Genomic DNA, 72,089 nt, shown 5'->3' on the forward strand with positions numbered 1-72,089 from the left:
ATCAAATATTGTTGTGCATAAAGAAATAACAAAATTCCCATAAAGAAAGGTGTTAGGCAAGGAAACATGATCTCCCCAGAACTATTCAAAGTTTGCTTAGATGGAATATTCTAAGACTTCAAATGGGAGCAGTGATTCGTTGATAACATTGCCTTGGTAAGTAACTCAGGGAATGAACTGTAAAGAATGATAGAAGGCCTAGAGAAGAAAGGCAGAAAGATGGGCTTAAAACTCAATATGCAGAAGGCTAAGGTATTGTTCAACAGCCTCGGGAAGGAACAGCCTTTCACAATATGTAGTGAATGACTGCAAGTGTAGGCGAATATGTCTACTTAGAATATATATTAACCGCAAATTCAGATCATAGAAGGGAAATAACTCTTAGAATAAGATTGTGATGGGGCGCAATTGGGGAAAGTATTCGCATATTAGGAATAGTAGCTTCTCAAAATGGCTCAAGAGGAAAATATACAACTGTTGCATATTACTTGTACTCACTTATGGGCTGAAATAAAGAGGCTTACGAAAAGAGTTCTACTTAAGTTGAGAACAAGGCAGAGGGCTATGGTACGAATAATGGTACGTGTAACATTAAGAGATAAGAAACGTGCAAAGGGGATCCGAGAAAATACCTCAAGTAACTGATATTCTAGTGAAAATAAATACGAAAAATAAACATGGGCAGGACATGTAGTGCGCAAAGAGGACAACCAATGCTCGCTTGGCGTAACAAATTTGACTGCAAGAGAAGGAAAGCGTAGCAGGGGGCTGCAGAAAGTCAGGTGGGCGGATGAGGTTAACTTCGCAGGGGTCAAGAGGATGCAGCTAGCACGTCACCGTGCTAATTGGAGAAATATGGCAGAGGCCTTCGCCCCGCGGTGGGCACAGACCAGATGATGATGATTTATTTTATGCTTTTTTACTTTTTGATGCACCGATTTTTAGAATCACCAAAATTTTCTTTGGATTTTGAGCAGTTTGACACATTTGAACGATTTTTCATTTTACTCAATTATTTTAAAATATTCTTCAATTACACTCTAATTTTCCTAATTAACATCAAGCATTCGTTTCTCATTCTTAGCGTTTAGACGCCATTTAGTCCTAACGGGGAGACTAAAAATGAAATTGACTTCGTACTGTGTTCAACCCCCGCCATTATTCAAGATGTAGAGGTAATCGGGAAAGTGCGATGCAGGGACCACAGGATGGTGAGGTCCCGAATTAGCCTAAATCTGAAGAAGGAACGCAACAGATTAGTAAGAAAGAAAGCCATCAACGAATTAGCGGTGAGAGGAAGGGCAGAAGAGTTCAGGATCTCGCTACAGAATAGATATTCAGCTCTAACCGAGGATGGCGACATTACTCTAGAAACAATAAAGAATAATTTCAGAGTTATCATTACTGAGTGCGCTGTAGAAGCAAGCGGTAGGATAGTTACAGAGGATACCGGTAAGCTGTCTAAGGTGACGAAAGATCTAATTAAGAAACGCCAGAGTATGAAAGCTTCCAATCCAACAGACCAGATAGAATTGGCCGAGATATCAAAGCTAATTAATAAGCGCAAGGTGGCCGATATAAGGAAGTATAACATGGAGAAAATTGAGCATGCTGTAAAGAACGGGGGAAGCCTTAAAGTGGTAAAAAAGAAATTGGGCATAGGCAAAAACCAGATGTATGCGATAAGGGACAAGGCGGGTAACGTCATCACGAATATGGACAAGATAGTCTAAGTAGCCCAGGAGTTCTATACAGATCTCTACAGTAGCCAAAGTAGTCAAGACCGTAATGAGATTGGCGTTAGGGAAAAACAGTCAGACGTTCCACCAGTGACGAAGGACGAGGTCAAGAAAGCATTAGAAACTATGAAAAGGGGGAAATCAGCTGGGGAGGATCAGATAACTCCAGATTTGTTAAAGAACGGGGGGGGGGGGGGATGGATATCGAGCTAGAAAAACTGGCCACCCTGTATACGCAGTGCCTGGTGTCATCGACGGTACCGGAACCATGGAAGAATGCAAACATTGTCCTCATTCATAAGAAAGGAGACTCTAAGGATCTTAAAAATTACAGACCGATCACCTTACTGTCTGTTACGTGTACGGTATTTACTAAGGTAATCGCTAATAGAATCAGGACAATCATAGACTGCAATCAAGCAAAGGATCAACCAGATTTTCGGAAACGGTACTCTACTATCGATCATATCCATACCATCAACCATGTGATAGAAAATTGCTCGGAATATTACCAGCCCTTATACATAGCATTCATTGATTACGAAAAAGCATTTGACTCAGGGGAAACCTCGGCGGTGATGCAGGCATTGCGAAATCAGGGGGTAGACGAGCCGTACGTGAAAGTTCTGGAAGATATATATAGTGGCTGCACAGCAACCATAGTTCTGCATAAAGAAAGTAACAAAATTCTCATAAAGAAAGGTGTCAGTCAAGGAGACACAATCTCCCCAGTACTATTCACAGCTTGCTTAGAGGAAATATTCAGAGACTTGGAATGGGAATTTCTTTATGTAGTACAACCTTGGCTCGGGAGCTAGTGTACGTATGTGCACGTGTTTGCGATTTTGTATATGTATGAGAAAAAGAAGGGGGGTTCACGTTTCGACCGTATCCCATCATTTTCACGTATGCCTCTTTCAAATCATGGTTCCGCTATGCCTGCATGTTTGGTAAGGTTTCCATCGCGGCAAATGCTTTTTCGTAATCTAAGAATTTCTTAGGCATGAACACGGATCGAGTACATGTTCGCACAGCCTCACAGTTTCGACCATATCCCATCATTTTCACGTATGCCTCTTTCAAATCATGGTTCCGCGATGCCTGCATGTTTGGTAAGGTTTCCATCGCGGCAAATGCTTTTTCGTAATCTAAGAATTTCTTAGGCATGAACACGGATCGAGTACATGTTCGCACAGCCTCACAGTCACGTGATTTTTAGCGAGAGCATATACGTTGTCGAGTCTTCATTAGGAAATTTTTTCCAGACGTTTTCATTTTAAAGTGCATGGTTGTTCTGATTTCAAATAACCTGGAGTCATTGGTATGCAATATTCTTATTCCTTCAGAACTTTGTTTTTATCAAATAAAGCAATATTGGCGTTACTTCGATACTCCAGTAGGCTTCAGGTGCTAGGCTATTTCGTAAACAAGTTGTCCAGTTTTTCAAAGCGATGCGTATGCATTCACCATAAAAAGTTTTCTAACCTCAACTAAAAAAAACAGTTGATTGCCTTTTCTATCACCTTGTTTTTTTCTCACCCATTTGCACAGAAAGTCGAGGACAAGGCCATTCGAGCACAGACAAAAATATTCGCAAAGCGATTAAAATCTCCTACAGTGCATTGCACAACGCCGTTTTTATGAGTGGCTGCTTACACTGCTTTAATGTAGAAGCTTGGGTTGTAATGCTTTTGCAAAATAAGCATTGCGAAGTTTTTCCAGCTGTTACTCCTCGACAGACGCAGGTATTGCGTCTGCTATTAGGCTAAGAGTACGCGTACATCATGTCAATCTGAAACCGCTGGGCTATTCCCTCGCATAAAAACATTCCCGTAGTATCGTAATTCATGTCTTTTTCGGTGTAATTTCCGCCGTTCCTATACCCTGAACTTCTAAAGGTTTCTAACACCATATTTTCTGATATAATAGGGTCATTAACACTGTCGCTTTGACACAATTTTTTTTCTCTCCTTAGCCCTATAAGAAAGAACTTGCGTGTCTTGACCGTTATATTACAGAACTTGGTTTATCAAACGATTCAATTTTCTTGATATTTTGGGATGCCTGTTTCTCCAGAGATACATATTTTTGCACATCGGCTGCATGTTTTCCTATTAAACGATCAATAAACATTGATAACTTGTCGTCTGTCGCTATTTTAGGCGCAGTTTTTTCGCTCAGTTCACGGCACGCACAGTGCTTTGACTCCGGCAAAGAATTGCTCAGAGCATCAGAGGGACATCTCGAATCGTTTCTGTGATGTATTTTATGATGGAGTCATATTCTGTCGGACCTACGGCGAGGTCAGGACCAGTGCCGACAGTGCCGAGTTCAGGAAATAAGTTGATTTGCGCCGCTCATGCAGCGCGCCCCAGCGCTAGTGGTGGACGTCATCTTAAACGCAGTGCAAGGAACGCTACGGACTCCTGTGTAAAGCGAGAGTCAGGTGCGCAGTAGCTATCGAGCGTAAATGGTGCTTCACAATGAACTCCCACGACGATATGACAACAAACGTTGCACGGTGCGCAATACACGGTCTGCGTGAACAGGGGTGCTCATCAAATATCGCTCGCAAGACGGAGTAGGTACAGACTGTCTGAAAAAAGTTTTGAGCAGAGATAAGAAAGGGGAATGTGTAGGTGGTGTTCCTTGTTCCGGACATCAGCATCGGCTGCTGCTATCCGTGCGCGTGGCACGGGGGCCCGTTGGGCCTCTAGTCCAGAGCTGAATAGGGTAGCCTCCCACTCCTCAATTGTTGGCACTGCATTTGGGTCATGAGGTGACTTGTGTGGGCAGGTCCACATCATGTGGTGCAGTCCTGCCTTCTGCCCACGATATTTGCACTTTTGGTCGCAGAAACCGGGTTATTTTGTGTTTAAATTGGCTGGTCTGTTATATGTACCTGTCTGTAGGCGTTACCATCTAACTTCCTCCGCTTTGGAGAGCCCCTAGGCTGGGGATGGATATTTTCTTCGAGAGAGTCGGCAGTGTTGTAAGCTCTCAGCGTACGTCGCAAGAGAGCCGGAATAGGGGTGTGTGGAGGATTGAGGGGCCAAGTCTTGTGGGGAGGAGAGTTCAGGCAGCGGCATCGAGCACTCTTTCCCTTCCACGCCTTGATGTTCCGGTGCCGAGACAAGGCAGTTGTCTTGTTCGGTGTGTCCGTGATTGTTTATTATTCTGGCAGCCTGGGGACATATCCGTCCTTTGATGTAGTTGCGGTAGACAGCCGTGGAATCTGTGGTTATGTAGGCGCAGGTGGTCTGCCTAGCGGCTAAAGCAGTAGCAATCTCCTCCGCTGTTCTATATTGTCCTCGCAGACGATCAGGACATCAACCAGTTGTTGGTGGTGAATCACAAACGCTACCGTGTATCCCGCTTCTGACCTTGCTGCGTCTACGTAGTAGGATTCAGTGTCTGTCCCGTACTTTTCCTGGTTGCATTGGCCCGAACCTTCCGGCGCCCTATGTGTGAAACAGAGGATGCATATTGTGGAGTGGGGTATCGGCTACGAATGACTTTGACCACCCGGCTGGTATAGCCTGTTTTTGTACGAAACCTTACGGGCTGGTCAGGTTAAGGCCCATATGAACGTTATGGTCCGGGCGGGTTGCTGCTAGCCGATTAATCTGGGCGTCGCGTTGGGCGGCAAGGAGTTCTTAAGCTGTATTGTGCGCCCCTATAATTGCAAAAGGCGCTCTGAGGAAGTGCTTTTGGGCAGGCCTAGCGCCTTTTTAACTCAGCGTTGAGCGCACGCACCACCGGACAGACGATATTACGAGAGACACGTGCAGTTCGTTATCAGGAGACTTGCGACAGTGCTACGTGTCCTCCACCTAGATATCTACACGAGTTATATGTGCAGTATATGCCAAGTGGGTTCGGCGGACCAATGGCACATCATGTGGAACTGTGCCAGGTTTCCGACCGAAGCTGCATCCAGGACATACCCGCCGGAACTTCAAAGTGCTGTGCAAAGTACAGACAAAGACATTCAACTGTGGGTCGTCCAGTAGGCCCGGGGCGCGCTCGAAAAGCACAAGCCTCACAACCCACCAGAAACGGTCCAAATGAGGTAATGCGGAATAGGCACAACCCCGGGTCGACGATTTGCCAGCGTCAGGACGCTTTAGCCCCTCGTTTGCCGGCTCTTTAATAAAGCTGTACAAGGAAAAGTGATAGAGATTTCTTATTGTAAGACGCGAATGCAAGCACAAGTGGACGTCTGTTTGTGTGCGCCCCTGTGTGTGCTCAATCATTAACACACACAACAGTAATAGCTAACTGTGAGTTAATGGGTTAATTGTGGGCGCGCTTGTGTATGGGTACAAGTCCATTATTTCGACGATGTCTTAGTCTAAACCCAAACTTTTGCACAGCCTAACGGGACCTGCATGGTGCGCCTTTAACTACAAAGGAAAGTGCTTTCAGAAACAAAGAGCCCCTAGGGATTCTCAAATTGCTGCAGATCAAACCTCGAAAAAAATTTCCTACATCCTCTTTCTAGTCCCAAATAAGAAGGCACACATGCCCTATTGATCCCTGCTTGTCGAACATATACTTTTATGTTTTAAAGTGGACAGGCTTCCTTTGGAATTAACTCAGATTTTTTTTTTAATTGAGCCAAAAGTTTATTCTTTCTTTTCCAAAGTAACACCTAACGGGATTTAATAGCCTTTCATCACATAAAAGAGCAGTACAAATAGTACAGTATGGCATGGCATGATATGGTGTTATCATATTTTATTTTTACGTGGTGGTTCAGTTCAGTGCAGTCGTTCAGTCGTGTCCGGCTCTTCGTGACCCTATGGACCTTGTCACGCCACGCTTTTCGGTCTCTTACTATCTTCCTAACATCACATAACTTCATCTGCAGTGCCTCGCGGATGCCATCTAACCATCGCGTTCGCTGCCTACCCCTTCTCCGGCGACCCTCAACCTTTCCCAACATCAAATCTTTCTCCAGCGACTCCTCTCTTCTCATCAGATGACCAAAGTAGCTGAGCTTTAACTTTAGAATTTGACCCTCCAATGAGAAGTCAGGGTTTGTCATCGACAATATCGACTGATTTGATCTTCTGGCAGTCTAAGGAACCCTCAAGAGTCTCTCCCAGCACCACAATTCAAACGCGTCAATTCTTCGGCGGTCAGCCTTCTTCACAGTCCAACTCTCGCATCTATACATCACAACTTGAAAGACCATAGCATAAGTTATACGGATCTTGGTTGGCAGACTAATGTCTCAGCTCTTTACTAGGAGGTCAAGGCTAACCATGGCTCTCTTTCCCAGAAGCAGGCGTCTCCTAATTTCATCGCTTCAGTCTCCTTCCGGGATAATCCTGGAGCCCAAGACGAGAACATCTGGTGGTAGCAGTGCCGTAAGCCACATACGAAAAGACAGGTGCAGTACTGAAATGAATTCTTTGTTGGGCTTACTTGCGCCCCCGGAAGAACTAAGTGATTTGGTGGCGCTGATTACAGCAAATGTGGCCGCTGGTCGTCGAACAATGAATACCAGTTTGGCTTGGTTTGGTTTCGAGTTTAACATCCCGAAGCAACTGAGGCTATGGGACACACCGTAGTTGAGGGCTTCGGAAATTTCGACCAGCTGGGGTTATTTAACGTGCATGACATCGCACAGCACACGTGTGCCTTCCTGTTCGCCTTAGCGAAAACTGGCATTCACAACGGCGGGTGAATGCTAGTTTCACCCGTCAGCGCCTAATTTAATGGCGACAAAGAAATATCTATATAAAACCACTAACGGTGTCTAGAATAACATGGGATATTGTAGAAACCTCCGCGTGGCTGGAATCCTTCAAAATGCATCTCGGTGCATCTTCCGCGACAAAGGAAATGATTATGCAACGACTCGCGACAAAAACATGAAAAAAAAAGAGCACTTAATCGATCCGCACGCTACAATCGCAGTGATGAAGCCGCATGCCGGCGGATGTTACAAATCGAGATTTTAATGTCTCGTGGCAGTATGGTATGTTATGGTATTTTTATTTGTGTGGTTTTAGGTTAAGTGGCGCATAAGCAACTGAGCCTCTCATGCACTGTTATGCTATGGCATTGCATGGTATGGTATCGTAAGGTATGGTAAGAAATGGTATGGTATGGCACGGTACGGTATGCTATGGCGCGGTATGACATGGTATGGCTTGGTATGGTACGGTATAGTATGGTATGGTACGGTGTGGTAAGATTTGATGTGGTATAGTACATCACAGCACGGTACGGTACGGTATGTTTCTATGAGGTGCGGTACGGTATGATATGAGGTTCCATATGCGGAAAACGGTATGGAACGGAGTTTGAGTTTTGGCAGCAACGAAACGCAGTTAATAACAGTAAATGTACTCTGTGTACAATATATAATGATCTACATATTTTATTTCACCTACTGCTGTTCCAAGTATCGTAATTAAGCTTAATATGAGGTTTAGGTTTTAGTCGTTAGAGGCCGGGGATGTTGTATTTAGATATGATGATAAGGTATTTGAAAGCTTTTATTTGAATTTAAAAACAGCAATAGGAAAAGTGACACATATATGTTAATAACAGGCGACTGCAATTCTAAGGTGGGAAAGACACAGATGGGAAAAAAGGCTTTGGTGTAGAACAATGCAGGCACTCCTTGTAAAAAAAAAAAACAAAAAAAACTACAGAACCGTGTCAAAGATACGATAAAATATTCTCTAGTTCTGTGGTAAACATAAAAGTTTTCTGTAGTTCTGTGCTTTTTCGGTAGTATATTTCTGTTGTAACAGCAGGAAATTTTGATACTACCACATAACGGTCTGTTATCACGACAGGTTTCCCGTCAAAAACCACAGAAATTCTGTCGTACCAACAGAAACTTTTCTGCACTTTTTTCCGACTGGGCTGGACACTGCTGGAAGGAGTTAATAGAAGGTTGAAGAAACAATAAAAATTTCGGGTAATAATACTTTCTTCCCTGAACGGAATAACAGCGATTGGATACGGGAGAGTCATAATAAAGGGACTGAAAATAAAATAAAAACAATGCTCTGAGCTCTTCGAGGCATCGTACAAGTTGTGGAGGTCCCCTGCGGGTGCTGTGTAGAAGCGAACCCATAGAGAGGCCTCCATGTAGCCTAGCCTTCAAGTGAGAGCGGACAAAACAAATAAGGCGGAAGCCGTCCATGTGTTATTGGTAGCAGGTATAGCCAAGAAATTTGAGATCTCACTGCAGAAAAGATATTCGGCTGCAAGTGAGGACGATGATACTTGTCTCGAAGTAACAAGCATCAATTACACAGCTAATTCTACACACTGCGCAGTAAAACTATGTGCCATGTAGGTTACAACAAATACCGGCAATCTATCTCATGCGACGAAATATCTAGTTAAGAACCTCGTCAAGTATAGGGGCCTCAATCCCTTCCGATATGATAGCATCGATACAGCTGCCACTCAAGGGAACCTAGCATCTATTGATAGCTCATACTAAATGTTCAGTATTCCTAAAATCAAAAACACAGCAGGAGAATAATTGATAATCATGTCTTAGTTTTTGCCTTATAAATATGTCATTTCACTCAAATCTGCTTACACGTAAAACTCAGGACGGTTCGAAATATCGTTCAGTATGGGCACCTCCTCGTCCGACAGCTTTAGCGGTTCTCATTTCCTGTCAAAAAAGGCATGCGCGCACACGAGAGGTTTCTAAACTTCTAACTCTAACTCTTCTAATCTTGCCAACTGCTCCCCTTCATGGAAGAGTTTGTAATAGTGCAGAAAAGGCCGATAGCTTGAACTGCTTCTCTTGCGCAACGCAGTCCGCATTTTAGGCGATCACGTAGCCTGGTAGCGTTATAATAATATTCCCTTTACTCTGTTCAATAACTTATGTGTGTGTACTTCTCTTGTTGTGATTTGCCTTAGGTTTCCGTTATATATAACAACATATAATCTCGCAAAGGTGGCCGAGTTCTCTGGGCCTCCGCCTCACTTTGAACACGACCCTGGCGGAGAGTGTCGAAGAGTAATCGCCACTGATTCAGGTTTTGAAACCGCTACAAGCTTTCCCCTGGCCTTGTGTTTTGGGCTTATCCGAGTTGGAAGAAACGCTTGGGAAAATGTCTCTGAGTCCAACTTTAACCGAAGGAAATGCTTTGTATCCTGACACTTTTAGCCAAACGTTGTCCTAAGCATTAACAAGCATAAGCCACCAGCAGCAGCATCACCACTGCATGTAAGTCTCGCATTTATTAAACGTGCATGCATTTTCGCATGCGCATTTATTATACTCCAGCGCACTGACCAAACCACGGCAGAAAACATGATGTGGCGTTTGTGCCATAAAGTGACGTGCGCTGCGGGACAACATTGTCAACCACATGAAAGCTAATATTCCTTGGTACTTAACGCTGACCTTCGCATTTGTTATGAAATTGTACATGCTTTATCATTATGCATGATCGGCCGCTATAGATATATTATGCTTATCTCTCTTCCACATTGCAGGGTAGTACACTGGAACCATTTCTGGTTTACTTTTCTGCTATCCCTGCTCCTAGCTATCTGTTTGTCAATATATCTGTCTATATATCGTCTGTATATCTATCTGCCTATTAACTTCGGGCCGTGGTGTAAACAACACCGATCAAGCATAGCATTCCCAGCTTAAATCCATTTTTAACACTTACAGTGCGAGTTGGTGCGAGACTTCGGCTACTCCTGCGAGACAGTCAACGCCACCACAGAAGACCGATACGTCCTCGAAGTGGACAGGGTGGGCAAAGGGGGCCAGTGCAACAGAACCTCGTCGTCCGGTAACAACACGTGTGGGAGCCCCATTCTGGTGATCACGGGAATACTCACGGAGTCCGGCTTGTGGTTCATCAACTTTCCGACTCAGTCTCCAGGTAATAAAATAGTGACAAACACCCATGATACCAGAGATCTTTATACAGACTCAATAAAACGTCAGTGTTACCTATTTTTATTCCTTAATATCATCAACATGTGAGAATAAGTTAGAAAACACCTTCGGAATTATAGTATCTCTTTTCAAATAGCATAATCTCTCAAGTTTCACACTACCAATATCTGCTTCTACGGGCCATTAACGATCTTATCTAGGCCAAACACACTGATTATACTCTAAACGAGGTAACCACGGACATTTTTCATAAACTCCCACCAACGTTCGGCACACATATAGTACCCCAATACCTTCCCAAACGCCACTGCGCCTATTCTTACACTATACAGTTAATTGTTGACGCATTTAACTGGGAAAGGTAACGGAATGAAGAAGTAACCGAAAAGAAAGCAGTCTATTTACAACGGATATGATGCACAATTAGTATAGTACCATCTAAATAACTGTAGAGCCTGACACCTCCCCAAAGCGATTTTTCACTACCCAATTTTTACAGCGATTAGACAAAGGCCATATAAAAATTATTCTAGACAATATTTGTTTATCCTCAAGTTACGCTGAAAATAGCGTCTCATTCTGAGAATGACCTCCTTTCCAAACGCGTAATAAGCGTTTGAGCGTTACTTTGTTTCTGAGAACCATATTGAATTCAAACCTCAGAGACAATGCAATGTTTTCGTGCCCAAAAGCGTGTCTAGGGTTGGGTGCCTTCTACCACAAATTTAAGTATGCCCACTGGACGCAAATGGGTACGTTTCAGCTGGCCGGTTGCTTGGTTCCTCAGTGGTAAAATCTATGAATATACATGCTTATGTTAACATTGTGCAAACACAAACCTAATAGGGAGTTTTAGAATAGGGGAACCCAAGGAAAAAGTGCGCCCCGGCGCAACGTATGAGTCGACTGGCGAGATATAGAATGGGCGTTTTCACGACGCAGCGTAGCCGGGCTTGCGTTCAACGATGGCACCGCCCCTATGGTAAATGATGAAAGGGCGTTTAGATACGCAAAAGCTTTTAACGCTCTTCTGTTCATAGAAAAGTGTTATTGTTGTGGAAAATGAATTTAAAAGAGTCAATATAAACCATTTTCTTCAGACAAGAAGAAATCGGCCAATCGTAGCCAATCCAGGCTGAGCCAGGAAACCTCAATTGAACCGTCCGGGTACAGTTCACTGTAGTCCGGGCTTTTCACCGTCTGGTCTCCATAGCAACCAGACGAGGCGAACTCATTATGCCTAGGAGCTAGGTAAATCAGAAAGCAATCAGAAAACATGATGCGTTTTATCGCTAACATTTGGTGATGGGGGCATCATTAAACATCGCACAAGCTTCGTACGCCTTTCGTTTGCCGTGAACACGTGACACCATGGAGCAATAACGACAAATAGGTGCCGAAGCGAGCGGCACCTGCTTGACCGGACGGCGCCATGTTGTCGTAACCAAAGCGACCTAATGGCGGCTTGAGGCTAGCACTATTTTCGAACAATATACGCCAGAACTTTCTGTTGATCTTCGAAATTATCAAGCTCATCACACTTTGATACAGGACATGCTTATAGAATTTATGACATTAGAGAGCTTGAGAATAGGGGGTTCCCTATTCTCAAGCTATCTAATGTCATAAATTCGGTAAGCATGCCCTGTATCAAAGGGAGACGAGCTTGCTAAGTGCGTAGATCAACTGAAACTTTGGCATAATTCACTTAAATCATTAGTTTAAATTTTCTCCACTTTTTTGTTCCATTACATACATGGCTCCGATATAGTTGGGAACATTATAATATTAACAATTTTAAGTTTTTATGATGAAAACAATTGTTTTGCGGAATAGTATATATTCATTCTTTCCGGTAATACTATCTTATTTGACGATTGCTTCTTTTCAGGCACCTTCACTGTTTTTTTTATTGTCTAATACGTCTCATGCATGTATTACCAAATTTTTGTTCATCTCTCTGCTCTAACTGACCTCTGCACTTGTATCTAATACTGTCTATTGTCCCACTCTTCGTAAATTCCATCCTTAGTTGAAGATCCAGAGTAAAACAGGATACAGAAGACGACTTTACCGTATGAGAGAGCACTGAACAAGGGTTGAGGAGGAGCCCCAGTTCGCAAGCCGAGCCAGCGTTTCTACAAGGGCCTTATTTCTTTCTGGGTTCTTCAGATACTCATGGACATCACAGTACTACTCTAGTGTATGACAGGGCTGGAACTGCACACGCACACCATACACATATAAATGATGTCATAACTGAATACAACCAGGTTTTTTACAGAGACGTTGTGTTCTGTCCCCGAGAAACGAACTGATAGCTATCGAAAGTGACCTGGGCAAGCCTTCAGCATCCTAGTGCGAAAGTTGAAGTTCACACGAGGTCTATTCAGCTCACCATTGCCTACCTCTCCGATATGGCAGGCGCTGCCAACTGGGGCAACACCTATAAGATGGGCGAATGAAATCAGAATTAAGCCTTCTGGATCCTTTCATCCCTATTTCAACACACATTGTTACGACGAGGTTAAAGCTGCACTTTATTTCAGTGTTCCTTCTTGAAACTGGGCCACCACAAACAGCAGTCCTCGTCACAAAAGTATCTTTTGCATCTGGTGACGAGAAGACAGCGAGTACTATCTAATGATAAACTGCGCCAAGCTAGTTTGTTTGCATATCAAACATATTCAGCCATGTTAAAGCAACTCACTTTTTCGCTCTCTGAACAGAAATAGTAAGGCATCATTAATAAATAATCAGCTACCTCTTTTTTACTGATCAAGGACAAACTGCTACTTCTCCCCAGTCTCTTACTAGCACTAATGCGAAATATCACAGGGCGTCGTGTGTTGACTTTGGTTTGTTTGTCATGAAATTCTGGATTACATTGCTACCTACGACTTCTATTAGGGCTATGTCTAATTTCTCAAGTTGTTATGCGATGTAATTAAGGCGTTATATTCAATTAGTCATGGCAAGATTTGGTACTGACTCGGAATGTCGATTCTTGACAGGATTATTGGCTATGACTTCAATTCTTACCTATTACTTAGAATAGGGATATGATGACTAACATTAGAAATAAATTTGCATTGTCATCAAGACTTTATAGCCAATTAATTACGACCGGATACGGTATTGCCTTGTTAATTAGATTTTGGATTGGTTTCAAGGCTATGTCTCTGATTCGGGCTATGACAAAGGTGGCTATCATCATGCAGTGTTATTAAGGAATTGTAGCTTATCATGACTGGAATGAGTATTTTGTCTTTTCTGCCTTGTTATGTGAATTGTGTTGATTGGCTTTGGGTCGGTTTTTTGGTCACGCATTCTGCGGACAGCCGCTTTCTTCGCATGCCACTGATGAGCACAGTAAGACTTTGGGCTTAAAACTTTCAAACAAGAACTTACATATCGGATTGAGAAAACGACGTCTTCTTTATAGTAGTTAGGCCAAGCGCAAATATACCTGTGCTAGCCATGCAGTTTCCATGTTTGGTCACAAGTACTAGCTATCATAAAATCGTGAATCTACTATCAAAATATGCGAAAATAAGACCTGCCTGCGTGGCGTAGGAATAATGTGCCTGATTCGGTGTCCAAGAGTCGATTGAGTAAAATTCAATCTAGACGTGTTGCCCACTTTGGCAGCTCCTCTCAACGCGTTCATGTCATGGTGATGTCACACAACTCGCCTACTAATCAGCGCCAGGACATGTCGCTTGTCAACTATCAATTCCCACTGGCATGCTCGTGAGTAGGGGCAGGCCGCTTTCGCATCTATGGTGCAGTTCCTCCGGAATAAAGTCCTGCAAGCCATATGCGAGTTAAAATGTATCAGCACAAGTGCCTGGGGACAGGACATGTGACATGTCATCACGTGGCACTGCGGTTTGCAGACATGCCTATTGCGGCATTCCAATTTTTCGAGCACAGGGGTGTACTAAAAGAAGTGAAGCGTGCAATCTGCCGAGAATTCAAGTGCCTCCCTTGTGTGACTGTGCACTAGGATGTCTTTCTGGCTCGACAAAAAATTCCAAATGAAAATAGGTTATGCAAGCATTACTTCCAACTGACTAGGACAGACCACCTTGTTTTTAAAGCATGCATTTAAAAAGCGCGTAAATTCACTTTCTGTAGCTTCATGCTGGTCAATTTGAGTCTAACACAGCAACCTATACTCGGGGACCACTTTCTGTGGCAATGTGGCGGAAGCTTCGGAGCCGAAACGCACCAGCTTGGTCCGCACAAGAATATAGTGCCTCCAGAAATTTCGCAGGTGGTGCTCTGGAATGTTATACTATTACGGAACAATTAAACTTATTGCTGTATCAGGCTTATACTGCAGTACGAGCCAGTACAGCGAGAGTAATACGAAACTTTCATGTCGATGGCATGTCTGGTGGGATGCGTCTGCCGCTTTTCTCCGCCCATTTCTGGGCGCTTTCGCAATGTGCGTCTGTTTTTGACAGCGTAGGTCGTGCGCGTTGCCGACATGCCGAGGCAAGGTTCTTGAAACTACATGGCGTAGTAACACAGTAAAGCCCCGCCCCCGTAGCTTTGACTCCATTGCCACAGAAAGTTGTCCCCAAGAATAGAAATTCTGCTCCAATCCTACACACACTAACCCATCTCGAGCATGACCAAATGCCGTGCGGAAAAACTGATAAGCAGTTATAAAGCAAAATGAAGCTTACGACACTTGGTATGGAACAAAAAATACTTGCGGAGTAGCACGGAAATTTGCCATGGCTACTCACACTGTAGCTTCAAAGCTCCGTAAGCGTTCGGGAAGGTTGGTTCGAAAGAAATGGCACAGCAGGGAAAGACGTGGTAAAAAAAGAGATGCACACAAGACGCCTGTGTCTGTATTCGTTTATCGTCCATGTCTTTTTCTGCCGCGTCATTCTTCCCATTCCAAACCTCCGTGTCCTTTAAACACAATATAAATCATCGTGCAGCAGAACGTTCGCAAACGCACAAAATCAAGTGGATAAACTTCAGTCATCCTGGTAAATTGTCAGCGTGCGGGAAATCTTGAATGCAAGTGAATCGGTTATTTGAACTTATCAAGGAGTTGTTATCTGCGAGGTTAGCTTTCCTCGTAAAATTTCTGACAAGGCCGGACAAGAGATGTGACTCATTCTTTTTAGCCGCCATCAGTTTTCGATAGCCAACCTTTTCCAGAAGGAATTCCAAATTAGTGACCAATGGCAACTTGGCTCTGCGTCTTCAATCAGTGGTTTTTGCACATTGAACGCTTTAAAACCGCGTTTGGATAGAAATGCACACGGCCCGTCGCACGCAGTACGGGACCCTAAACTAGCAGACAAGGTGTAAAACGAGCATTAAAAATTCAGAAGAAAGTAAGACAATGGGCGCTTCAATTTTAAAACAGCAAACAATGCTGATATTTTTGCTCTACTTGATGAGGAGCCAGGACCTCCCTTTGCAAGAGTGAAAGCGGAGAACAAGAATGCGTTTGCGAAGCACCTTAAGTGCTTTCGTGCTACCAACAATGCTGCTATACGTTCCTTTTTCACTGAACCCTTACTTGAACGGATATTTGCGACCAATCAAATACCAGCTTCTATGTGCGCCTTGAAACACGTGGATTGCCATAACGCGCAGGGGCAGGTGGGGAAACGCGGCAGACGCGGCCTGCATACGCTTAGCCGGCAAACCGACAGTGCTGCAGTCATGCGAATACGCGCACCTATACAATCCTTCATCGTTCTCAGCTTTTTCTGTCAAGTCATATTCCTGTAAAGCTAAGAGCCAGGAATGTTTTCCCTAAAGTCTTGCCTTAGCTAGTTGAAGCGCACAATGATTATAAAACGTGTTATGTTTTCTTCCTGTCTGCACAGGCTTTCTCTTGGCGGATGCCGGCTACGATGTGTGGGCCATGAACACAAGGGAAATTGCGTTCCGTTCTCACAACCTCGATCTAAAGCAGGATAATCCCAAATACTGGCAGTGGAGGTAAGACGCATTACAAGAAATAATGATGCTTGCCAGTGAGGCATGTGCTCCTGTCCAGGTAGAATATTTAGAACATGGGTACAGTCTTTGTGAAAGTGTAGAGTTTGAAGGGTCTGCTGCCGAGCCACTTCGTACGGATTGTCATGCATTTTCAGCGTTCCAAATACCTTGATTGTAAGTATATTTATTGTCCTACCCTCTCCAATGCGAACCACATCCACTAATTCTACAACAGCGCCATTGCACAGCTAAGAAGTGGACCCTGTGGATCTACACTTTTGAGAAAGGCTCGCTAAACGTTTTGATTAGACTTCTCGTTCTTCCACTAATTGAAAACATTTTACTGCCACTCTATGATTTCCTAATAAAGAGTATCGTTTATTTTACCATCATGAAGTGTATACCTCGCCGTAGAAAAATGAATAACTGCAGAAGCAGAGTAAAAATAAAATGCGACGACGCATACGTTCTTAAACAAGTACGCGAGATAGCCGCATGACCAGAGGTCGGTTAATCGTGGAATCGTGGAATTCGTAGGGAACATTAGTGCAAAGCTGCTTGGACACAGTAAGTAGGACGTAAGAACCAGCAATGGTAAAGCTTTGCTATATACACGATCATCATCAGCGGATTGTCAGACGGAAAGGATGTGTGGCGATCAATAACAGAGTGCAGCTCTGTATTGTGACGCTTTTCTTTGCCAGTGACAGCAAACCTATAATATCCGAATTGGTGGCAAAAGGCTCAATGCCACGGTTGTCCCTCAGGTCAAATAGGTATAACGGTGTCAACAATCTACAACTCCTTCCAATCGCCGAAACTTGTACAGCATCGCGTAATAACAGTCTTATTGAGGGGCTCACAACCACCAATGCGGTCCGAAGTGTATTTAATTAAAGATAACCAAAACAGCTTACAATGGTCTCTTAAAAAAATTGAAACCTTAAAAATAGTGCAGAATTTCGCAACCCCAAACATTAGGGCTAACCTTTCGGGCTTTGTTAATGAGCAACTCTGCTCTTGAGTATAAAGCATGCGGTTGATGCAGGCAATAACTAGGTCGTCTCCGAATTGCTCCCGAAAAAGCCTAGAGCCGATGTCATTGCTATTGTCACAGGGTGGACCTGACCGCTACTGAATCAAAATGTTAAAGACTAGCGTGCTGATGAGCTGACAGTTCTGATTGCAAAGTGCTCTTTCATAGATTTCACATCTTTTTGTGAAGAAGTCGATTAAGGGGACGGGCGAAATCATCGAAGCTTTCGAGGAATCGACCGGAAGGACATCACAGTACCAACAATCCAGGGAATTGATATAACTGACATGGCTGTTAAACCTTTACTGCAGGGCAGTATGAAAACTGCAAACCCGGTTAAACCCCGAATGAGGTCAGCTGCAAACCGGCATCACCTAAGAGCGAAAAAAATCTTGGAAATGTCAGCCAGGTGGTACGAACGTGCAAGCGAATAAGCATTAATGTCGGGGAGGTAACACAGATTAACGCAGCGCAAAAGGGCAATCATCAAGGGTTCTAAAGCGGCAGGTGGATTCTCTAGGGCAATATTGAAACGTTTCAGATATCGCAAGGGCTTTTTTTTCTCGGTCATAGAAGTACTGAGCTATTTGAAAATCACCGAAATCAACATTCAAGAATGAGAATATTAGTGGAGAACAATTACGAGCGTCATTTATTTAATTCCAGTAAACATCTTAAACACAAGGATGCTGGGCGTTAAAGTTTCCTTCAAAAGGATGACTGTGAGGGGCTGCGATAGTTCTGTATTATTCTTGCCGGGAAATTTCTTTATATCCGCGTTTGCTGTCGTCGCCCAGCATGGTAGGCAGACAAGACAATGCCGGTGCCGACAGGAGAGGCGCCGTGATCTGAAATGTTCGACATTTCGTTGTTGACTTACCAGAAATGGTTGACAGGAAAACAAAATAAATTGGGAGGACGCCTAAACTTCTCACCGAAAACAGACACTACAGCACCTTTAACAGCGGTTTTTCGTTGCACGAATTTTCAGCATTGAGAGACAGGCACCGAGTTTGGCAAAGTGGTCAACGTTTTTATTGGGAAAGGAAATCGCATTATATGCCGCTCTTCTCCGCAGACACCTTCGTTTACAATGAATGGCATAAGATTGGAGGCATATATCATCCGTTCAGATCCGTATCGCAAGCTTGCCTCCATCTTGGCCAGCATAGGTATGCTAAATGGAAACCGAATTGGTATCGACATCATACAGAACGCTGCACAAAGAACAGTTGCGCTGCAGTTTACATCCGAAGTAACGTGCATATATTTGTCCGGCATATTTTTTGAATTCTGAATTTTTGTGGGGGCGAAGCCTTTTCAACCAAGCGAGGTGTATACGTTATCTCGCCCTAAACAGTGAGGTCTATCTAATCCGAGCACTTCTTCCTCAGCCCTGATGTGTCGTAAGGGACAGAGCAAGGCTGCGTGTTCATAATAGAAAGGGAGGCGTAAAGTCGGGATATTTCCTCGCGTTCACCTACTCTGCGTCACTCACGTCGTTTCCTCCCGCAGCAGTGAATAGAAATTGACAATACTGATCAATTCAACAATTCACGCTAGTTCGAATAAGGTGTTCCCGTTCCGTGGATATCCGAGTTATTCGTGCCAGCAGAGACCTGTTTTTTTTTCGTTTTTTTTTTAATTTGCGAAGCGATCACGACGATAACTTCAATAGCTGGTGGACTCTCAGCAAATGTCACCTCATCTGTCTCCTCAGGAACCTTTATGAAGGGCAAGAGGCCACAGTCAGAACTGGGCATGGTCTTACTGATTGGTTTCCGATTGAGAAAGGGGTGAGGCAAGGCTGCATACTGTCGCCCTGCCTATTTAACCTATATGCAGAGTGCATCATGAGGAAGGCCGGTCTGGACGAGTCTTCAGCTGGAGTGAAGATTGCTGGAAAACGTATCGACAACCTTAGATATGCGGATGATACCACGTTAATAGCAGAAAGTGAAGTGGAACTCAAGAGACTTCTGATGCGCGTACAAGAAGAGAGTGAGAAGTTTGGGCTTTAAACTGAACATTAAAAAGACGAAGATCATGGCGTCTTGCCCTATCAAGTCCTGGAGCATCAATGGACAAGAAGTGGAAGCTGTGACAGATTTTCTGTTCTTGGGCGCCAAGATTACCTCTGAAGGAGACTGCAGCCATGAAATTAGGAGACGCCTGCTTCTGGGAAAGAGAGCAATGGTTAGCCTTGACCGCCTAGTAAAGAGCAGATACATTAGTCTGCCAACCAAGATTCGTATAACCCGTGCTATGGTCTTTCCAGTTGTGATGTACGGATGCGAGAGTTGGACTGTGAAAAAGGCTGACCGCCGAAGAATTGACGCGTTTGAATTGTGGTGCTGGCGAAGACTCTTAAGAGTTCCTTGGACTGCCAGAAGATCAAATCAGTCGATATTGTCGACCATAAACCCTGACTGCTCATTGGAGGGTCAAATTCTAAAGTTAAAGCTCAGCTATTTTGGTCATCTGATGAGAAGAGAGGAGTCGCTGGAGAAAGATTTGATGTTGGGAAAGGTTGAGGGTCGCCGGAGAAGGGGTAGGCAGCGAACGCGATGGTTAGATGGCATTCTCGAAGCATTGCAGATGAAGCTATGTGATGTTAAGAAGATAGTGAGAGACTGGAAAGCGTGGCGTGACATGGTCCATAGGGTCACGAAGAGTCGGACACGACTGAACGCCTGAACTGAACTGAACTCTCAGCAAATGACCCCAAGCCTTAACAAAATCAGCCAGTTAGCTGAACTTAAGAGCTTAATTTTCACATAGCGATAAACAATTACATACTTTCGTATTCTCTGGGACGGTGTCGCAAAAACGCGGTATCAAATGGCTTCCTGTGCTGTCATTAGCCGGCGCGTTATAATTCGATGACCCCTATAAACAGTACACTCCCCATAACGCAATCCTTAGGCCTTCTGTAACTAGTAATGGGATTGAAGAGGGGAAATTGCTGCAACCAAGACTTGCTCGGCGAACTCCAGGAGCTGCTAAGCACCACATCGGATTAGAAGAAATTAACAACCTAAAAAGCAACAGTGGTACTGCTCTAGTTCCGTTTATAACCCTGTTCACAGGATAGTTCGTGTAATTGTAGTGATGGTACAGACGAAAGTAACATTCTCCATACATCCATGAAGAATCTGGAGGTCTTGAGAGAATTACTAAACCACAATCCTTTTAAAACCATCAAGTCGTCTCAGGCACATGATTTTCAGTACAATATCACAGCGTTGCGCTAAGGTTAATGAAGCATTTTTCATTTTTGTTTTGCGAAATCAATCCTATTTTACTGTCATAAAAAGGGCATAACTGTCCTTTTTCATCACAGAGTAAAATTTCTGGTACTTCATTATTTCAATGTCATACATTTCTATTACGCTCTATTAATAAACATTTGTGGTATAAAAACTGCTAATATTTGCGCTAGGATAAAATAACGTCACGTAAAATGGTCTAGGTAAAGGCAGTATTCAACCGCACATTAACGGTTAGAAAGAAATGGGAAGTCAAGTCACGTGTGAGTCATCTAAACTGAAGACAGGTCGGTTTTAAATCTTAATTCTCTGTCGTTTCCCTTCGGCTAATCTCTTGGTGCAGTTTCGATGAGATCGGCCGCTATGATGTAGCCGCGGTAATAGACCTGATCCTCAACACCACTGGTGTATCCAAGATTCCTCTGCTGGCCTTCTCTGAGGGTTTCACTGCAAGCCTTGTCCTCCTCTCCACCAGGCCCGAGTACAATGACAAGGTACGTACGCCGTAATGAACCAGAAGTGTGGAGATGTCCCAGTTGTATATAAGCGGAAGCTGCCCTCTTGCTGGTTGTCCCTTTGCTGCCGAAACATGGAGGCTTATAAAGTTTTAATTTAATTGGGAACCATTTACAGAGATAAGAAATATAGAATTGCAGGCGTAACATAAAAGATAGCAAGCGTTCAGGGTGGGTCAGATGACGAGCTCGATTTAGTGCCATTCTTGTCGAAATCAAGAAGAATCAATGAGCTGAGACAGGTCATGTAATATGAAGGTAATAAATTGGTGATGTCTAACAGGGAAACATTGGACTTGTATGGAAGCCAAGTGTAAAAGTGGCGGTGGAAAATTAGGTAAGCGGATAACATTAATAACGTGAAGATGGTCGAGTATTACAGCTGGCACAGTACCGGGTTTAATGGAGGAATATAGGAGAGCCCTTTGCCCTGCAATAGGTATGGTCAGGTTTATGATGATGAAAGCCGACATACACTTTATTTAAATTCCTGAAACTCGAAAAAAAATTTATTCTGTGCTCAGCTGGAGCAAATGATCCATGGAACTGTTGTTCGCAAATATGTTACTGTGTAACCGAAAATAGTGCTACCAGACAAATTACTGTCGCGTGTCCTGAGCGGCCACCGAGCGAAGCTCTCTGTATCTGAGCGAGGAGAGCGCGAACGAACCTTATGCAAGGGCAGTGTTCCCCATTTCCTAACGAGCTAAGAACGACGACTACTCAGGTAGTCTTAACAAACGGTATTATGATGCTCTCAAGCTAGTAGCGAAAACAGAGGGCCAGCAAGTGTCCCCAAAAGCGAGCAGCAAGAGCACGTGTTTTCAGCGAGCAAACAGACTCCTTCCACGGTTGCGCTCCAGCAGGGAAGGTATCGCTGCCCTCAAACCCCGTGTTGCAGTCTACTGGACTGATAGGAAGGGTTGCCATGACAGCGCCACTTGCAGTATAGTTGATCTCTACATGGAAATACTGTAATGCATTACCTGTACAAATTGCTAGGCATATAAGACTCTCCTTGTATCGCAGATTCGCCTCATCGTACTTCGCCTTTAAACAGAATTATAAATCTCCTTATCACACCGAACATCCAGGTGCCTTTCGCAGCAACATCACCTGCGTCGACTAAATTGAATAATATTATTCATTTATTAGCGTACCTCCTTAAGGGCTGTTCATCCACATTTTAGCGAAAACCTCGAATGTGGAGTAGAATGGGTAGCATTTGTAGCAGAATGAGTGTAATGAGCACGTAATCATAGCATAACTTCACCGGTTTAGCTACTCAGACTGCAAATGCGAGCATTATCGGTACATTTTTAACGCCGCCTCTGTCTAGTTTATTCCTTAAGTAGAATTTGGATGACTCTTACTATCAGTTACCCAGTCGAAAAGAACTACAGAACTGTGTCAAAAATACAAAATATCCTGTAGTTCTGTTGTAACCATCAGATTTTTCTGTAGTTCTGTATTTTTTCTGCAGCATATTTCTGTTGTCTGTAATTCGGTAGCACTTTTCTGTTGTAACTACAGATATTTCTGATGTTACTACAGAATGTTCTGTTGTCACAACAGGTTTCCCGTCAAAAACCGCGCAGAAATTCTGTCGTAACATCACAAAATGTCTGTAGTTTTTTTGAGACTGGGTAGCCTTTTCTTCATTCTAAATAAATCTGTATTCTACTTTATTATTAAAACGCATTGCAAGCAACACAAGGAGGCCAATATAACACTGACTTTAATTTCTAATAAATTTATCATAATTCCAGAAAACTTTCTGCAATTACACATATCGTTCGCAAACTCATTACAACTATATTTTCCCGTTTTGCCTACATGGAAGGTCTGTTGTTGTGGCCAGTACATATCTGGACACTGCCCTCAGTTTAAAAACGCCCCCACCACTGAGCCTACGCAGCGAGCTTCCGAATGCCTGAAAACATCCGCAGATCGATCATTCCTTGCAGTCCTCTGCGTTATGTGTTTCTGCAGATGAAATTTACTGTTCGCCCGAATATGATGACAATTTTGTTTTCTAGAATGTAGAGCAAACAAGAACGCCAAAGAACAGGGTCCTTAAATCCACACCTCCACGGCACATGCATTTTGCTTTTGCAAACCCGCCTCTTTTCTCATCATCACTTCTTCTTATTCACTAAAATACGCAGCAGCTGCACCTGGCCAATCTTTCAGCGCCCGTGTGGCTTCTTGATTAAGGTGCTCGGCTTCTCTACTCAAGGATGCCGGATCGAATCCTAGCCGTGGCGGCCGCTTTTCGCTGGAGGCAAAACGAAAGGCATCCCTGCGAAGTAGTTTGTCAGTGCACAATAAAGAACCCCATGCAGTCGAAATTTCTTTAGCCCTCCTTTACCACGCCTTTCATAACCTGAGTCACTCTGAGATGTTAAACCCCTAATCATAGGAAACGAAACCGAACCAATCACAGGTAATATTTGCTGTTAATATGTGCAGCCTTACTTGAACTGCAAAAAAACTTCGTATGTGTACAGATGTCCAAACACATTAACGGTCAACTTCTGATAGAGCGTAGCGTTAAGAACGTGTTCTGAACTGCACTGACAAACTTTCGTACAACACAAGCCTGCAGGGCCTAATTTAGCCGAACAAAGCTGATCATTAGTGTCTTTGTGTAACTTGCGGGACGTTCACCTTATCTATTTTGACATAAAAATTCTTATCTGCACAGAATCATTTGAAAGCATTTTTTTTTTACATTTTATCTTCAACAAGGATTGGTGCCATGAATTAGATTCCACAACTACCTTTATATTATAGCACTAATTTCAGATAAATTAACGCTTTGCTAGCTCTTGTAAACTCAAAGACAGAGTTAACCTTGAACAGGGTGAATAAATACATTCGTCCAAAAACGTATTCTTTTCTTTTTTCAGGTGGAGATATTGATGGGCTATGGTCCAGTATCAAACATCGCTCACGCGGGCTTCCCATTTCCACCGCTTATCGCCATCTCCGATATATTGTTTGTGAGTAAATCGTTTCATGTAACTCTGTTTGCCTGAAGGTAGCTTGGGTATAGAAATGCTTATTCAATTCCTGCCCCACTTACAGCCATCGGATAATGATTCTACTCTCTGCGCTTTCAATTAAAAGTCCGTCTGTTCTTTATATGCTCTAAATACATCTTATAGCTTAATTTATCTAAGCATTGGGGCTTACGCACGACATGTAAAGAGTAGATCTCTATGATCGCTTTAACGTTTGCGCACTAGGGTCGAGACGACCCAGTACAACCCCGGAGCGCATTTTGCCATCTCACCAAACGAGTCAGTGTGACATGCTTAATATTGCGACCTGCTGAAATGCCATGTGACGATTCAAGCACACCGTTTCCTGGTCAAATTTGAGTTAACAAAAGCGCTTTGTTCTCCTGCTGCTACAATGCCACTTCTTTCTTGTCTTAAAGAATATTTCAGAATGCAGAAATGATCCATTAAGGAAGTATAGAATCTACAAAGCGTATCAGTATTGCTTTCGAGACGAATACAGTATGCAACTGCTGCTATGATATGCATTTTACGGATGACAGAATAATGGCACCGCGCAATCGTCAATAATTATTTACAAGAATGTCACGCTCTAAGTTTGTGTGTGGAAAAATCACCAAAATGTCCTTTTACAGACCAGCAATGTTTGGCTCATGGCTTCTATACATGAACTTTTTAGGACTAAAAAACCGTCGTATAGCAGAGCGGCATTCAAAGAAAACGCCATCGCGCTGCCCTCTTGAAGTGCTCTGAGCGATCCCAAAATATTTTAATACGCTATCGCCAATGTGCTCAATGATTCGTTTCGCCTACTTTTTACTTTTGCCTCAAGCTTCGTCATGAAACCATGGCCTCGAACAGAAAGAGACATGCACATTATGTGCTTTCGCGCATAGTTCTGATTTGGCCAATTCAAGTATCTGGGCTACAGTTCTTTTTTTCTAAGCTCCTTAACGCCAGCGAAGCCCAGACGCCACAATATGTGCTAAACGATTTGAGATCCGCGGTTGGTGCTAGCACCTTTCATATCTGTTTTTGTTGTGTATCTCATGGTTCTTCAAGGGTGTGTCTGTATGCCATCTGTTGAAGCATAGAAGCAATAAATGAAATACTTGTGCTGCTCACCAGTAAACAACCACGAGGATGTCGATGTTCCCTCGACTGTGTTAATGCTCCTGATTTCTTCCAGTACACGCTACAAAAAACGTAAATTGTCAAGCACACTATAGTGCTAAAACTTGCCACTTACACTCATGCAGCTTCGAAAACAAAGGATGGTGGACAACCGAGCTCACCGTCTACTGATGGTCACTTTGAAACTCAGACTCAAGTTCCTTCATAATAAATTCATTCCGCACTACCAGTTTGTATATCTGTTTATATGAACTGAATTCATCCTGCAACTTTCCTAGCAGGCCTCGCAACGCTACTTCAGAGGAATAATGCGGGAATGTTGTCTAGAAACGAGTTTTTCGGATGGTAAACAATCCACGGAGAGACGCTGGCTAACAGATTTGAACGGATTATTTGTTGCACAGAAATGCAGATTCTAGTTGATGCATTTCGGCGGCCGCCGCAAAAGAGCTGCGGGCGTCTCAATCCACGCCTTGGGCTGGTTTTCGAGCTCAGCGTTTTGTAGTCAATTTATTTATTTATTAAGACACCTACAGCGCCATAACAAGGGCATTACTGTGGAGGGGAAAACATTGCAAAATCTTACAGGTAGTAGAATTCAATAAATAAAGACATATTATATGTCATAATTAAAATAAGACATTGAAAACACAGTCACACTAAAGTGTATATAATTGCTAGAAAAACCGAGAAAAAAGTGGATACGTAAATTTTATATATCATTCAATTGAACATAAACTCAGCAAAAGCATCTTCAAAGGAAGAGGGCAAAGCGGTGACAATCTCCTCCGGCAAGCCATTACAAGTGCGGGCTGAGAGGAATAAACTTAGAGGTTTTTCGTGAAACATGTGTTCCAGGCTAGCTACGATGAACATATCGAATTCGAGGTTTTTTGGTTTTAACCATTTTCATTTTTTTTTTACAGCCGCATGTTTATCAATGTTTTGTTCTGTCAAAACCGGAAATTTCCGGCCTACTTATGACACACTGGCTTCATTCCCATCTATTCTACCTATTACAACACACCGCGACCCATATTCTCTTGACCAATCAGAAAGCCTTATGACTGCGTTCACTCGCAGTAACTAATATTTGATCCAACTTTCTGATTTCTTCCAACGCAGTTAATTTTGGACCCTAAGGGTGACAGCGGGTACTTCTACCTGCCCAGTATTCCCAGGGAAGCCTTGACGCTTGTATGCGGAATCTTCGGAGGACAGCCCTGTTCTTTGACACTTGCCATTACGATGTTTGTGTCTCCTGAGCAACTGAACAAGGTAGCTTGTTGATTATTTTAGCAAGCAAACTGCGCAACACAAATATGGACGCTGAGACCAAGTTGGAAAAAGATACAAAACTGTGTGAAAGATATAACATAATATTCTGTAGTTCTGTCGTAAATGTCCGATTTTTCTGTAGTTCTGCGGTTTTTCTGTAGTGTATTTCTATGTATGTAACTCTGTAGCACTTTTCTGTTGTAACAACAGAAACTTCTTTTGTTACTACATAACGCTCTCTTCTCAAAACAGGTTTCCCGTCAAAAACTGCACAGAAATTCTCTCGTAACAACAGAAACTTCTAGGTATTTTTTTCTGACTGGGGTACATGACAAGCGGTGCAATTTAGCTGTTAATTTTGTTTTAATAAGCAAACATTTTGTATATTTTCACGCCTGCTAAATCTTTCGCAAAGCAAGTACCGAACGGTACTTTTTTATTCAAATTAGTAAACAATATCTCTGTGTTGCAGCCATACGTTTGTTTTGTTAACCAAAGTGCCCCAGCAAGCTCTGAAGCTACTTGGTATGACTCCACCTGAAGCTTTTTACTGCGTATTATTATTTTCCTTAAGCGTGCTGTGAACAAACTATAGTGAACCAAATGTCGACGGAATTTGTGCGCAGAATGGGTTCGCAGTTGCTGTGCAGCGTATTTAGAATATAAAAGCACCAAGTGTTATATTTTTGGATAGCTTATGACGTATAATATTGCATTGTGATAATTGCAGGTCTTAATTAACTACCATTAAATAGCTCATTTTGATTAAACTAAACTTTATGCTAAGTCATTGTGTTATATTCGCTTGATAGCTTATATCGGGTGTAATTATACTGCACATATTAGGACCTTCATTAATTACTGTGAATTAGTTAAATGTGATTTAGAATTTAGCTTTACGCTACAGCATCTTCTTATATTGTGCGATATTCTAAGATGCGCATATTGTACAGGTCTCATCGCAGATACGAAATAATTGCCATTAATCAGTTAATTCTGCAAGGCCCTGCATTCTAAAAACCGTATCCAGCAGAGATGGTCCCACACGGAAAGGGACATATCCACAGTCTCTATAAAAACTACGGTGTATTCCGGATCAACAAAAATCTCTTTGCAAAATCATACATGGGACGCCGCTGTGAATTATTTGCTAATATGCGCTTGTGACTCTTGCTCACCTATTTAGATTTACATTAGCGCGCCCCTCAGCCGACGTGAATGAAGACCAACCAGCTTAGTGTAAATGTTCGTGCAGCAAAGCACGCGATCGAACCTCGAAACAGCGCAATATTAAGATTACAACAGAACGGTGGTCAGGGCTTCGAATAGGGCTATACGACAATGCTAGACTTCGAGCGGTGCAAGAGACATTGCTTCCCGCTTAGCAGTGGCGCCCGTGCAACGGATCACTTATCTCGGAAGGCACCGCTTCAGTCATCGTGCTGGTAAGGGCCCACTCCACCATTCGTGTACGTTTACGCTACCTACATTATGCTGGATCGTACCGCTAGCCGACAGCGCAATCGCCCACAGCAGGGCTCGCGACGGAATCCTCGTCCGCCGCCCTTATCGCTCGCCGCTGCTGCACCCATCGCTTGCGCCCCCCCCCCCCCCCCCGCGTGATTGACAGCTCGCGCATGTCCAATCGTGCTGCGCGCGCATGTACCTAAACGAATGGAAACGCTCCGCGCCTAGTTTGAAACAAGAGAGGCAGCGGGGCCCCTGCAATTGTTATGCAGTAGCATCACGTCATATACGTTGGATGGCCTATATCAAGTGCGACGCCAATATACTAACTGTACATAAGCGTTACTTAGGTCTTTCTGATCATCAATTTGGATTAACAGGACTATTAAATGGCTGGATAGGCCATCGATCAATATTGTAATGTGTATAACGACTGGTTTTAAAACTTCGCCAAAGTATAAATGCTCGGAACAAAGCCAGCGATTTAATAATCCCTTTTAAAAACAGCGTTTTCTTGTTTGATTTCGCGGGATGTTCGGTTCTCTTGTGGCGGTGACATTTGGAACTATTCTGCTGTGAGTACCTACGTCACAACTACGGAGAGCGATAGGCTGCCATTGGCTGCAACCACGATGTCCACGACGTCAGGGACACACATCCGGTAGCTGCGAAAGTTGTCTGCTCGAGTTCTGCAGGCGTGAACCCCGCTTGGCGCTTCGGTTCGCGTCGTTAACTGAGATTGCGGTGGCGTGTGTGAACTGAAATTGTGCGTTGCCGCCTGAGTATGAAAAGCGCACGACACGCGGCGAATCAACATTGCATAATCGTACATTTCTGCTTTAGGTTATGTTTTGAGAGCAACACATAAAATAGGCGGCGTCAGCCTTCGAGCACCGACCGACGGCGCAGCAAAAGCGTAATACAGCCCCGTTTCGTCTTTGGAGCAACGATCGATTGTTTGAGCGATCTGTTGTTAACTAAACAAAACTTGGATAAAAAAATTAAGGTCTGCCCCCCACTGCATCACGAAAGTAAACAAATTCGCACCGGTTTCAGGCAGCATCGGACGACGCGAAGTTACCGCAGATGTGCCATCTGCTAGCACTGCGGGCTACGTACGGCAACCCCGGCCATGCGCTGCTCCCTAGTCGTGATAAAAATAAAAAAATGATAAAAATGTTGTACGAATTTTATTCAATAATATATGCCAATATTTTATTTGGCCCAATTCTTAATCTCAGAAGTTGATTCTCTCCAACAGACTGAGTGTATTCGTACCCCCCTCCCCCCCCCCTTATTTCAATGCTGTTAAATGTGTGGAGGCTATAAAGCAAAACCTTTTTTTTTTCAGACACGAATACCAGTAATGCTGGCCCACTATCCTATCGGTACTTCGTACCAAGACCTTCACCACTATGTCCAGGTAAGCGAAACGATAATGACACACTCAATGAAAAGGACACTATTCCCCAATCACACGATGCACAGTCAGAAGAGTCTAGGACTAGGTAAAAGCATGCGAAAGGCTGTTTTTGATTGCGCGAATGGCCGAATGAGCGCTTTATTTTTAAGCGTTCCTGTTCAAGACGGCCAAGAGATGGCATCGTGCTAAAAGCCAGAGCCAATATCCGGTAACGAATTTTAAGCATCTCGCGTCTGGGAGATGCGTTCGCAAAATGTGTCTGCGAGATTCAGCGAGATTGCGCGAGATTCGTCAGCGAGACGTCACGATAGCTTCTGACGTTAACATAGTTTCCCCGATAAGGACGTCGCAATGTTCTCTCACGACGAAGCCAAAGAAAAGAAAATGAAATTATAACGAGCACGCAAACACGAAAGGTAGAGAAAGAAGAGAAGAGGTGGGCAGAAGAGAAAGAAGACTAGAAAAGGCTTTCGCCAATAAGTGCAATTATAAAAATTGTTTATTATTCAGGCCCTGATTTGCCGTCATTAGGGCATCGATTTGTCTTTTTTTCTGCTCTTATTTCTGTTCATCTGGCAGGCTAACCATGAATACCCAGGCACTGATGGAGATTTAACGAGACAAGGTTTACCGTATGTAATGTTTCGGCCGCCTTCCCAATGATGGCGCCACAGTGCCACACATTCACGCACGTGTAACACCGCCCAACTGCACTCGATTTGGAACATTCACTAAAAATATGCCAAGTTGTTTCCTGCCAATCGCAAATGTCGCTCGATATTAGCCATGCTGATCAAAAAAGAAGCGTCTTGGGAACGTACCACCACTACACATGAGAGACAGCGAGGTTCCTTCACGTTGTGTAGGACGGGTGCAAGTAGGAGTCGATCAGAGCCTAGAGACTGTAGACGCCGCTTCGAAACCCGGCCGTAATTCCAACGAGATAATTACGATCTCCCTTTCCTGCATTCGAAGCTTCCCGCTGCTAGTGAAAAATAGACTGACGTGGAAACACCTTCGTGGTTCACAATTCACGCAGGGATTGCCATGATGCCGCTAATATCCAGATAGCCATTAGCAGATAATGCTTTGCCCTTTAATGATGACGAAATGATGTAGCTGACCGATTTCACAGACCGGTTCTCGTGAAAACCACGACGGCGGGAGTTTTGTGTACGCACCTAACGTGAGAGAGTAACAAGATAAAACATGCGGGGTGCCCAGCCGCGGCAATAGCTACGAGTTACCGTTCTCGCTTGGCGCGAGAACTTCGGGGTTTAAATCCACTCCGCTCCGTTTAGATTTTTCTTTCCTGAGTTCTCTAGAAGGCTCGCATAAGAATACTCGTTGGGCTTGAGTGGGTTACGCAACGCACTCGCCCTAAAAATTTGGACGGCTCCTCTAGATTCCTCGGCACTACAAGCGAGTGGCATGTCATTGCAGGAACTATTGTTTTATTACATGGAAAGCCAGGCGTCTTGCCCAGCCATGCCGTGGTAGAACGCATTGACATGCCTTCCGCCCACCCTTTTGTCGCATTGCCACCGCCTCATGTGCATTTTGTTCGCAGTCAAGTCAGCCCCTCTTGTAATTGAGATTATCTGCACAGACATTCTTTGCAATCAAAATGTATTTGCTTCGAACTCTAAGCTTTGCCAACCTAAGCTAAAATCATATAAATAGAAAGCCTCCCGATGTATTAGAAAATTGGCCGTATTTGGACTGAGTTCGCAAGCACTGTCAGATATAGACACCTTGGTGTCTAAGCATTTTTCCGACAGAATAATAATAGTGGAGTTTTAAGCAGCAGACAACTTAAATTACTTTTCTAGCATAGCAGGTAAGTAATTTTAAATCGATTTGAAATCTAACATTTGAAATTGCGAACTTATCCTCCAGATTGCAAGAAGATGTGCAGCTCACTAATAAAAGAATTACAGACATTTCATAATTTATAAAACGTTACTCTGCTGCGTACTTTAGGCCAACCATGACAGGCTTTATTAAAGTAGGTCGTGAGTGCATTGAGGCTTGGTGTGCCTGATGAAAAAGCAGCTCAAAGCTTTGTGAGATGTGAACGAGACCTTTTAGTGTTTCCTATATCCGGTTTAACGGAATGGACTTGATCCACGAAAAATAGCAGAATCGCTCTATTAAAATCTCGTAACTTGTATACATATTACACCATGGCTCTCACTTGACAGTGACAGGTTACACATAAAACTACCGCTTAATATATCTGGAAAGTTTAACACCGCCCTGTGACACACTTAAGCATCTCTTATCTGGATGACTGCATATTAAGCTCTCTTTCTTTGAGAACGTCATTTATAGCCACTTATACCCACTGACACTCAAATACATCACATGTATCTGCAGTGATGATGAAGTGGGTGTGATGTCAATACCACATATAACGTTGATTGTGGAAAACAAACCACATTTATTAATCGCGTTCTGAACCCAATAGCCAATATTTTTTTGCCGGTTCCGTGGAGAAATTAAACTTAATGTCTCTTAATGTAACTATATTTTCTCCGCCATTACGGAGTCGGCAAAAGTTTAGTCTTATTCACATTGTTATCCCCAAGTTTCTCGGATAATAATATCCACCACTCTCCCCCCCCCCCCCATGCATTTAAAATGAAATAAAACTAGAATAGAGCGCCTTTATATTAAAAGGCCCCTTGTTCCGGGGACTGTATGTATACCGGTAGTGTTCTATCAGCAGTGTATTTCACGTGAATGGCGAATACTTCCAGATCTACAGAAGCGACAAATTCCAGATGTATGACTATGGTGCCGAAGAAAATAAAAGGCGCTATGGACAGGTGAGAGAATATTCCCTCATTTATTTTCCCTATAAATTCAGAAAGATAGATTTCGAAAAAATATGTATTTTCCGAATTGCTAAGTTCTATATTGAATAATTTCTTTGGTTTCCATTAGCTACGGAAACTGTCTCACCAATATACCGACTAATTGAGGTTCCAAATGTGTAGCTTCATTCAGTTACATACCTACCCAGCTTACAGGCCTTAAAAGTTAGTTGCCGTTTCAAGCTAACACTGTCTTACTAAAGTGTAAAGTTTAGTAAGTAGCTATCGATATGAAATGCTTTTGGTAGTGCGACGCCGTTTGTGAGTGTTTTGTGACGCTACAAGCCCACTCTGAAATATAGTTCTTGTTTTGGCGCTTTATCAGACAACACAGGTTAATGAGGCTTCCTGAAAGCTACTGACATGTCTTTTTAGCAGCAGCGTTGATAGCGGTAACAAATTACATCGGGTTACAGGTTGTACACCTAATGAAAGGAGAAGTCAGGTCAATGAAACACGGACAGTATCTCTTAAGACCCCGATAAGTACCTAATGATAGCTCTCTGCGGTTGGCCTTTCTGTGTGAATATTTGCTTCCTTAAATATCTGCTTCCTTAAATGGGCTAGAAAACATTATTCAAAAGAGGATAGAAAAGACCGGAATACTTGGATTTTGAAGCACCTATTATTCCTTGAAGAAATTTTCAATATTCTTCTCACGTCACCTGAATTACAGGTGTTTGAAAATTATCCTTTCCTCTTTCCTTCGGAGATTCTGCACCAGGAGGAGTCACAAATATATGTTATCATACTGTGCCAACGGCTGCTGCTTGCTTCCCCGTTATCTATATTGTGCCTACGCGTCTGCCACATCTCTTTGGTGTCTCAGAGTTTTTGTCTGTTTTGCGAATTCTTTTTAGTCTCAACAACCATAGACGCATCGACACCAGCAGATGACTGCTGACACCCGGAAGAAAAAAAAATCAATTTTCGGGAAGCACTTCTAGATAAGAATTGTTAGCTCGATGAGAAGACGACGTAATGCAGTGTCCTTGTATTCCAAAGCTGCCGTGCACATTTATTGTCAAGTCACAAATTTTCGCGCCCCAATTACCGCCTCATACGCTGCGCACGGAGCTTGCGCAGTGCGGTATCTTTTATCTGGTTGCAACTTGGGCTATGGTACTTACCTGGTCCGGTCACGAGTGTTGCAGATCAGTAATCGTCTGCGCAGGGATCAAGAAACCAAACCCTTCATCCTAATGCTTGCATAAGAGAACTTGGGGCGACATCACATCTCTTTCTAAAAAGAACTGCAGGATGGAAAAAAGCTCTGAGACAGGCTTTCCTAGGCGCACGAGTCCACTGCAGCTGAGATACGGTGCGACCGCCGCCGTTCGTGACAACCCGGATGTGTGTGCGTTTGGTTCCCTGATCTCGATGCGGACATTTAGTGATTGATAGCGCGCATTCTGAACCAGATAAGGACGTTTGGCAAAACAACTGCAAGTCAACAGTAGCCGTATTTATTTAAATAGCCAGTTCCGTGCGCACTTTCCTTGCAAATGACGCAGCGGTTGAGGGGGGACATTTTTTGCTCTTTCCGCTAAAACTTCACAGCAATGCAGTGCTGCAGAAAAACAACGTCCGCTGCGATTCCGATATCAAGTGTAGCTTCATTACATGGCGCCCTGACCACTCCATGAAGTCGGGGCTGCTGCAGCCGTGGCATTATGTGACCATCTAGTTGGTACATGTTCTTTAATAAATATCCTGTGCGCTAAATAAACGAACATTGAAAAAAAAGGAACATTAGGACAGCACGTTGGAATAGCACTGAAGTGATTTTGTCTGATCTTTTTTCATAGCTTTTAAAGGGCCTTTTATCATCCAGAAGCAACTACAGCTACGAGACCGATCCTCAATGTTATAAATCACCCGGCTATCTTTAACGTTCATTTAAATGCACGTCAGATTTGCCCCTAATTCCTTTTTGCCTCCATCCAAATGTCCTCGCTGTTGCGGATTTCTACCGCATGTTCCGTAAAGCCTATTATCGAGAGCGTGCAGGACTATTATTTCTTTAAGATTGCGATAGTGTAACAGGTATTTGTAGCAGTGTATTGCGCATCTGGAGGCAAAAAGTGTCAAAGTTTGCAGAGCTATATATTGAGTCAGAGGAATAATCTTCATGATTAGTCGGGAACATACAAACAAACAGATACCAAAACGCCTGAGAGAAAAGGCGGTAAATTTTCTGGGCGCGCAATTGGGATATTTAGATGGCATGTCGATGAGCCTTTCGTTAGCTCAAGATATGCTATTTAGGGACAATGATGCTGGCTAATCAGGTTACGTCATTCACACAAAGTGTCAATGGGAGTCGTGTCGCAGAAAAAATTGGCCATGCCCCTCTTCCGGAATTGATTTACTTAATACTGCAGTAGTTGTCGCTCTAAAGGGTAGTATATTTTAAACTTTTAACGCTAGAACATTTTGTCCACGCCTGTTGCAGAAATACTGGTGTCGGCCTTGTTTTTGTTCTCCACTGTCGTAACACGACAATCAGTGTCAGCTTGCGGCGCGCACAGGAAAGCCCGCCTACGTTACTGCGCTGCCACATAATAGAAGGTCCACATAGTGTATGCTTTGTCGTACCAATGTATGCTAATGAACAGCGAATAAGAAAGGAAATTGGCGGAATGAACAGGCCGTGTTAAATGAACTGTCGCGTCTACCCTTAAGGCAAAGCTTAAGAGTCCCTTGGGCGTCAGCTTAAGTTATAACTTAAGGTGACGCCCAACGTGTGGCGACTTCACCACCAAACGCAACATGAAATCGGCGAACGTGGCTATTTTCTCTGTTAGTGTGAACCTGAGGAGCGCACGAGCAAGAGGAGGAAGATGAGGAGAAGGAAAGGCAGGGAGGTTAACCGGTAAAGGAACTGGTTGGCTACCCTGCACTGGGGAAGAGGGTTACGTGGGTATAAACGTTGTGGTTGAGAGAGCGATGGCTGAAGACAGTACAGTGACATCACAAACATGTCACATCAAATCACGTCACAGCCATATCACGTAACATAAAAATGCATAGCCTTTCGATCAGTCCTGTGCTTTTCATAAAGCGGAGCAGTGCCTGGGAGGCCTTCACCGCAGACGATCGCCGCGGCCTGGGGCCTTGGATCTTAATTTCAGTCAGTGGGCGTCCTTCTAGACGCTCCAGCGCACGGCATAGACACTGTCATTCCGCGCTGTATATGGGGCACTAAAAAAAAACGTGGCCTATAGACTCGTCGCACCCGCACTTTGTACATGCAGGGCTATTTGCCATAACTATCACAATAGAATAAGAGTTTGTAAGGGTTACACCAAACCACAGGCGGCACAGCAAAGTTTCTTCACATCGGGGAAGGCCAGGTGGAAGGCGGAGCTTCAGGTCAGGGCCCAAGGATTTTAAGCGGCAGTTCGCAAACTGGTCATAATTCGATAAAGAGAGCGTGTGTTCCCGCGCAACTGCGCGAAGCCTGCCCGCTGCGTCAGCCCTAGAAAAGGGAATCAACACACAATCGCCGTCTTGGTGGGCTGTTCGTGCGACCTCGTCCGCCCGGAGATTGCCCGCTATGCTGCTGTGTCCTGGAAGTCATTGGTAGATGAAGTCATGTCTTCCATTTATGGCATAGTGATTAAGTTGTCGTATTTCCGCGACGAATTGCTCATGGGCTCCACGGCGAAGAGCCGCTTTTAAGGCTTGCACAGCTGCTTTTGAATCTGTGAAAATAGACCATCGTTAAGGGCTTTGCTGACTGATATGCCCAATAGCGACACGTAGAGCGGTCAGTTAAGCAGCTGTTGAAGAAGTACGGTCAATTGTCCTAACTTTTATTTCTTTAGTAATTTCGGGTATGATCATTGAGAATGAAGAACTCACGGCATTCGCTGAACCGTCGGTGTAGATGTGCATACGATTTGCATGGTACTCATGGTAGTATTCAAGAGTGATTTGTTTTAGTTATGTCGGTGATAGCTCGACCTCCTTCCTGAAGCAGGGTATTGAAAGAAGCACGTGTGGTCAATGCAGGCTCCATTGTGGGGAGGACACCCGCATCTAGGGGCGCAGTATGTCAGTAAATTCCAATGACCGCAATGCAAGCCTCTTGGTCTACGCAATCTGTTCCTATGAAAATTTTTCAACATATGGCCTGACCAGGCCGTGAATAAATGTGGGCATGTTCATTCTTCCAGACGGATCCCCCTGCTTACCCTCTGGAACGCATCTCCATCCGCGTGGCACTGTTTACGTCCAAGGGTGACATTCTCGCTGACCCACGTGATGTGGCTGGCCTCGTAGAGACGTTGGGCTCGAGGGTGCTCTTCAACCGTGTCGTACCGCAGGATACCTTCCGCCACCTGGACTTTCTCACGGGCTATAATGCGACAGAGTTTCTCCACAAGCCACTTCTGGACGCCCTCAAGAATCTTGCTTAACAGGGACAATAAAGGAGGTCATCAGCGAGCTGCCTTTTCACTCGCAAAACATGCGCTTTTGAAGTTTGTTGCGAAGCGCTTGCGATAGTTCGATGATTTCGTAGCCTAAATACAGCGCGTCTACTTGTCTCAAAACAGCCCGTCTGCAGCAAGAGATCAGCTTCACAACGCCTTACTATGAGACGAGGCAGTTTGATGTGTTTTTGCACTTTATGGGCACCTTGCGTTGATGTAGTTACCCATGTATACTACATGTAGATTTCTCGGAACACTTCCAATTAGTGGAGCAGTTAGATTCCATGTGCCGTAGTAGGGGTAATTAAGCGAATGCTATGAAGATGCAGTAGTGAACAAGCGTCAATAAAACAGTGTTCAGTGTATTATCGTCGTTCCTTGCGCTCCACAAATGTTGTCTCAACTATAACTCCACTCAAAAATTAGTCCATCAAAATGAGCACTCTTTGTCTTTTGTATTTTAAAGTAAGGACGCTTGCAAGGGAAAGCACGATCCACAATAATTTCGTGCTTCAAAATGCGCCGATGGAAAACCGGCCATGCTATTCTTCTCAGAGTTTTTTTTTCTTTGGTAATAACGTACGTTGTCACTAATCTTTTTCCTCCCGCTTGGGTGAACTAACAGTGCCCGCTGCAAACGCGAAAGAAAGTCAGCTGTGCAAGTGCTGGTTGTGCAAGGAATATTTATTGATGACAGCATTTTTTTGTATTTCTGCAGGTAAAACAAGGATCTAGAATTATGCTGATGAAACGCAGGAAGCTACTGTTTCTTTACTGCACCTTATTACGACTCGCAGATTTAACAACCAGTATAACTCAGGATATCTAATATATCCAAAACGTATGGGCTGCGATATATCAGTGGCTCTGCGTCCTGAGCTGTTTTCATAACAGTTATCGTAGGGCCATCAAGGGTACACATAGGCAGGAAGGAAGCTTTGCCTCAGCAGTGGCAGTTATGCACTCGTTGGGATCATCTGCCTTCAGACCATTATCGCAACAAAAGAACGTGGTTTGCTCAGTCTTAAAATTCCTGAGGATGTTAGGTGCTTAACTTATTGATTCTGGGCGCAGTCAGTGGCACACTTAAATATTTGTGCTGATTAAAAATCAGTCATTTCCCTTTTTGTATTTTAGAATCATGCTGGATCCTCACTTCAAGAGTCCTGAATACACAGCGTAAAATACGTGACGTGAAATAGTCGCCTGTTTTACACGAGCATCTTTGTATATTTTCCACGAGTGTAGATGTCATGGGCACAGCAAATTCTTTCGCTACCCAACCGCCTACTTTTACCACCATTTCGTCATGGGCGCCTTGTAATCAGAGGAAACTGCATCTACTATGTGTTTATGTATGTACGCTACATTACGCTTACGGTTTCTTCGGCTTCCCTAACCTTAATATTTTGAAACCAGCTGTATGCCATAACCATGAAGTGATGCGAATGCACTTATATAAGGTCACATCATGGTAGTCACAGCACATAAATTCAGGGCAGACTTTGGCTCACTAAAGTGCCTCATGGTGGAAGCCTTCCCTGCCGCGCTGCTTAGGCATTAGCTGCTAGACACATGATTGTCTAGAATTGTGACATATACTGCGCCTTTATTTTTTGCCGTGAACAAATTTTAAACGCCGTTAAGGCCTGCTGTACTAAGTCTGTTTCTATATATGCTCTGGGGGGCGGCGTTGGAGGAAGCGGCAAATGAAAGGCGCCGCACGAACGTCTACATAGAGCGCCCAGAGGGCTTAGCTTTGCATATGCGTGAATCTCCTGGTGACGTCATCCCCACTCATGACGTCACTGCCATAACCATGTGATGGCGTCATAATCAGTCATCTGTGCATCGCTGATGACTAATTAGAAGTTGGTTGGTTGGTTGGTTTGTGGGGTTTAACGTCCCAAAGCGACTCAGGCTATGAGAGACGCCGTAGTGGACTCCGGAAACTTCGACCCCCTGGGGTTCTTTAACGTGCACTGACATAGCACAGCACACTGGCGCCTTGCTTTTCGCCTCCATCGAAAAGCGGCCGCCGAGGCCGGGATTCGATCCCGCTTCCTTGGGAACAGTAGTCGAGTGCCGTAACCACTGCGCCACCCCGGCGGGGTCTAATTAGAAGTAGTAAATGACTAGTTAATCATTAGTTAATACTGCTTAGTGACTAGTTAGTCATCAGTACTGGTTAATGAGTTAGCCTGATTGTGTATATAACTAATAACGTAGTCCACCCCGACTCACTTTGTGTACTACCACACCAACTCTCCATTTAGTTATGTGATCATTGGCCTATGTACAATTGGTCTCGTTTGAAATTCGCGGCCTGTGACGTCACAACACGATCTACCAACTGAAAATCGAGTAAAGCGGGGCATTTTTTTAGACACATTCCTGCTGACAACGATGAGCTTTTAAAGGCTTCCACCTTAATAACGTAATCTTCACTTCGCACCACCCCTGTAAAACTCGGATGCTCGTAGCCCGGAGTGCGCAACACTGGTTTGGGTTGGTTAGGGGCTTAACGTACCAGACCTTACTCAGGCCATTAGGGACGGTGTACTAGACGATTTTAGATAATTTAGACCACCTCGATGTTTGGTGAAGGTGCACTGACATCGCAGAGTAGACAGGCACCTTCCCCAAGCCCCCCTCCCCCCCCCCCCCGCCTTCCCGAAATTTGGCCGCTATTATGGTGCCTAATATATTGTCACGTGCAAGGTGATTGAGGATATAAAGAATAGCAAAGGGGTTAGCTCCGATACAACAGCGGTGAGCAGCACAGACGCAAAACCCGCAAGCGAGACTTCGTCGTTCTTCACTCAGTCATGCGCCACCTGGCAACGCTAGGTGGCATTACTCCCCCTTCCGAAAAAAAAAAAAAGTGAACACGGGCGGTGAGAACGGTGTGCAAAGTAAGAGAGTCGTCACAGGAGGTGGCCGTGCGTTATCGTTGGTAGTACGGCTTCAGCCGCACAATGTGCACAATGTCCGAGCTGGGCTTTCGACGTTTTGAAAGTGCGGCGCCGTCTGGAATAACTTCATAACTGACATCACTCACACGACGCAACACTTCGTACGGCCCGAAGTAGCGGGAAAGGAGTTTCTCTGACAAGCCTGGACGGCGAACTGGTGTCCACACCCAGACTTGATCCCCAGGTTTGTAGTGAACCTGGAGGTGCCGGAGGTTGTAGCGGTCCGCGTCAGAGGTCTGCTGCCGCCCGATGTGCATACGGGCAAGCTGGCGGGCTTCCTCAGCGCGGATGGCGTACTGCTGGGCATCTGGCGGAAGCTGGTCATCATCTGGGCATGGGAGCATGGAATCGAGCATGCTCTGAACTTCACGCCCGTACATAAGTCGAAATGGTGTGAAGCGCGTTGTTTCCTGTTGGGCTGTATTATACGCAAATATGACGTACGGCAGCACCTCGTCCCAGGTCCTGTGCTGCACATCGACGTACATTGATAACATGTCCTCAATCGTCTTATTTAACCTTTCGGTACGACCATTGCTCTGCGGATGGTACGCTGTGGTCTTGCGATGCGTCGTGTAACTCAACTCAAATATGTGGTCGATGAGCTGCGAAGTGAAAGCTGTCCCTCTGTCGGTAATGACATACGAAGGGGCGCCATGCCGCAAGACTATGTTATGCATGAAAAACTCGGCTACTTCGGAAGCTGTGGCATGAGGGATTGCCTTTGTCTCAGCGTATCGGGTCAGGTAGTCAGTAGCGACTACTATCCATTTGTTTCCCGCCTGCGACAAAGGGAAAGGACCAAGGAGGTCCATGCCGATTTGGTCGAACGGAATACGTGGTGATCTAACAGGCTTGAGAAATCCGGCAGGCTTCAGGGGCGGTGTTTTACGGCGCTGGCATTCGCGACAGCTTCTTACATAGCGTTTCACAGTTGCGGAGAGTTCTGGCCAGTAATACATGTTGCGGACTCGAGCAAGCGTCCGTGAGTAACCCAAATGACCAGACGTCGGTTCGTCGTGGCAAGCAAGTAGAATATCCGCACGGAGCTCGCATGGTACTACCAGGAGGAAAGCTCTTTCTTGGCCTTGGGAGTTTCTTTTATACAAGACGCCTTGCTGCATACAGAATGAACCAAAGTGCCGAGATAGGCGTCGAGGGAGCGTCGTATCACGCCCTTCCAGATAATCGATGAATGGAAGGATGTCTGGATCAGCTCTTTGTCGATCCCTGAGCTCAGATGCACTGCGAGCTCTTAGAAAGCCGTTGTCGCCATCGGTTGCAGCATCGTCAGTGTCAACGGGGGGTCGTGACAGCGCGTCAGCGTCTTCGTGTTTGCGGCCTGACCTTTTTGTCCTCGGACATGGCGGGATCGGCTCGCCTGAAGAGGCGCGTCATGTCCTCGACGTATGCTTGGACACTCTCATTCGGCATCTGGATGCGGGAGTGAATGGCACGTTCTGCATGTTCGCGACGATCCGCGCTAGTGTAAGCCTCGAGCAGTTGACGACGGAATTCCTGCCACGATGTTAACATTTGCTCTCGGTTCTCGAACCAGATCCGGGGGCCATCCTCAAGGCTGAAGTAGACGTTCCTTAGTTTGGCAGTATCGTCCCACTGGTTCAAAGCAGCGACACGCTCAAACTGAAGGAACCAGTCCTCCACATCCTCAAAGAGGTCACCATGAAAAGGCTTCGGTACTCGAGGGGCCTGCAAGGTGTAGTTACAGGCCGGTGCGACGCCCGTTACCTGCTGAGCAGAAGCACTAGATGTCATGGCGGCGGGTGATGGCTGAAACTCCGGAGACAGTCCCTGGAGCCGTCGACTGCAGCGATGCACGGGGGTGTCCAATGGCACAGGGCTGGCGCGACGTCTTTCAGATGGAGACTCTTGCATAGGTGATCTTACCCAGCAGCTCCACCAGAATGTCACGTACAAGGTGATTGAGGATATAAAGAATAGCAAAGGGGTTAGCTCCGATACAACAGCGGTGAGCAGCACAGACGCAAAACCCGCAAGCGAGACTTCGTCGTTCTTCACTCAGTCATGCGCCACCTGGCAACGCTAGGTGGCAATATTATGGTGGTAATATGGTGCTATTATGGTGCTGCAAGTTGTACAAAGCCACAGCCAAAGGGGAAGAAATGAATCAGACCATTAGCCTATCATCATCGCTCTGATAAACTTTCTCGCATCTCTACTGCCAATATTTCATTGCAATAATGAGGTGGGCATGTTTTTGCGAGAAATATATTATTGGCTTTGAATAGTAAGCGGGAGTGTCAGTTTTGGACGCACCTCCAGCCATGCATCTACTGAATGTGTTACTGAAAGGCGCGGGCGAATTTGCGCCTTTTAGCTTGAGACGTTGCTATAGTCTTCCGCATTATAACACCGCACCTGAGGGCAGAATTATCCAGGGTTCAAATGGTTCAAATGAACCGGGCCATACGTTCACAGAGGCCCCACAAGAGCTGGAAAAAAAATGGCTGATTTTAAAGTTCGATCTCAAAAACATTGATATCTTCCTAATTTCTCAAGATTAAAATTCGGGCTTATGTATAGCAATATGAAAAGCTTCTAATGCTGCTGGTCCCATCGTAAGCTTAATCCCAAATCCAACCTCATATTTCACCGGTCAAAGTGCAAAACTTTTAACTTTCCCAAATAAATTAAAAACAATCCAAAATGGTTTTAGCCGCTTTTAACTGGTTTCAACCAGATTCAGATGGTCGGAGCTGGTACTGAATGGCATTAACTGCTCACAGATGAGTTGTACGTCAGCGCGTCCCGTTTGGTGGTCAATTGGAATCGACGGCATCTGGATGGTATTCAGTTGGGTGCCAGCGAGCACTAGCTCGTGAACCAAATGACCACAGTCATCACTGCTGTTGAGGTGAGTTGTGTTCTTTATTAATCTGAACGTAAGCAGTCAAGGCTGTGACAAAAGCAATAAATAATTACAGATTACGACTAGTCATGTGACAGCTGCCTCAGTAATTTGGCGCTGCTCTAGAGTGGAGAGCGAGATTCTCAGGCGGGTCAATGTTGTAGGCCTCATCAATAAACTGCCCAAGCTAAATGCTCGAAAACGCTTATAGAAACATAAATACCTTACTTCACCTGCTTAAAAGCGGAAGGAAAAAGCAGACATATTATACGAATACAGCGACTGCGCTTGTCTGCTTCAGTGCAAATAGAATAGCCATTTTACAGGACTATTCTAAAAACGGCATCGCCATTGCCATTGGTACTATCATCATCATCACTATAGCTACTGTAATCGTTATCACTAGCATCATCGCGACTGTCATCGCTACTGTCATCATCCCTATCGGCACTACCATTATCATCAACAAATAAGTACACCGCCAATGCCATCGCTATTTTTGTCGTTATGGAGGACAAAACAGCTTTATTTATTTAGTCAGCGAGGGGGCGGGACCCTCAGTCCAGGGTCCTGCTGGCCGTGGCTGCAGTAACAGCGCGGCGAGCCAGCCATTGCTGGCGCTCCGGGCAGGGTCCGGCAGGGCGGCCTCCAAATCTTCCATGCGGGGATGGGGGCGAGGGCTTAAAGAAGGGGTAACTTGGCATGCCCAAACCATGTGGTAGAGCGTTGCCCGCTCACCGCAATGTGGGCAGTCAGGGAAATAAAGGGAGGGGTACCAGAGGTTTAGGAGAAATGGTGTAATAAAGGTATTAGTTTGCAAACGGCGGTAAGTTGCTGTTTCTTGTGTAGACAGGGTGGGAGAAGTGGGAGGTAATGTACGGCGAGACAGCCTGTAGTGTTCAAGCTGTTCTGTGTATGTAAGGATCGGGGAGGCATACATGTGATCCGGGAGAGGGGAGGCGAGAGGAAGGAGCGCGCGAGCGTGTCGATGGGCAGCTTCATTTACCACTAATTTCAGGGCCATTTTCATCGCTACTATCACCCTTATCACATGCTAACTATGGGGTCGTTATCACCGCTCTATCCGCCTTACGCTAGAAAAAATCGCGGATGTATTTCTCACTACCTAAGTGTTGAGTAGTGGTTTGGGCTCTCGGCAGGGGATCGGAGGAGGGTGGTTCGATTCCGGGCGGAGATGCCAGGTCTTTCATGTTTAGCGTCAGTGCGATGGATCTTTCCTTGTCACACTATATGTATACGGAACGAATGAGGCAAGGTAAGATTTTGCATTAACAGTTTGATTCCTGTGAAATATTTAAAGTTATATTTTCTTCATTGTGTAAACATGCAATGTTTATGTAAAAGAAATTAGGAGGATGAATAAGCTTCTCCTTGCAGACTCGATAGTACGGCTCAAGTGTTAATCCTATTTTAAAACAAACTGCCTTTGCGCGTACGAGGATCTTCATGGAGTTACGGAAATCAAGAGCCACTACCGCTGTCCTATAATGTACTTAAAGGCTGAGCTTAAGTTTCCACCCTATTTTTCTCCACCGCGAGAAGCAGCCGCCGCCGCTGCCCTCGACACGGCTTCTCGCGGTAGAAAAAGATACAAAGCCGAAACCAAATTTCGTTATCCCGAACCAAAACCAAACATGAAATAATTCCTTTTCGACACTCTGTCCCCAACGAATAACTCTTCAAAGTAGTGTTGAATTTGAATTTCTTTGCCTAAAATTGGAATGTTCTCGGAAAAGGCATAATTGCATGAAATAGGTTCGTGGAAAAATTTACATGAATAACCGGCTTTATTGTTTACCGTCTGCCTTGTTAACAAATTTGTAATTTCTTTTCTAAACATGTTTTCACCTTGATAAGACAACTGGTTCAGAGGAAGGGAAAGGCGCGGTATCTGTCACACTTGTTACTGTGGGCACCTGAACAGGGCAAGGGAAGGGATGAAGGTGGGAGTGAAGGTCGATAGAAAGAAAGGGGAGCCGTAGTGGAGGTCTACAGAACAATTTCGATTACCTGGGGATAATTAACGTGCGCTGACATCGCACAGCACACGGACGCCTCTTCGTTCGGCTCCACCGAACCGCAGCCGCCGTGGTCGGTATAGAACTCGAATACTCCAGCACAGTAGTGCTTTCAATTTGTTTAGAAATGTAACGTGCAAAGTGGTCATTCAGCCTGGTTGTCATAACAACGTTGATCTCCTGGCGTTCGTGATTGCCACACTTGACAAAAAACATCGAAGACCAGCGGATTTGAACCCAGGAATTCGCAGCAGCCGTATGTCGCGGGAGCAGACTTGACACACTCTCGCGCTGTGCATTTCACTTAGTTGTCTCCATCAACTTTAATCTGTGTGTAAAAACATTTTTATGTACTGCTCAATATAGCGACGTTAAAATCCAACTATTTTTGTTCCTATACCCCAATACTCCCGCGAAAATAGGTGACATTGATTTGTCACGATAACTCATAATAAAATAAACAAATAACAAGTAGCTATTGCCGCGAAACCTTCAAAACAGTATTTGTTGTTTTTTAACAGCCACCGGCATACAGGCTTATCACTCTGATTCTGGACCGCGTATCAGTTCCGTAATCTTTGTTTGTTAATGCTCGATGTCGCGAGTCACACCTTTATCAGTTTTGTTGTAGCGCAAGATACACCGAGATCTGTCTCGAAGGTTCCGGCCTCTTGGGTGTCTTTCCACAATGTTCCAGCCCGTGCTGGTAGCTGTTTGCGACGTTATCTAGATTGTTCTGTGCAGCCTTTAAATTGAGCGTTGCCGAGTGTGACGGGCATTCTTTGTTCGACGATCGACGAGCACGTTTGTTCCTATCGCCGCCGCCGAGTTGGGTAGTTCTTTTGCGGGCGCAAGTCAGCCCAAATAAAGAGTTTCTTTAGTGCAATCATCGACCCTTCATTTGTGTCGTCGACCTCGTCACCACTACGTGACATCTGGTGGAGGTGCTGCCTTTGATCCTTCAAGCGAAGACCCAAGCCGTGTTCCTGTCGCCCTGGAAGACCAGCCTGCAGGTCACCGAGCCGGCCGCCGACTTCAAGGCCTACAACCCGAACACGGTTTGCTGCCTGGCCCCATTCGATCTCGGAAGGCATCGACGCTGACAATGGCCCAGCCTACAGCACCGGTTGTTTTCGTCCAACCCCGTCAGCCCCCCTGCTTCCATGGACGACCGGATGAAGATGCTGGAGACTGGATGGACCTTTTCGACCGTGTGGCAGAATTCAACGGCTGGAATGACGCCGCGAAACTTAGGCAAGTCTACTTTGTTCATCAAGGACATGCCTGAGTTTGGTTCGAAAATCATGAGGCAACTATGAAGGATTGGGAGACTTTAGGAAGCGTTTCTGACTGCCTTTTCAAGCGCCGTCCGAAAGGAAAGAGCCCAGGCCTTCTTCAGTCAAGACTTCAACTCCCTAACGAGCCTGTCCTGGCGTATGTTGAGGAGATGAAGCGCCTCTTTCGCCGCGCCGACCCTAATATGACCGAAGGTGAGCAAGTCAAACTTTTATTGCGAGGCGTTAAAGAGTCGCTCTTTGCGGGTCTTGTGCGAAATCCGCCAAGAACTGTGGCGGAATTTGAAACGGAGGCGTCTACTATTGAGAAGACGTTGGCCACCCGGATGCGCCACTACGAGCGACCACTTCAGCCGGACTTCTCAATCCACTACCCCAGCGCATCTACAAGCGGAGAGAACATTCGGGACCCCATCCGGGAGATCGTGCGAGAGGAGCTCCGCCGACTGATGCCATCATCGCAACAACCGCAGGTGGCGACGCTCGCGGACGTCGTCCGGGAAGAAGTCCAGCAGGCGCTGGGCGTTCCTCAAGCGACGGCTGCGACTGTTCCAGCACAAGAGGCAGCAGCGATGAACTACGCTGGTGCATTACGCCGCCCTCCGCCCCGACGTGATGACTTTCCGAGCCCTCGCCGCTACCGTCCTGTTCCTGAAAACCGCCCCTTGGCCCCCGCACGCCAAGCCTACCAACGACCCCCAAACCCCAGGAAGTGCGACGCCTGGAGGGCTGCAAACAACCGGCCATTATGCTTCCACTGCGGTGAGGCCGGCCACATTCTGCGCCACTGCCCGTACCGACGAATTTGTCTCCGCGGATTTGCAGTCGACGCTCCACGACCACGCCCAGGTGAACGACCACAAGAAATTGACAACTATCTGCGTAGCGGTGAGATTGCGCCACCAAGCCGTCGGTTCAGGTCTCCATCGCCGTACAGGGCCCGCTTTGCGTCGCCAGGCCGTACCTATGATGAGAGTATGCGCGGAAGGTCCCCAAGCCCGCGCAGGGGAAACTAAACAGAGCAACCTTTGGAGGTGAGGTTGCTCAACGGCGAAAAGACGAACATCCTCCGCCGCAGACGACCACTAACGATGACGCAGCCATTTCACCGCCGCTCCACACGATGTCATCGACGACAACACGACCAGACTGCAAGCAGACACCGCCGCCCAGCGAAGTAACAAAGATATGCCCCGGCCATGATCTGAAGAAACGACGGAGCCGAGATCGGACACTAAGGCCCACGTGCAATGCGAGGACGCGAACAAGTTACCTTGAAGTTGATATCGACGGTCGCAGAGTCACTGCCCCAGTGGACACCGGAGCTGACTATTCAGTCATTAGTGGACCGTTAGCCTCCCAGCTCAAAAAAGTTACCACCGCTTGGGATGGCCCGCTGATTCGCACCGCAGGTGGCAACATGATTACTCCATCGGGACGATGCACTGCAAGAATAACTGTAAATGGGCGTACTTACCCCACCAGCTTTGTGGTCTTGCAGCAGTGCTCCCGCGACGTGATTTTAGGCATGGACTTCCTAAATGAACATAGGGCTATCATCAACCTGCGATCCAAGCTCATCAAGCTCTCTGCAGACAAAGCCATTTCTGCTACGACGACGTCGATGCAACACATCCCTCTAAACGTCCTCGACGAAGAATTGAACGTTCCGCCCCGATCAAGTATCGCAGTATGCGTAGGTAGCGCCAACATCGAAACCGCTGAAGGCATCGTCGAAGGAAATATCCAATTGCTCTTAGAACGAGGTGTCGGCATCGCAAGAGGCATCACGAAATTCGGGAGAGGTCAAGCTCAGGTTCTGGTAACAAACTTCACCGAAGAATACCGGCATCTCAACAAGGGCACGACGATCGCCTTTCTCGACGAATTAGCGGACCACAAAGATGTATTCTCCCTCCACGACCAAACGCTGGAAGACGCACCGGACCTATTCCGTCAGCCCACATTTGACATCAACCCGGCATTGACCCACAACAGGAAAGACCAGATTCTCAGTCTGCTTCGAAGCTACGGGGAGTGCTTCTCATCGTCATCGAAGGTACGACAAACACCACTGGCCAAGCATCGCATAATAACGGACGAAAACGCCCGACCTCTGCGCCAAAGCCCTTATCGTGTATCGCCGCGAGAACGCCAGGCCATTCGCGATCAAGTTGAGGAAATGCTGCGTGATGACGTAATCCAGCCATCGAACAGCCCCTGGGCGGCACCAGTCGTTTCGGTCAAGAAGAAAGAAAGCACACTTCGCTTCTGCGTTGATTACCACCGCTTGAATAGCATAACGAAGAAGGATGTCTACCCGCTTCCCCGCATCGACGACACTCTCGACCGGCTCTGCAATGCAAGGTGCTTCTCATCGATAGACCTGAAGAGCGGATATTGGCAAATTGAGGTCGACGAAAGAGATCGCAAGAAGACCGAATTCATCACACCGGACGGCTTTTATGAATTTAAGGTGATGCCATTTGGCCTCTGCTCCGCGCCAGCCACGTTTCAACGCGTAATGGACACAGTCCTGGCAGGCTTGAAGTGGCAAATTTGTTTGGTATATTTGGACGACGTTGTTGTCTTCTCGTCAAACTTTGAAGACCACCTTAAACGACTACAGACAGTGCTGGAAGCCATCAAGTCATCGGGGCTAACGCTAAAAGCAGAGAAGTGTCATTTCGCCTACGAAGAACTCTGATTCCTAGGTCACATAGTTAGCAAGGACGGTATTCGCCCAGACCCGGAGAAAACAGCTGCAATCGCACAATTCCCACCGCCTGCCGACAAGAAAGCTGTGCGCCGATTCCTTGGGCTGTGCGCTTATTATCGACGATTTGTCAGAAACTTTTCGCGGATCGCCGAACCGTTGACGCAGCTTACAAAGGCTGACGTACCTTTTAAATGGGAAGCGCCGCAAGGGGCAGCCTTCGACGAACTTAAGCGCCGCCTGCAATGCCCTCCTGTACTTGGCCACTTTGATGAAAACGCCGAGACCGAAATTCACACCGACGCGAGCAGTATAGGCCTAGGAGCCATTCTCGTCCAGAAGACTGCCGGACAGGAAAAAGTAATCGCCTACGCTAGCAGGTCTCTCACAAAAGCCGAAGTAAATTACTCGACGACCGAGAAGGAGTGCCTTGCGATCATCTGGGCTACTTCTAAGTTTCGTCCATACCTATACGGCCGACCATTCAAGGTGGTAAGCGACCATCACGCGCTCTGCTGGCTGGCTAATTTGAAAGATCCTTCCGGCCGCCTTGCCAGATGGAGCCTACGACTTCAAGAATTTGACATGACTGTAGTCTATAAGTCGGGCCGGAAGCATTCCGACGCAGACTGCTTATCCCGCGCTCCCATCGATTCTCCCCCGAAGGACGATGACGATGACGCCTTTTTGGGACCGGTAAGCGCCAGCAGTTTTGCAGAACAACAGCGATCAGACCGTGAGCTGAAAGCGCTAGCTGATTACTTGGAAGGAAAGACCGCTTCCCCTCCTGGTGTGTTCAGGCGACATTTATCATCCTTCACGTTAAGCAATGGCCTCCTCGTGAAGAACTTTGCACCCAACAAGACCGCGCAGCTTCTCGTAGTGCCTAAAACCCTTCGGCAAGAAATTCTGCAGGCGTTGCACGACGAGCCCACAGCAGGCCACCTCGGATTTTCGCGCACGATGCGTCGAATCCAGGAGAAGTATTACTGGCCGCGACTGCCTGCCAAAGTTTCCCACTACGTGAAGACGTGTCGTGAGTGCCAACGACGCAAGACGCCGCCGATCAGACCAGCAGGACTACTAAACCCGATTCCGCCCCCAATCCTGCCCTTTCAACAAATTGGGATGGATCTCCTCGGCCCCTTTCCATCTTCGTCTATGGGTAACAAGTGGATCATCGTGGCCACTGACTACCTTACCCGTTACGCCGAAGCAAGAGCACTACCAAATGGTACCGCGGCAGAAGTCGCCAAATTTTTTGTCGAACAAATTCTCTTGCGACATGGCGCCCCAGAAGTGCTCATCACGGACAGGGGAACGGCGTTTACGGCAGAGTTGACGCAAGCCATCCTGGAATACAGTCACACAAGCCACCGACGAACAACTGCGTACCATCCCCAGTCCAATGGCCTTACGGAGCGCCTGAACAAAACGATCGCGGACATGATCGCTATGTACGTCGACGCTGAACACAAGACCTGGGACGCCATCTTGCCGTACGTGATCTTCGCGTATAACACGGCAGTCCAGGAGACGACCAGAGCGACCCCGTTTAAGCTTGTGTACGGCAGGGAGCCCACGACGACGCTCGACGCAATGCTGCCGCACGTAACCAACAAGGACAACCTTGACGTCGCCGCCTACCTGCAGCGTGCAGAGGAAGCCCGACGACTCGCACGGCTGCGTATTAAGGACCAACAGCGCACCGACAGCCGACGATACAATTTACGACGACGCCACGCAGAGTACAATCCAGGAGACCAAGTGTGGGTTTGGACACCAATTCGCCGTCGCGGATTAAGTGAAAAGTTGTTGCGTCGATACTTTGGGCCGTACAAAATCCTTCGCCGCGTCGGACCACTGGACTATGAAGTCATTCCAGACGGAACGTCAGCATCACAACGGCGACGCGCACGCCCAGAAATTGTACATGTTGTGCGACCTAAGCCATATTACGCGCGTTAAAGAATCTGTGGTGTTTAAACTTTGCAGTGTTTATGTTTAAGTTTATTTGTTCGGGAACATCGAGGCGATGTTTTTTTAAGGGGGGAGTAATGCCGCGAAACCTTCAAAACAGTATTTGTTTTTTAACAGCCGCCGGCATACAGGCTTATCACTCTGATTCTGGACCGCGTATCAGTTCCGTAATCTTTGTTTGTTAATGCTCGATGTCGCGAGTCACACCTTTATCAGTTTTGTTGTAGCGCAAGATGCACCGAGATCTGTGTCGAAGGTTCCGGCCACTTGGGTGTCTTTCCACAATGTTCCAGCCCGTGCTGGTAGCTGTTTGCGACGTTATCTAGATTGTTCTGTGCAGCCTTTAAATTGAGCGTTGCCTAGTGTGACGGGCATTCTTTGTTCGACGATCGACGAGCACGTTTGTTCCTATCGCCGCCGCCGAGTTGTGTAGTTCTTTTGCGGGCGCAAGTCAGCCCAAATAAAGAGTTTCTTTAGTGCAATCATCGACCCTTCATTTGTGTCGTCGACCTCGTCACCACTACGTGACACTATTACAAACAGCGATGTCATTTACGGAGTCGCTTAGGAATTTGTAACAATTTTGCAGCATTCAACATTTTCATTTTTTTCAGGGAGGTTTTCTTTTTGTCAAAGTGTATTTTACACCCACTCCTGCTTAAGGCTTTGGAATAAAGCCAGCAGTCTTCTGTAAACAAATAAATAAATATCTGTTCACTGAAGGCACTTTAAACTTTATCTGTGCTTCAATCAATGCAACGTAATTTCCACTGCCGCTATTTAATATGCAACTTTTCTTTTTAATTTACTTCGAATGCAAGACAATAAGCGCACCCGTTTACAAATATGTTTTTTGCTTGGCAAGCGTGATTACATCAGTTTCGAACGCTTGTTGACCTCTCTAAGCATACTTCTGCTATAAAGGGCATCCTGACTACCTAAAGACAACTTCAAATGAGATATTTCGAGGCAGCATGCATTGTTATACAAAAAACGTGACCACCTCGCCGGGGTGGCGCAGTGGTTACGGCGCTCGACTACTGTTCCCAAGGACGCGGGATCGAATCCCGGCCTCGGCGGTAGCTTTTCGGTGGAGGCGAAAAGCAAGGCGCCCGTGTGCTGTGCGTTGTCAGTGCACGTTAAAGAACCACAGGTGGTCGAAATTTCCGGAATCCTCCACTACGGCGTCTCTCATAGCCTGAGTTGCTTTGGGACGTTAAACCCCACAAACCAAACCAACCAAAAAACGTGACCACCATGACAAATTTCTTAGCAGTGAATCATCTATGATATACCTTCGGTCTGAATTCATTATCATATACTAAGAAACATATCTCTTCGTCTAATCGAACTTCAGAACTTGTGACCTTCGAACCTCTCAAGTAGAAAATCCCTTTCTTTAAATAAAAATGACTTGAGGCACGCACGGGTATGTAATGCAAAACAAATTACATTATAATAAATCTGATTCCTGTTTGATGCAGTGTATTGTTCTAGGGCATTTCTATATCTTCTAATTTAATGTTATATCGAACCTGTCATGTAAAGTATTGCACACCATTTGTGTCACAAGCTCCTGCTGCATCCGTTTTTGATTCCTCCTTTTATGGAAATTTATATACTTATCAAACCACATTCGGCACTCTTTCTCATCTCCGGTATTTTGTTTCATATTAACATTTTTTGTGTATATGCAGGCAGCAAATTTTGATTTCTCTCATTAATGATTCGGAGGGTAGTGTCTGAGCAAGCTTTGCTTCACCAAATGACTTCCGCTTTTCTTCGCCTTAGGATAATATATTATACGCAGCGCGGCCCTCTCGCTTCTAGTTTACATGGCAGTCACCATGTAACGCGTGGCGCTGAATGCTCGGAATTGCATCAGGAATTTCAAGTTTTGCGTACCGCTGATTGTTTTGAATTTCGCAACCGGTAATAATGGGTGTGATCACTGCAATACCAATGCTACACGGCCAAAATTAAAAGCAGTTAGCGTAACTGCGGTTACGCGAAACCGTGGTTACACCAATAACCGCGGTTATTGCAATCGAGTTTGGTGACTGTTTTTCGTTATTAACCGAGGTAATGGAGACATCTGTTGACGGAACGTGACCGCCGGCACCTGAGTGGCAGAGAAACGTACTCCTTTTCTATCTAAATAACGTTTAAAGAGCAACACATAAAATAGGCACTGTCGACTGCGCCGCCCTACGTCTCCAGTTACGCTACACGGCGTACCTACTTCCACAGCCATCCGCAGCCCATTCTGCCTCTGCAGCATCGTTAGCCCGTCACATAACAGAGTGCGGAACGTCGAAAAATGTGCAGCCTCAGCAAACTACACACGTCCGCAACGCTTGCAGCTATGCTTGCAGCACCATATGCCACGAGCTGGCTGAGATACGTCAAACTTACCGTGGCTGTGGAGCCTGTGAGCGCGGTTGATTATAGGGCGCTCCGCGCGCCTGGTCGCCGCCAGGCCTAGATAGTTTCTCTTCGAAGCCATAGTGGAAGGTGGTTTCAAATTTATCAACGCTATAGTAAATGGACCGCTTTTATCCTTAATGACTTATAACAAAAATACTAATGCTGCCAACACTAAGGAAAATTACACAAACTGCAAAACAAACAACAGGAAAGCGCGGAGAAAAAGCTTGAGAGATTGCATCTCGATGCTTTGACGATCGTGTACGCAGCCATCTGCCGCTACGTTATCCAGAAAACAAGGAGATATTTTTCGCTTATATCTTTACGCGTGGGCGAGAGTGCCTATAAGAATTGTGAAGGCCATCATTTCAATTGACCTATCGCGTCGGAGAAATCAGCGGCGAGGTGTATTCGCTCTGCCTCATACATCAGGCGCAACTCTAAAAGCTAGAGGTCTTGCTAGCGTTCCCAGCATCCGCGATGAAAAAGAGTGCGTGCTCGTGGTGAGAGGAACTAATAATTGATTATTCTGCAAGCTTAATACATACTACACTTGCTGCCAACTTGATGCAAAACACCTCTTTTGGGAGAAAGGATTGGAATCGGGAAATTTCAATGTTTGTTTGTCATTCTTCTTCGTGTAATGTCGCTGCCCCGCAATCCTGCCAGCTGTACCGTCCGTGCTGCGCATCGTTTTGAAAAGTATGTCGTCCAACGCAGCTAGCTCGACCAAATCTTCGAATTCGCACTTCGAAGATGTCCATGCACGCGAAGCAAATTATTACAAACTTAAATCCTCGGAATAGAGCAGGTTTACTGCAGAGATCAATCCTGGATGTTCTGAGTGCTTTAAACGAGAATATGGTCGTGTCTCCGAGTACCGTCGCAATACACAAAACGGTCTATGCGGACCATCAAAGTATCCGAAGAAAAGACATTGAGGCGTACAGATTTGAGATTCACGAAAAGTAAATCATGACAGCTTCATGGTGCTGCCATCCGTCTAAAGGCACATTGAATATACACGAAGAATGAGGTACCCACGCTGGACAGTGTTCCAAAGGCTGTCGACGAAAACAGCGACCTGCCGAACTTCAAAAAAAAAATCCACCTTCTTGAGGTTGTGGTGCTTTTTAAATGCATTGGCTTCACATTCGAGAAAAGAAAACGGAATTGTGATCTGATGGAGCGCAGTAATACCATTACCGAGCTTCGGCGGCACCAGCGGATGATTAAGAAATTCGATGACAGGACAGGTAGGAATATTGCTTGGCATCTTTTCTCCCACAGCACATTTAGATTGGGCCATGACGATTGATGTTAACGTTTAAAATTTAATAATCCTAATACCGGATTCCTAGTAGGACTGACAGTGAATGTCGCGTCCTCAGAGAAAAAATGAAAAATTTGCTCAAGCACGCAGTTCTCATGACGTAAATTTCGCAAAGAGGTGGCATTTGGGGTCCGGCTATGCTTAGTTCTATTTTTGGGTGATGAACGGCCTTAATTAGTCAGAATTAATTACTTTATTTTCCACTGTTCGCTGCGACAAGGCGAGAACAGGTCTCGTCTGCACTAGTCGATGCACCTGTATGCTGATCTTTATTACATTATTTCAGCGTCATCGATGAATTCGCCTTCATCTGATGAATGGACCAGAGCTCGTTCTTCCTATGAGCACAAGGTGGAGCTACTGATATCTGCGTTCATGTCATTTTACAGTCGAATATTACTAGTGAATAAGTAATTAACATCTCGCACTCAATTTTGTCCAATATTATGCGCTGTCCAGACTTCACTGTGGCCAGAGATGCATGAAAAGCGAATAGCATAACTTACAAGAAACCCTTGGCAGAGACCTCTGTGTCAGCCTTGAGTACAACACACACCGTCGGCTATGTCGACAAGCGAAGCTTACTAACTGGAATTTTTTTCTGTGGTGATCCTTACCTTGCTGCACTCATCAGACACAGATCATTGAGCCGAACCTCTCCTCATTACTCTGGAAAACAATACTCAGACACTACAAATAAAAGCAGTGCATTCTGCGAAAAGCACTGATCTTCTCAACCTCCACGAGTGTTGGCGTCTCACTAGGTGCTGTTATCGAAAACAGCATAATTGCAAACTAAAGCTTAAATTAGTAAGCATACGCAACAAGCAGAGAACTACGCATCGACCTTTGCCAAATACAGTTCGCTCTCCGAGTGTTGCTTCTCCTGCTAAATCCTCCGCTTTAAATCGTCATGAACCTTTTTATTGTCTTTTAGAACCCACCGAAGCATAGCACTACCACATGCCCAAAAATTCTTGTACACGTTACACGTCATGTCTCGCGAAAGCAGTTTCTGTGGCAGCTTGGTCAGCAGGTTGTACAGGGAGAGGAGTACGCGCAAGCCTCGGCCTGATCATTGCTCCCCCAAATTCATCTTCATCCCCTGCCGATTGTTCCTACTTTGCCGTGATGGTTGTACTCAGGCGTATCCCAGCAGCTCTCCCTTGAGAAAAAAACAATTACAGTACCCGTGAAATGGCTGAATAACTCAGACGAGCGTCATCTCGTAAGGCGCTAAACCATGACATACACAACTCTTTATAAACAATGCTCTAGTGATTTTGAACCTTCTAGCCCATTGCAGATTATGTGGCCAAAACGTGGACCTATTTCAAGTGGTATGTGTTGAGCTGCCGACGACCAGCCTGTTTCGAACCAGTCTCTCTCGGAGGGTGCCATACTCGCAATGGTTTGAAAGCGTGTGAAACGCAGTCACGAAGTCTTCCACTGATTCTCCGTCATGCTGGACCCTCGTGTTGAAGCGTACCCGTTCAAAGATCACGTTTCGCCGCAGAATGAAGTAATTGTTGAACTGCTTCAGGACAACTTCTAAGTTCTTGGCGTTCTCTTTGGACAGTTTGAATGTTTCGAAAACGTCCTCTGCCTGGTTGCCCATCAAGTAAAGTAGCGTGTCGACTTGATGTGACTCTGACTTGTCGCAGAGACGATAAGCCGTGTAAAAACGCTCGAACCACTTCCTCCATTTCGGCTACTCTGCAGGTCACGTGAAGCAGAAGGCCTCGGGTGGCTGAAAGACGAAAGATGCCATGTGCCGGCCGCATAGTCCAAGCCGTAGATGCTGCTTTGACGTTTACCGAAGTAGAACGGGTGGCCGTGCAACAGGAAGGGGCTTCGGCCTGGCTTACTGCGAGAGTCGCATTACTTCTGACACCATGTTGAGCTGCGAAGCGCACCGCTAGAGTAGCCGATGAAGCCCGAGAGCTGCTAACAAACAACGTCTTTATTCGAACCCAGCATAAGCCTAACTGCGCCGCACGAGTCGCACCCAAGCTGGCACTAGCTTCCGCGAGCGCACATCAGCGCCCTGCAGGCTATCCAGGACTTGCCACTGCAAGTGGATACTGCCTACTACAACAGTAAGGATTTGCTAGTTAACACAGTGGAGCCAACGAGAGAGGCATCCTGTCTAGACCAAACCACAAGGAGCTACGAGCACTCGTAGAGCAGTCTTTGCTAACGATACCTGAGAAAGAGAACCCGCCTACCTAACCTCCTTTCCTAAATCCCGCCGTCCTAATAAATGTCTTAACAAGACAGTGAAAGAGAAATAAAGAATATCTGAAGAGCAAAGTTCAGCCCCTATTCATTCCTACGTTGAGGTATTGGTGTTTCTCTCGCAACAGTACGCAATTCGCCAAGAAACTAAAATAAACTAAAAATAAATAAATGTCACCTTCCACCACCTCAATCTGCAGGTACCCTATGCTTGGATCCAGGACAGTGAAGACCTTTGCGTTCCCTAACGCGTACATCACAGCCTGAATCGACTGGAAAGATTACGCAACCGTAGGCATCAGAGAGTTGAGCTTTCGATAATCAGTCGACACACAGCCTGACCGGACCATCTTTCTTTGGAGCTAGAACCACTGGGGACGCCCAGGAATTTTGTGAGCGTCTCACCGCGCCAGTATCAATCATCTCGTCAAGGGCGCTGTCGAGAAGCTGTCTCATGCGCGCTTAACGGCCGCGGATTACATCTGAAAGGGCGGGCATCCCCCGTTTCAATCTCGTGCTGAAGCAAGTCGGTTCTGCCCGGTTTCTCTGTGGAGCAATCCGAAAACGGGAGTACAGTTTCCACAAGCCTTCGGCGCGGATTACCGGGTCCTGAGCAGGACGCGATAATTGCTTTTGATGGGCTACCATTCAGCGTCGCGGTGGAGCCGTCTGCCACACAAACGGGGACGCTCGCTCGCTGGGCGCCGTTCTCTCCGATGTCAAGCGCAATGCCTTCGCTCGAAAGAAAATCTGTTCCCAGAATAACTGGTATGGTTAAGCCGGGCAGATAGACGAAGCTATGCCTCCGCTTTCTGCTGTCGAAGCGCACGACCAGACGCACCGCTCCCTCCGCTTTTGACGTCCCGGCTGCTAAGCTCAAAGGCATTTCGGCTGGTCTGACAGGGATGTTATATCTACGGCAGGCTTCGAACATGTCATCACCGACCAGTGACAGCGTTCAGCCCGTGTCAACGAGTGCCGAGCAGCTTTGACCAGCTAACCGCACTAGCATAAAAAAGCCCGAGCGCGACAACATTCCTTGCGCTCTACAGGCGAGGGGTACAAAAGCCTCTGCGCCGCCGGTACGGCCGCCCGGTGACGCGGCGTGGGAGTACATTTCCCATTTTCCTCCGTGGCTACCACGAAATTCTCCCGCCGACGGCGACAGGCTGGTGCTACCAATTATCGCCGCCGGCGGTCCGCGTTTCCCTGCATACTCCTCGCTTGACACTCTCGTGCTACGTGGCCCGGCTGGTTGCAATTCCAGCAAAGCCGTTCGTTGACCTGCCGCGCGGTCGGGGGATGCCGCGTTCCACGAAGCGGTTGGGGACGTCTTTCCCCCTCTCCGCGCCTATGCGGACGTCGCTGGTGAGCCCAGCTCGACGCCCTTGCTCGAACGCGCACAGGTCAAGAGCGCGAGGAATAGCGGAGCCTTCCGCAGGCCTTTCCTGCTCTACAGTCATTACGTCTGCGCCTCTGGCACGCGGCGCGGAGCCTTGGCCTCCTGCCCAGGCGCATCGCGGCTCTAGCGATTCGGCTGGCCTGGGGGTGGCTGGTAGCGCAATTCAGCGAGTAAATCCGCCTGCAGTACCTTCGCTTCCTGTGCTAGGGCCTCGAGGTTTGCAAAACCACGTCCCCGCAAATACGGCTTGAAGCGCGGATGGCATTGCCTGATCACGCGCGTGACCTGTTCTAGATCGGTTGCCGTGGGATCTGTCCTCTTGTAGAGCTCCTGCATTGCGCGTACATACTCGAGAAGGCTCTCCTCTGTGTGTTGTGTGCGTAGTGTTAGCTCCTCAAGCATCCGGCGCTCGGGCGGCAAGAACTCGGCGCGGAAGCGATCTCTGAGGCTGTCATCGACTGGAAGGCTGACTGACAGCGTCTCCATCGCGTCGCGCTCTCACGAAGTGCCACGGGAACTACCTGTGCTAGCACCACGTCGTCTGGGGAATCCAGTGCCGTCTGATAATCCTCGAGGTCATGTAAGAACTCGAGGACTGACTTCACGTACGTGTAGCCGGAAAAGGAGGGAACCTCAACATTTATCCGCGCACGCGAGACTTTCGCCGCTTCTGCGGCTTGGTTGGCGCTAGCCACCGAATCGAGCTGACGGGTGAGCGCAGACAACATTGCGGTGATGTGCTGCATGAGAGATGCTGCGTCGAGAACCTGACCGGGCTCTGCCGCATGCCTTGCCTCAATCCCGGATGCACCGACATCCGAAGCAGCCTTCCTATCTGCCACGTCTATTCTCGGCGGCTGCTCACTCAACACCTAAGGCCGGCCGGGAGGCGCAGTACAGCTGCACGCGCACGACTACCACCTAGCCCGCGTCAGGAGGCTATTCACAAAGGCTAATTGCGGCGATAACACTTCATAAATCTAACATATGCAAAAAATTCAAACACAAACTAGCCCGACGCTAAAAAACACACACATAACCCGAAACAAAATTAAGACACTATACAAACACTACTATACTACACTCCGCGTCATCTGCACACACGCTAACCCTAAACTCAAAATGGCGTCGCACCTATCATACAAAGAACCGGCCTGTCGTGATCATTGCCGTGCGCTCCCACGTCGGCAGAGAAATCGCCCGCGTGGGTGCTAAGTCAGCCCCAGTTGGGTGCCTGGTGTAGGCGATTCTTCTGCTCGATGGATACGCAAGACAGTCACACAGCGAGCCGCATAATAAACATCTTTAATCTCAGATACGAAGGGGTCCGTCCGTGGCGGTGCGGAAGGTCATCGAGGTCGTCGTCTGAGCGGGCAGGCAGCGACCCCCGGGTCGTCTCGGGAGTGAAGAGGGCGAGGCGATGGCGCGCGCCTTCCTTTATACCCTCGCGCGAGACCGGTTATCCCGGGAACTAGCGGGGAGAGGGAAGTGTTAAGTGGCTGCGCATCGGTAGCCGCGGGAACCTTGAATATGGCTGGCGTGGTCCCCACGCTGTGAACAATTATTTCCTACTATACATGCTTCAAGAGGAATAGAGGTTAATCTTCAATAGTAGCAGGTTGAAGTTAGGGCAAAAGACTAAACCTAATTCAAGATGCAGCTAAAAAAATTGAAGCAGTCTCTATATATGACGATGAGCGACAGCAATGAAACATCATTTTCACATTAGTACCGTGCAAGCCTTAAATATCAACACAAAACACAGGGCGCAAACCTAAAAACCTCCATCTAGTTACGTGCACCTGACCTAGATTTCAATAGAGGATGCAATTAGATATCATTAAAACATTGGGTTCTTCCTATTGAGCAAAGTAAATAGAATGTACTCTGGTGCTCAATATGAGTTGCAATGCATCCCGAGTGAATCAATTGTGGCAGTCATGCCATTATAAACATATGAACTTTTAGACACAGATGCAACTTGTAAAAATAATAAATGAACTCTGTTCTTCGTTGCTTCAACTGAATTAATAAATTGTGAGCAAGGTTATAGTCATGTGTGCCAAGAACTTAGTTCCTACCGCATGTCGTGCGTTGTAGTGCATATTTTGTGCGAGAGTGCAGTTTCAAAAATTTTTATGCAAGTCAGAAACGTATCAAGCCCGTGATGTAAAGTGCATTTCTAATATGCATGATATTTATTAGTGTAAATTATTTAATACTGCCATCTTGGCGTGCTAATTACCTTCTAAGTTATTTTTACGCATGATAATTAGATACAACTAAAGAATGGACCAGCTGTTGCTCTTCAAGTCCCTTCAGCAAATGCTATCAAACAGTTTCGTCATAGTATGGTTAATTAAAGTGCTGAGTGTTTACTCACCTTTCCTAATCATCAAAATAAAAAATAGAAGTTGTGCAAGCTTTTCTACGTAACCCAATATATAAAAAGCCTCAGGAAAACATTTCTCATAAACTAGAGATGAAACTCTATTAGTGTCCTAGCAACCAAAGGGCTTTTATCCTTATAGTAACCCTTCTGTCTGAAATATGTAACCTGTACAGAAATTACAACCCCTAATGAAGATATTTTTTCCATCACTTCAAACTCATTTACCTCTGCAAAAACAGCATAGTAAAATCGCACCAGGTAGTAGGAGATATTAAACATGAACGCTCCAAGTAGTAGTGACATTTTTTTCTCCATGCTTGCAATGCTAATGTACTCTTCTTTATCTACTGCCAGCAAAACTTTATGGATGTCCCCCATGTCCGTGCCTGCATAGAAATACCAAATTGCTTCCCATAAATCATCATCACGGGTGCACAAAACAATTTTGAGTTGCAACATACTTTGCATAAGTATACTGACAAATATGAAATGAATCCACTGGACCATTTTGTTAGTTACTTTTGTTTCTGTGCAATATTAACATACAGGACTATTGTTTCCATATTAATATAAACAGTCCAGTTGTAAGATGAGCAAAAACTTTCAGCATGGTGCAACCTGCCTTTCTTGATTTCGAAAAAAGTTTTTTAGCAAATGCACTGTTTCTACAAAATGAGGCTATCTGTTCACAAGGAAATATAAAAATATATGTACACAAAATAACCTCTATTGCAAAATGACTAATGGTGTAGCTAAATGGTGTAGCGAAAGCTACGGTCCCCGGGCGACGCTAAGGTTCAGCTTATAGTGGCTATCTTTCTTCTTATTTTTCTTTTCCTTCTTCTTCTTCTTTTCCTCCTTCTTTGTCGTTTCTTCTTTCTTCTTCTTCTTCGTCTACTTCATCTTCTTATATTGCTTCTTCTTTGTCTTCCACAGAGCTACGGTAACACGATGCTTCGCCAACGGCTTGAAAACCTGCTGTAGTGTAACTTTCGCTACAAAAGTGTGGTCGTGAAAAGGTAACTTCATATCGCTCCTCTTACAACATGACCATTCGCGTAAACACGTGTCATATCTGAGGGGAAGTAGGTCTTCTCCTCGTTAGTGCTGTTACCACAAAAAAGTATTCCGTGGTTACGTCGTCCGCACTGCTAATTTTTTGCGAGTTTGCCAACTCAGTGTGGCAATGACAGTTGCGTTCTTCTCATACTCTTGTGTTGTTTTACAATAAATATTACAACAGAACCGCAGAAACATTTACAACTACACAGGCGATTTCAGCCTCATCTCTGCATTGTGCTTTCTAGGCCAGCCCCAGGTTACCTGCGCTCATTAGAGAGTTTTAGATTACCGTGATCCGCGATCCGCTAACATGATCCGCCACCACGCGTTTCACTGCGATTGCCCAGATCACCTTGACACTGACAGATGGCACCACATATTGAATGTCGGCACATAGACCTGCCCCGTTGGGACAAATCAGTTTATACGCCGCGCCCATGCGCGGTAGAGGGTCACGGTGGCGGATCGCTGATCGTGGATCGGATCACGGTAAAATAAATATCTCTATCAGTTTTGAAACTAGAACTGTCGGCTTTGAGAAGCCAAGATGCGCGGACCTATTCACTGTGCTTAATCAAAAGAGGTTTTGTTGTGCTGCCCTTGAATGCTGCATCTTTCGATTAAGCAAAGTGAATAGGTCCGCGCATCTTGGTTTCTGATGAAGTGAACGAAGAAGAAAAAAAAGGAGAAGGAGAAACGACAAAGAAGGAGAAAAAGAAGAAGGAAAAGAAAAATAGGAAGAAGAAAGATAGCCACTATAAGCTGAACCTTAGCGTCGCAAGGGGACCGTAGCTTTTGCGACAATATTAGGCCTCACCTTAGTTAAACCACAGCTTTTTTTTTTTCTCCCTACTTTGATATAAAGCACCGCGCTTTAACCAAGACATCCTAACGACTTGCGTGGCTAGAAATAGCTTAGCTGAATAGGCAAACAAGGTTCCCAGTGTGTTTGATTTCAAACCCAAAACATTTAGGTGATTCATCACCTCCAGTTAGGTCGTCTAGCTTTGTGATGTGTTTAATCCGCAGAGCGATGTGTGCTCGGGTACATCACCTGCCGACTACTACCTCACAACACCATGCGCGTGAATAACGCCGACAATCCCACAGCCATAATTTCTTGAAAATGGAGCCATGAACGAAATATTTCTTGCAGCTCAAAATGTCAGTGTTAAATTTACAAGATACTACCTCTTGTGGGCACGAATGCAAGAGAAGGAATGGGGTCGCTCTCATAGTAAACAGAAGAATGGGCAAAGCAGTGCTAGGGTACAACCCCCAAAACGACCGAATGATTTCACTTCAGATCCAAGGTCACCCTTTCAACATAGCAGTTATCCAAGTCTATGCACCGACCACTACTGCTGAAGAAGCTGACGTTGAGAAATTTTATGCGGACCTACAATGCCTTCTAGACCGCACCCCATTATCAGACGTCGTTTTTCTCATAGGAGACTGGAATGCTAAGGTAGGGAGTGAAGAAATATCCGGAATTACAGGCAAGTTCGGTCTTGGTGAGCCAAATGAAGCTGGGCTGAGGCTAGTAGAGTTTTGTCAAGAAAACAACCTGACCAAATCGAATACTCATTTTCAACAGCACAAGAGGCGCCTGTACACATGGACTTCACCGGACGGTCTGTACAGGAATCAGATCGATTATATTATTTGCCGGCAGAGATGGAGAAGCGCTATACAAGCAGTAAAAACAAGGCCTGGGGCCGATTGTGGCACCGATCATCAGCTTCTTGTTGCCAAGGTTAAGCTTCGATTGAGGAAAACGAAGAAAACTAGAAGGCCTTTCAGCTATAATCTGGATCAAGTTCCATTAGAATATGCTGTGGAAGTGAGGAATCGATTTCAAGAATTAGATCTAGAAGACAAAGAGCCCGAAGAGATGTGGACTGATGTTAGTGATATAATACAAGTAGTTGCTACTAAGGTAGTTCCAAAGCAAAAGAAATGCAAGAAAGCAAACTGGTTATCTGAAGAGGCTTTGCAAATAGCTGAGGAAAGGAGGATGGCAAAAGTTATGGGGGAAAAAGAAAGATACAAGGTTCTCAATGCGGATTTTCAGAAAATAGCAAGGAGAGATAAGAATGCCTTCCTGAACATACAGTGCCAAGCAGTTGTGGACAACAGCCAATTAAGGAACACAAGAGCTCTGTATAAGACAATCAAAGATATCAAAGAAAGCTTCTGTGCTAAGCTGGGCGTGATAAAGGACAAACGAGGCAAGGACCTCACTGGAGCCGCAGAGATAAAGAAGAGGTGGCAGGAATACACAGAAGAACTGTACAAGAAGGACCCGAATGTGCAAACCCAACATAAGACGGTTGTGATCACTGATCTCGAGCCGGGCATCCTGAAGAGTGAAGTTGAATGGGCCTTAGCCAGCCTTGCTAAGAACAAAGCTAGCGGAATGGATGGCATTTCAGCTGAGTTGCTTCAAAACCTCAACCATGACGTTGTTAACGTTCTGCATACATTATGTCAGAAGATTTGGACAACCCTGCAGTGGCCACAGGGTTGGAGGAGGTCAGTTTACATCCCCATTCCAAAGAAAGGCAGTGCCAAAGATTGTTCCAACTACCGCACGATCGCGCTTATTTCGCATGCTAGCAAGGTGATGTTGAAAATTCTCCAAGGTAGGCTGCAGCAGTATCTGGATCGGGCGCTTCCGGACGTGCAAGCTGGGTTTGGCAAGGGCAGAGGTACTAGAGACCAAGTTGCCAACCTTCGCTGGATCATGGAAAAAGCAAGAGAGTTCCAGAAACCCATCTACTTCTGCTTTATTGATTATGCGAAAGCGTTTGACTGTGTAGATCACAGCAGATTGTGGCAAGCTCTCCAAGAGATGGGAGTTCCGATTCACCTCATCTGTCTCCTCAGGAACCTGTATGAAGGCCAAGAGGCCACCGTCAGAACTGGGCATGATCTTACTGATTGGTTTCCGATTGAGAAAGGAGTGAGGCAAGGCTGCATACTGTCGCCCTGCCTATTTAATCTATATGCTGAGTGCATCATGAGAAAAGCCATCTGGACGAGTCTTCAGCTGGAGTGAAGATTGTTGGAAAACGTATCAACAACCTTAGATATGCGGGTGATACCACTTTAATGGCAGAAAGTGAAGCGGAACTCAAGAGACTTCTGATGCGCGTACAAGAAGAGAGTGAGAAGTTTGGGTTTAAACTGAACATTAAAAAGACAAAGATCACGGTGTCTTGCCCTATCAAGTACTGGAGCATCAAGGGACAAGAAGTGGAAGCTGTGACAGATTTTCTCTTCTTGGGCTCCAAGATTACCTCGGAAGGAGACTGCAGCCATGAAATTAGGAGACGCCTGCTTCTGGGAAAGAGAGCAATGGTTCGCCTTGACTGCCTAGTAAAGAGCAGAGACATTAGTCTGCCAACCAAGATCCGTATAACTCGTGCTATGGTATTTCCAGTTGTGATGTATGGATGCGAGAGTTGGACTGTGAAAAAGGCTGACCGCCGAAGAATTTACGCGTTTGAATTGTGGTGCTGGCGAACTCTTGAGAGTTCCTTGGACTGCCAGAAGATCAAATCAGTCAATATTGTCGACCATAAACCCTGACTGCTTATTGGAGGGTCAAATTCTAAAGCTCAGCTACTTTGGTCATCTGATGAGAAGAGAGGAGTCGCTGGAGAAATATTTGATGTTGGGAAAGGTTGAGGGTCGCCGGAGAAAGGCAGCGAACGTGATGGTTAGATGGCATCCTTGAGGCACTGCAGATGAAGTTATGTGATGTTAGGAAGGTAGTGAGAGACCGGAAAGCGTGGCGTGACATGATCAATAGGGTCACGAAGAGTCGGACACGACTGAACGACTGAACTGAACTGAACTGAACCTCTTGAACAAATTTAGTAAAAAAAATTCTACAGCATACAAAATTATTTACGTCGCTCTTGAACCTCTCCGGCGAAACCATAAAATTATGATTCAAAAGCATATTGAGGTAGGAATTTTTTCTTCATACTACCTCAGAAAGCCCAATTTCAGAATTCCATTTGAAAGAAATTTGACTCTCTAAGAAAAAATTAAACGTACAATATTTATAACTCAAGTAAGCTTGATAAAAATACTTCTAACTGCTCTCAATTAAATTGAGATTGCTTATGAGAATGGTGGAAGGAATTGTTAAACAAAAAGTATACACTGTAAAAAACATTCGTCATTTTAACGGCCACTCTCTGCTCAGTTTTTATGGAGCGCCGACGCCAACAAAATAAACGGCACCGTGGTGTCAAGTAGCGGGAGAGAGAGAACAGACCAGGAGTCCTAAAAAACAAACACAATGCGCGCTGCGATATGGTGGAATCATTCGCCGCTATTTGGGTTACGTCACACAAATATAGTTGTGTTTTGCGTGGCGCCGGGCGAGGTGCCGCTACGTCAACTTCGACGTCTCCTGCACCGTTTACATCGGCTTCCCGGGTTGCTATGTGTGTGTTGCGCCATTTTGTGTTGAGCTTTGCACAAGGACGGCGTGGTTGAGTCGCGCTTGTATCGTGCTCCACATGACGACAGAAGGCTGTCCGCTAGCATTCGGTGAGGGAAAGTTGTAGGCGCGAGATATTTTTACAGAGAATGTGCATTTCTCGCCCGTATTTGCGCAAAGTTTTTCTGGTTTGGTTTGTGCTGCTTGACGTCACAAAATGACTTGGGATTTGGGAGATGGCGAACGTTGGAGCTTCGTCCCGTCACTTACCTCTGTGTTTGTCTGTTTTTTGCGGCCTAAACTATTTTAATTATGAACGTTGGAGAGCTCGGAATAATTTTGACCACCCGCTGTTGAATAATGCGGCCACTGACATTCTACAGTACACAAGCCCCTTGCGCGCTTTGCCCCCATCGAAGTGTGAAGAGTCTATTGCTGCTGCGCCTGTGACATCTAGTGCGTTGCGCTCCCGACAACTTCCCGAGCGTTGTTAATATTTCTTTTTCGTTGTTGTAAAGTAATTACTTTGTTATGTCGAGCTGTTTTCGACAAAAGTGTGGTTCTAGGCGCAAAGCTCGGAGCATCGAGCCGGAGTACTTGCAGATTCGAGCCCGGCCGCGCCGGCTGTGTTGCGATTTGAAGAGTTAATTAGGAATGAGTTGCTGTAGAAATGGGGTTGCTGAATAATTGTGCGAATAGCGTGGCTCACGGCCAGGATGCTCACTGCGCATTGTGCAAGTAATTTTTGAAGCGCGCATGGACCCTACATCGGGCGATACAGACGCATAAGTTAAATGGTAGGAATTGTCCTCGGTGATTGAAGAGCAGCAGTCACACAGGGCTCTCGCGTGTTCAGAAGCACGAAACCCAGCAGCAGGCTGAAACGTTGTGGTGTTGACCGGGGTAATGTCACGCGGCTCATATTTTCAACGCGTGCTTTCGCCTACTAAAAGCACAGGAAAACGCTGGCTGTCCTTTTTTGCTGTGCTGTTTTCTTTCTATCAAAAGGCACGGAGCATGTGTTGAGTGTTTTGTTACTGTTGATGACTGCAGACATTTAAAGGATTAACATCCGATGGGTGGTGAGCTAGCGTCTGTTTGAAGATCGTTTTATCTCTCTTGGACGTCTACCCGCCAGGGCAAGGTATGTGGCTTGCGCGGAAAATTTGGTTGAAAGATGGCGTCTTGCTGACGCTCATAGTCGAATTGCTCAAACGGCGGGGCCTAGCACCCGCCTGAACACCTGCCGTCCTTCCGCGCTGCTCTCGTAAGCTATCATATAAGGATACAGTTGTGAGCAGCAGGTGACTATGGCATTGGTGCTAGGAATAGCAGGGGGAGTTACTAGTTGAGTTTGCAGAACGCAATAACTTAAGAATCATGAATACCTGCTTCAGCAAATGGAAGAACCGGAAATGGACATGGAAAAGTCCTAACGGGGAGACAAAAAATGAAATTGACTTCATAATGTGTTCAACCCCCGCCATTACGCGAGATGTAGAGGTAAATGGGAAAGTGCGATGCAGTGACCACAGGATAGTGAGGTCCCGAATAACCCTAAATCTGAAGAAGAAACGCAACAGATATGTCAGAAAGAAACCCAACACCGAATTAGCGGTGAGGGGGATGGCGGAAAAGTTCAGGATCTCGCTACAGAATAGGTATTCAGCTCTACCCAAGGATGGCGACATTACCCTAGAGGCAATGAACAATAATTTCAGAGATATCATTACTTAATGTCCGGTAGAAGTAGGCGGTAGGATATTTAGAGAGGACACCGGTAAGCTGTCTAAGGAAACAAAATATGTGATTGAGAAACACCACAGTGTGAAAGCTTCCAATCCAACAGACCAGATTGAATTGGCCGAAATATCACAGCTAATCAATAAGCGCAAGGTGGCCTATATATGGAAGTATAACATGGAGAAAATGAGCATGCTGTAAAGAACGGGGGAAGCCTTAAAGCGGTAGAGAAGAAATAGGGCATAGGCAAAAACCAGATGTATGCGATAAAGAACAAGGCGGGCAACGTCATCGCGAATATGGACAAGATAGTCAAAGTTGCCGAGCAGTTCTATACAGATCTCTACAGTAGCCAAAGAAGTCCACCAGTGACGGAGGACGAAGTCAAGAAAACATTAGAAAATATGAAAAGGGGGAAATCAGCTGGAGAGGATCAGATAACTACAGATTTGCTGAAGGACGGGGGGAATATCGTGTTAGAGAAACTGGCAACCCTGTATATGCAGTGCCTGGTGTCATCGACGGTACCGGAACCATGGAAGAATGCAAACATTATCCTCATTCATAAGAAAGGGGACTTTCGTGGACTCCCCATATTTCATTCATGAAAAAGAGGCTGACAGTAATTACTCACGTACTTGCCTTTATAGGGGGAAAGTCATACGGAGCGTCTGTGCGGTCGATGCTCCAACTATACCGTTTATTATTTCTGGGATTTCTTCTATACAGCTTACCTGCACTTGGAAATATTAAGAAAACCAACTTAGGAATTCTACAGAGCGTTCAAGCTCAAGCTCTGCGAACCTGCCAGGGATTGCCGAAATGTGCCTCTACGGCTGCTACCATTTTAATTCCACAGGAGCATCCCATATATACCTTCCTAATAGTCGGGCACATTTCCGACACATCTCTCGGGTCCCCTGTCAACATTTGGCCAGTCTTCCCTTTACCAGTCTGCGTACATCGTTTACAAACACCGTTGATGCGCATCGCGATATATTGCCGTCCCAGTTTGCACCCGCATCTAGATTGTCCTCTCCACTATGGAGCCTGCATGAACCACACGTGCTTCTTTAAATACCCGGCATCAGGAAGAAGGTCGAGCTATCGACGACCGAACTGAAATAAATTACTCTTGAATACTTCCATGAGTACCATGCAAATCGTTTGCACGTCTAACCCGATGGTTTAGTGAATGTCGTCAGTTCTTCAGGCTCCATGGTCATACCCTCAATTAATACAGAAATAAAAGTTAGGACAATTCGCCAGACTTCTTGAACAGCTGCAGAGCTAACCGCTCTTCGTGTCGCAATTAGGCATGTAAGTCAGCAGAGCCCCAGCGATGGTCTATTTTCACAGATTCAAAAGCAGCTCTGCGGGCCTTAAAAACGGCTCTTCGCCGTTGTGCCCATGAGCAACTCGTCGCGGAAATAGGACAACTTCATCACTATGCTATAATTGGAGGACATGACATCATCTACCAATGGCTTCCAGGACACAGTGGCATAGCGGGCAATCTCCGGGCGGACGAGGTCGCACCAACAGCCCACCAAGACGACGACTGTGTGTTGATTCCTTTCTCCAGGGCAGACGCAGCGGGCGCGGGAACACACACTCTCCTTGTGGAATTCTGGCCAGTTTGCGAACTGCCGCTTAAATCCCTGAACCCTGAAGCTCCGCCTTCCACCTGGCCTACGCCGACGCGAAGAAACTTTGCTGTGCCGCCTGTGGGTTGGTGTTGCATTCACAAACTCGTATTCTTTTATGATAGGCATGGCGAACAGCCCTACATGTACGAACTGTGGATGCGACGAGTCTATAGGCCACATTCTTTGTGAGTGCCCGATATACAGTGAGGAAAGACAGTGTCTGTGCCGTTCGCTGCAGCATGTAGATGGACGCCCATTGAGTGAAACTAAGATTTTAGGTCCTTGGCCACTGCGATCGTCTGCGGTGAAGGCCTCCCAGGCACTGCTCCGCTTTATGAGAAGCACAGGACTACTCAAAAGGCTATGAGTTTGCTATGACATGACTGTAAAGTGATGTGATGTGGCGTGTGGCGTGACTGTATTAACTTCAACAATCCCTCTCTCACAACTTTTATATCCACTTACCCCCTTCCCCCAGTGCAGCGTAGCAAACCGGTTGCTTTTACCGGTTAACCTCCCTGCCTTTCCTCTTCCTCCTCCTCCAGCAGATCAAAATTCTGTTTAATTTTCTCGAATGTGAAGCCAATGCACTTAAAAAGCACCACAACCTCGAAAAGGTGTTTTTTTTTTTAAGTTCGGCAGGTCGCTGTTTTCGTCGACAGCCTTTGGAACACTGTTCCGCGTGGGTACCTCAATCTTCGTGTATATTCACTGTGCCTTTAGACGGATGGCAGCCCCATAAAGCTGTCATGATTTACTTTTCGTGAATTTCAAATCTGTACGCCTCAATGTCTTTTCTTCGGATACTTTGATGGTCCGCACAGATCGTATTGTCTATTGCGACGGTAAGCGGAGACACGACCATATTCTCGTTTAAAGCACTCAGAACATCCAGGATTGATCTCTGCAGTAAACCTGCTCTATTCCGAGGATTTAAGTTTGTAATAATTTTCTGCGTGTGCATGGACATCTTGGAAGTGCGAATTCGGAGATTTGGTCGAGCTAGCTGCGTTGGACGACATATTTTTCAAAAAGATGCGCAGCACTGACGGCACAGCTGGCAGGATTGCGGGGCAGCGACATTACACTAAGAACGACAAACAAAAATTGAAATTTCACGATTATATCCCTTTCTCCTAAAAGAGGTGTTTTTTATCAAGTTGACAGCAAATGTAATATGTATTAAGCTGGCAAAATAATGAATTATTAGTTCCTCTCACCACGAGCACGCATTCGTTTTAATCGCGGATGGAGGGAACGCTATCTAGACCTCTAGCTTTGAGACTGTTGCGCCGGATGTATGAGACGGCGCGAATACACACCGCCGCTGATTTCTCCGACGCGATAGGCCAATCGAAATGATGGCCTTCACAATTTTTATAGGCACTCTCGCCCACGCGTCAAGGTATAAGCGAAAAATACCTCCTTGTTTTTTAGATAACGTAGCGATTAGCAAGATAGCAGTCATGGAAGATGGCTGCGTATAGGGTCGTCAAAGCATCGAAATTCAATCTCAAGCTTTTTCTCTGCGCTTTCCTCTATTCTTTTTACAGTTCGTGCAATTTTCCTTAGTGCTGGCAACACAAGTATTTTTCTCAGGAGTCATTAAGGATAAAAGGAGTCCAGTTACTACAGCGTTGATAAATTTGAAACCGCTTTCCACTACGCCTACGAAGAGAAACTATCTAGGCCTGGTGGCGACCAGGCGCGGAGCGCCCCATCATCAACCGCGATCAAAGGCTCCACCACCTCGGTAAATTTGACGTATCTCACCCAGCTCGTGGCATCCGGTGCTGCAAGAGTTGCGGACGTGTGTAGTTGAATGCGGATGCACATTTTTCGACGTTCCGCACTCTGTTATTTGACGGGCTAACGATGCTGCACAGGCAGGGTGGGCTGCGGATGGCTGGGGAAGTAGGTATGTCATCGTGCGTAACTGGAGACGTAGGGCGGTGCAGTCGACACTGCCTATTTTATGTGTCGCTCTTTAAATGTTATTTAGATAGAAACGGAGTACGTTTTTGCAGGTGACCATCCACTACGCTTCTGTCACTCAGGTGCCGGTGGTCACCTTCCGTCAACAGACGTCTCCATAACCTCAGTTAACGACGAAAAATAGTCACCAAGCTCGATTGCAATACCCGCGGTTATTGGTGTAACCACGGTTTCGCGCGGTCACGCTAACTGCGTTTAATTTTGGCCGTGTAGCATTGGGTATTGCAGTGAGCACACCCATTATTACCCATGTTGAAATTAAAAAGAATGGGAGGTACGCAACACTTGGAAATCCTGATGCGTTCAGCGCCACGCGTTACATGGTGACTGCCATGTAAACTAGAAGCGAGAGGACCTAGATGCGTATAATTATATTATCCTAAGGCGAAGGAAAGC

General features: G+C 45.8%; 1 protein-coding gene across 1 annotated transcript; it reads left to right on the top strand.

The window, feature by feature from the left end:
* Positions 1 to 7,923: 7,923 nt before the first annotated feature.
* Positions 7,924 to 37,083, top strand: LOC146174441 (gastric triacylglycerol lipase-like). Its single transcript, XM_084585393.1, has 9 exons — positions 7,924 to 7,941; positions 10,417 to 10,633; positions 16,518 to 16,632; positions 21,281 to 21,431; positions 24,365 to 24,457; positions 26,738 to 26,890; positions 29,709 to 29,780; positions 32,543 to 32,611; positions 36,841 to 37,083. The coding sequence occupies exons 1-9, from the start codon at positions 7,924 to 7,926 to the stop codon at positions 37,081 to 37,083; spliced, it is 1,131 nt and encodes a 376-aa protein (XP_084441519.1).
* The last annotated feature ends 35,006 nt before the right edge of the window (positions 37,084 to 72,089 follow it).

The sequence above is a fragment of the Amblyomma maculatum genome, chromosome 11 (genome assembly GCF_055883805.1).
Source record: "Amblyomma maculatum isolate TAMU_Amacu chromosome 11, ASM5588380v1, whole genome shotgun sequence".
Classification (NCBI taxonomy): Eukaryota; Metazoa; Arthropoda; class Arachnida; order Ixodida; family Ixodidae; genus Amblyomma; species Amblyomma maculatum.

Coding starts and splice junctions, on each gene's coding strand:
- LOC146174441 (XM_084585393.1), top strand. Junction 10,634..16,517: donor CTTTCCGACTCAGTCTCCAG/GTAATAAAATAG, acceptor CTGTCTGCACAG/GCTTTCTCTTGGCGGATGCC. Junction 21,432..24,364: donor GGCCCGAGTACAATGACAAG/GTACGTACGCCG, acceptor TTCTTTTTTCAG/GTGGAGATATTGATGGGCTA.